Here is a 51,920-nt window from a genome sequence, read left to right on the forward strand (position 1 = left end):
TTCTTAATCTTTTCATATTTTGTGAATGACAAAGATGGATGATTAAAAAAACCTAAAGATGATTTTTTCTTTTTTTTAAACCATGAACTTAATTCTCAGCCATCATTAACATTTCCAGATACAAAGAACAGAAAAAAAGGTTGTATAATAAATAATTTCTGATACAGTTTTTTGAAAGAAATGCACATATTAAGTTTACCAAGGTAGAAACAAATTTGCCATTTATATCCCCTTCTACACTTTTCCCTTCTGTACATTTTTAAAAGTTCTTTTTTGATACTTTTTTTTCCTGTTACGTGCATTGATTTTATATAGAAAGCTGTACCCATTATACATATCTTAATGTAATTAACACCATGTACATGGTAAATTATTTTATATTGATTCCTGGCATAATCCTGGTCCATTCCTCAACTGTTTTTCCTGATTTACTGCCATGAAACCAAAAGGAACAACCCTATTTAATGAATAGGAAAATGTTGAGTCTTAGAAACATTAAAGTCTATTACTTCTAAGTTTGGGTTTTTTTAAAAAACTACTATAGTAATAGTTAATACTACGGGCCTAGAAACTCAAAAGTGGAAGTTAATAGCACCAGCTTGTTTCTAGAGAACAACAAAGATGTTTAAACATTTTCATTTTAGAGTATTGGATTTTAAGGAATGATGGTATACCAAACATGCTATGATCATTTGGGAGATGATTATTAGATGTTAAATCTTACTTATATTAAAACAAATTATGTTTATTGGTTAGTGTTTCAGAATTATCTTCTGTATTTATCTACATAGGCCAGTAAGACTTATTCTTCTGCCATTGATAAGAGGGGGGGAAAAAACTGAAAGAAAGTGCTCTATCCATTGTGACTAGCCAAAATACAGAGAAAGAGAAACTAATGCCATTCTATGGAGCCTATAAACAGCAGATTGACTGTTTAAATACTCTAGGGAATAATTGGTTTTAAAGGTTAGAGAACAACGTATAGCACTATACATAACTGCTGATCTCAGCACAGAGAGTACCCAAAGAATAACCCACTTCAGCTTCATTTTTCCTTAAAAAAAAAAAAAGCTCATTATATGAGCTTATTTCCCCATGTCATGATCTGTTTCATCTAACCATATTTTCAAAGCTAAAAGTGCTCTGCTAGTTTGATACGCAGAGTATATTTTTAAATTCTACACTATACTTAATTTGGTGAAACAGACAGGGCAAAGTTAATTCAAGTCAAACTCAGTCAGCCCTACTTAGGAAGGTATTTTAGGAATTATCCAAAATTATCTCCCACTTTAAAATATTAGTACAGGAGCAGACTCCATCTTCTCTGAGATTGTATTATTTTAAAGAACTCTTTTCTCCCACCCACACGTCCCAATCTTCCAAATTCGGGTTAAATAATCTCCAGACTGAATGACAAATTAAGAAAAAGCAGTGTGCTCCTTTTCTAACTCAAAGACTAAAGGAAATGGATTCTCATCCTTTTTCTTGGCTTTTTTAAAGAAAAAAAAATTTCTTTAGATGAAATTCTCAAGCCAATTTGAAATTTTAGGAAGTTTCTTTTATACTCAATTTTTGTTGTTCAGTTATTTTGATTCATGTCAGATTCTTCATCCTATTTAGGGTTTTCTTGGCAAAGATACTGGGGTGGTTTCCCATTTCCTTCTCCAGCTCATTTTACAGATGAGGAAACTGAGGCAAAGTTACATGACTTGCCCAGGGTCACACAGCTAGTGTCTAAGATAAAAGATTAAAAATTGTAAAATTAACATGAGCAGGTTTAAAAAGCATTATTCCTTCTGAAGCTCTTCATAGCAACTTTTCTGAACATCTTCAACAGTTTTTACATTTAAACGTTAAAATTCCAGGATCCCCGATGGAAATTCTTCTTAATCCTTGAACTCTTCTATACATTGCCGTATACTCTGCTCTACTTGAAACAACCAACAACAGTAGTGGAGGAGAAAACAGCCCACTTAACTTCACTAGTTCCTAGTAAAGAGGCATAAAAAACAGGGATGAAATGAAAAGCAATAGCATGGCGGAGTTAAGATCTGGGCTAGTTTTTTTTTTTCTTCCTGCTAAAAATTCTCACGATTAACATACTGTCTGTCCACAAAATAGCCAGCTCTCTGAGAACTAAATGAGTTGGTTTACTTGTCTGTACATTTGTCTCTGGAGAGGAGAATGAGTGAGCAGCTTTAGCAGCTGAGAAGTCTTTTGTTTTCCAGTATTTCTCAAATCTGTATATATACCCCACACCTACAAGATCAAAGGCTATTTTAAATGAAAAAAACTTTTGAAAAAAGTATTAGCAACTGGTTACTTACTGATCTTTGTAAAGTATTAATAACTTGGTGCTCACTATGTCATTTGTCAACAAATACTGTATTAAACAATCAGTTAATTTTGATGTTAAATATTCACACAAAATATTTTAAAACATCCGTAAAGAATTGAGGAGAGAAGGGGAGACAACAAAGAATGATCATCTTTTTCCTACTTCCCCATCCCAAAACAAATACTCCTTTCTTATAAGTTCAGGTTCAGCCTTTCAGTGGCTGGAGCCTGCTCTAGTTCTGGTGCATACAGATTGTACTCTTAAGATTTTTCTTCCAGATTTTAATGTAATTCGGTTCTTCCTCTTTTGTTGTGTCAGTTGTTTTATTAACTTCTAAGGAGCAACTCTTGCCCTGCAGAGTTTCTTCAGCTCTAGTGCTTCAGTCTCTTTTTAAAAAGTTGACAATATAACCTTATATGCCTGCCTGGCTTTCATTGTAAGCTCTTCCATTTTGTGAAATTAATCCCACATAGCATCATAGCTGAAACTTCCCACCACACTGACAGTACTGTTTTGTTCACACTCCACCCCAGAGCCTTTTGGTTAAGAACAAACACAAACAGGGCATTCCGTTCACAGGCATAATGGATAATGGTATGCAATGTCTCATCTTGTTGTTATGGTTGCTGTTAATTCAGTTGTATCACTTTTTGTGACCCCGTATACCATAGCACATTAGGTTCTTCTGTCTACTATCTCCCAATGTCTGTCCATGCTCTTATTTTTTAATTCTGTCCACGAGGTTTTTCGTGATAAAGGTGCTGGAGTGGTTTGCCATTTCCTTCTTCAATGGACCACCTTTTATTAGAATTCTCCACTATGATCTTGGGTAACCTTTATTAACATTTTTTAAAAAATATCTTCTCACTACCCACCAAATTGCTTGCCTGATAGAGGCCCTGCCTCATAACAAATTGGTATAGTCAAGATCAACACTTTGGCCAAATCTAGTTAAAGGTGATTGTTTTAAAAGGAGAAGTGGGAAAGGTTAGGCATTTCCTAGAGAGTTAATTAGGGAGAGATCACTACTATTCAAATTCATGTTTCCTCACTAAAAAGGCCTAATAATTTGTCTGATATTAATAAAATAACAATAGCTAACATCGATATAGTACTTTCTGTGTGCCAGAGGGGGCAGCTAGATGTCGCAGTGGATAGAGCACTAGGCTTGGGATCAGGAAGACTCATCTTCATGAGTTCGAATCCAGTCTCAGATGCTTACTAGTTGTGTGACCCTGAGCAAGTCACTTCACCCTATTTGCTTCTGTTTCCCCATCTGTAAAATGAGCTAGAGAAGGAAATAGCAAACCACCCTAGTATCTTTACCAAGAAAACCCTAAATGGGGTCACAAAAGTCAGACACAAAAATGATTGAACAAAAACGTGCCAGGCAAAGTGCTTTACAATTATCATCTCATTTGATCTTCACAACAACCCTGGGAGGTAGGTATTATTATTATCCCCATTTTACAGTTGGGGAAACTGAGGCACACAGAGGTTAAATGACTTGCCAAGGGTCACACAGCTAGGAAGTATCTGAGGTTGGATTTGAACTCAGGTCTTCCTGACTCCAAGCTTAGTGCTCTATCCACTGCCACCTGATGGATGACCCAGTCACCAGGGAATGATTGTACCCTCTATGAGCAAGGCTCAATTCCAAAACATTGGAAGGATTTCAGAGTAGAAAGAAGACATAGGTCCTTGCCCTCTGGTTCATACTCTAAACATGCTAGATATTTTCAGGCATAACAAGATAAGTCATTTCAACAACAGAGCAGCAGGAAATTGCCTGCCTTTACCCTAGAAACATCTCTACTAAATCCACCCCCAATGGGGGTCAGTCATTTCCCAAGCCATTTGCTGTGATGCAGAAAAGAACACCATGGCCCTGGCTGAGTTGGGAACCAGCTGTGTAAATAATCTGATGGTATTAAATTCTAAACTGATATGGCACAGTTTTATATTCATCTCTACATGTCACAAAAATAATAACAAATAATCCTAGAGAGAAAAATTATCACCAAATGAGTTTTTGTAAGCACACTTGAGAGTATAGGGTATATATGGTATGACAAGTTGGACTTTGTAAAGCATAAAATCAGTATGCTAATCTAATCTCTTGGGGCAAGCTAACAGACTTTGATGATTAAAGAGGAAATGATTGTCACCAGTCCTGACTTTAGCTAAGCTTTTATTGTTGTCCAATGTAATATAATAAACAGCAAACTGGGAAAATAAGATATGGAAACCATAGGTGGGTATGTAGCTTGTATGGGATATCATATCCGAACAGTGATTACAAATGGATTATCAGCCTAGGAAAAGAAAATAAGGTGTTTCAGAGGTCTCCTTTTTAAGGACTTTATCTCTGCCCTTATAGGAGAAGAATATACTTGTTGTCTTGAGTTGAGGAGCGTCCCTGAACTTTAGAAGACAGGTGAGAACAGAATTCTAAAGATTTTCGTAGAGCTTTGTCCAAAACAATGTAATAGAGTACTGTATCTAGCATAGTGAAGAGATGAGACACTGAGATGATTAAAGGACTAAAAAGCAAAACTTGGAGAAAAAGCTAAAGGACAAGGGTGGAGGATGGATAAGGCAAAGAGACTTAGGTCTACCTTAGAATTTAGGAAAGCAGATTTCTGTTCTTTTTACAGTTATCAAGCATTTCTCTCTCTCTCTCTCTCTCTCTCTCTCTCTCTCTCTCTCTCTCTCTCTCTCTCTCTCTCTCTCTCTCTCTCTCTCTCTCTCTCTTTCCCCCCCCACCTCCTGCCTTGAATTTTAAAAAAAAATTAAAACAGCCCTGTAACAAATAAGCATAGTCAAAACTAATTTCCATATTGGCCACATCCAAAAATGTGATTCAGCATATTGTCCACCATCTATGAAGGATGTTCAGGAAATAGGTAGCATTCCTTCTCATTTGGCTTCTGGAATCATGATTGGTCACTGCATTGGTAAGAGTTCTTAAAAGTCTTTCTAACTTGTTATGTCTTTACAGTACTGATAGTATAATATAAATTGTTCTTCTGGTTCACTTCACATTACCTTGGTCCATATATGTCTTCCCAGGTTTCTTTGAAACAGTCTCTTTATTTTTTATGGCACAATAATATTCCATTACATAGGTATGTTTTGATTTGTTCAGCCATTACCCAATTGATGGATACCTCCATAGTTTCCAGTTCTTTGCCACCATGAACATACACACACACACACACACACACACAGAGCTGGTAAAAATATTTGTTTATACATAGGATTTTTCCTTTTTTATTTCCTTGAGGTATGGGCCTAATAGTGGTATTCCTGGGTCAAAGGGCATGCATAGTTTAGTAACTTTGGGAATAATTCCAAATTGCTGGGGAAAACAGATTTTAAAGGATAGGAAGGAACCCATGGCCTAAAACATCACAGAAGTCAACAGGGAACAGATGGGAAGCTCTCTGAAATGAAATTCTTAAGACAAAGGAAGACAATTCTGATAAGGCAGAAGAGGGAGGCTTGTTTAAACATGTGGACATAGAGCAAACTCATCCCCAGACTTGGGTTTTTAAAAGACAAGTGTGAAGGATGAATATATATAAATATATATAATTGTATAATATATATGAATATATAATATAATTATGAATATATATAAAAAACATGATACTCTCCTTCATAGTGTCAGCTATGCTCAGAATATTAGCCCAAGGCTGTCAAGGAATGTTGAGTAAAACAAAAGAGGGTATTTGTAGCCATATTGAGGGTAAGGGAACCAAAGAAGGGATACAACTGCTTCTTGAGATGAATAAGATGACATTAATGGACAGGGGAGAGAAAACAGCTACTTAAATTTTATTTTGCATCTCTTTTCTGTGACAGGAGAAAAAAAGCAAAATTACTCATAAAGAGTTTAAATCCAAGAAAAGTAAAGAGAGCACCTGGCTGCTCTTGATATGTTTGATAAGGCCCAGGCAAACTATTGCATCCTGAAATAAATGACTCATGTAATACTGAACCAAAAAGTTGTGGAGAATGAAAAAGGTATCGGAGGACTGGAAAAGGGCATCCTGGTTTTTAGCAAAAGGAAGAAAGTAGAGTCTTCAAACTATAGGGCAATTGAAATTAACTCTGGCCAGATTTTAAGACAGACAAGAGAGAGAAAGAGAGAGTACTTATTAAGTGCTTACTTTGTGCAGAGCACTTTGTTAGCAATATAAAAACAGTTAAGCAAGATATGGTTCTTCCCTAGCTTCAAGAAGCTTATGTCCTAATGGAGGAAGAGAATATATAAAGGGAAAGTTGGGGACTGGGAGCAGAGAGGAAGGTTTCAGTAGCAATCTTACTAGGCCAATGTAATAGGCAGAGAGGAGTCCAAAGAAGGTCCAAGATAAGTGCAATAAATCATGGCTGAGCTCCATCCCAAGATGGTGGTTCCAAGGAAAGAGTTACTCACTCATCAGAAGAGGAAATCTTCAGGGTGACGGTTTCGCCAAGGTGGTAAAGAGGCTGGTAATGAACCAGAAGAGGAAGCAAAGAGCCAGTGTGACTTCATCCAGAACAGGTCATATCAGTTACCTTTTTTGGAAGTTGGATTGGGAAATTATGTTAAATTGAGGAATACTCTATACATTTTACCTAGATTTCAGGAAAACATTTGATAAAAGTTCCTAATGTTCCCCACATGTGTAAGATGAAGATATAGAAGTTAGACAGTCGTACAGTTAGATGTCAGAAGGGATTGAATCAATCAATCAACATTAAGCACCTACTATGTGTCAGGCACTGTGCTAAGTGCAAGGGATACAAAAAAGTGGCAAATGGCAGTCTCTGCCCTCAACGAGTTGACGTGGAAATGCAAACAAAAGCAAATATGAAAACAAATGTATACAAAGCAAGCTTTATGCAGGATAAATAGTAAATAACAGAGGGAATGCACTAGACTTAAATGGGGTTTGGGAAGGCTTCTTGTAGGAGGTAGCATCTTAATTGGAACTTAAAAGAAGCCAGGGAGATCAGTAGGCAAAGGTGAGGGGGACAGCCAGAAAAAATGTCTGGAACAGAGAGGTAGAGTGTCTTGTTCATGGAACAGCCAGGAGGGCTGTGTCACTGGATTGAAGAGTATGTATTAGGGCAATAAAGTGTAAAGACTGGAAAGGTAGGAGGGAGCTAGGTTATGAAGGGCTTTGCATGCCAAACAGCATTTTGTATTTGATCAAGGAGGCAATAAGGAGCCACTGGAGTTTACTGAGTAGGGGAGTGGCATGATGGGACCTGGGTTTTAGGAAAATCACATTAGTGGCTGAATGGAGGATGAATTGGAGTGGGGAAAGACTTGAGGCGGGCAGACACATCAGCAGGCTATTCCAGTAGTCCAGGCATGAGCTGATGAGAACTTGCACCAGGATGGTAGCAGTGTAAGAGGAAAGAAAGGAGTATTTGAGAGGTGTCGCAAAGGTGAAAATCGACAGGCCTTGACCACAGATTGGATATGGAAGATGAGAAATGGTGAGGAATTCAAGATGACTCCTATGTTGAGGGAGTGGGAGGATTGTTTGCCTTCTACAATAGCAGGAAAGGTAGAAAGGGCAGGAGTTGAGGGGAAAGATGATGAATTCTATTTTGGATATATTAAGTTTAAGATGTCTGTCTGTTCAAGATGCAGTTCGAGATACCTGAAAGGCAATTGGAAAATGACTGAATAAGTTATGGTATATGATTGTGATGGAATACTCATGTGCTATAAGAAATGATAAGCAGGGTGATCTCAGAGAAATCTGAAAGACTTATATGAACTGATACAAAGTGAAGTGAGCAGAACCAGGAGAGCATTGTACAGAGTAACAGCAGTATGGTACAATGATCAATTGTGAAGGACTTATGATGAAAAATACGATATTCCTCCAGAGAAAGAACTGATAGAGCCTAAATGCAAATCGAAGCATTTTAAAAATTTTTTAAATTTTTCTTGTTTTTTTTTTAATCTACATTTTTGTTCACAACATGACTAATATGGAAATATGTTTTGCATGACTACACATGTATAACCTATATCAAATTGCTTTTTTTTTCTCAGTGAGGGGAGAGGGAAAGAGGGTTTGGAACTCAAAATATTTTTTAAAAATGTAAAAATTTGTTTTCACATGTAATTAGGAAAAAATAAAATATTAAAAGGCATTCGAAGATGTAAGATTGAAAGTCAGCAGAGAGATTGGGGGAGGACAGGTAGATTTGAGAATCATCAGCACAGAGATGGTAGTTAAATCCATGAGAGCTGATGAGATCACCAAGTGAAATAGTATAGAGGGAGAAGAGAAGAGGGCCCAGGACAGCACCCTGAGGGACCCCTACAGTTACAGGGTGTGATCTGGAGGAGGATCCAACAAGAGACAGAAAAGGAAAACCAGGAGCGAGTGATATCCCAAAGGTGATCGCATCCAAAGAGTAGCCATTAGTAGGTTGGTGTCAAATATTAATTTTTTTTGAAAGGCTGGTATCAGTGTAGAAAGAGGTCTCTAGTAGAGTGCCGCAGGGATCTGTGCTTGGCCCTGTGTCATTTAACACATTTATCAATCACATGGATAAAGACATCATGTTTATCAACTTTTCAGAAGTCACAAAGCCAGGTCAGCATTCTTTTCCCTCTCCTACATCCTCTTTCATATCAAGTGGACTAATTGCCTTGTGAGATCTCTTCCAATTAAGAGATTCTAAAAGTAAATGCAACATATATATACAAAGTAAATGCAAAGTAATTTCTGGGCAGGATGAAAGTTTGGGATTTTTTTTGAGTCTTATCATTGAAAGTATATATAGCCAGGTGTAAGAGGTGGCTAGATAGCTCAGTGGAGAGAACACTGGGCCTGGAGTCAGGAAGACCTGAGTTCAAATCCAGCCTCAGACACTTACCAGCTGTATGACCCTGCGCAAATCATTTAACCTTTATTTGCCTTAATCCATCAGAGAAGGAAGTGGCAAACCACTCTAATATCTTTGCCAAGAAAACTTTGTAATGGGGTCAGGAAGAGTCAGAACAACAAGAACAGGTGTAGCATCCTATACCTGGAGTCCCTACTACTGGGAGGATGAGGATAATGGATGCTTGAACTCAAGAGTTCTGAGCTGTAATAGAGCTAAAGCCAATCCAGGGTCTGCACTAATTCTAGCACTGACTCAGTGCTAGCTAGTGCCAGTATGATAAACTCCCAGAAACATGAAGCCATCAGGCTGCCTAAGAGGGGCAAACCAGACCGAGTCAGGTCATAGTTTTTGTGCTGAGCAATAATGGAGTCAGTCCTATGAGTAGTACTTCCAATCTGAGCAAGATAGAGAGAGTCAACTAAAAAAAAAGTATGTGTGCTGATGAAATCATGGAAAGAGAATGGATAGAGAGAAAGGAGCTTAAGAAAGATGCTTGGGGGACACTTAGAGACAAGGCCAGACAGAAGAAGGAATATGAACCATCACAAGTGACTAGAAGGAGCAATAAGAAAGGGAGGTGAGCCAAGAGAACAGTGTTCCAAAGCAAAGGAAGAGACCATATCCAGGAGAGGGAGGGCAGGCAGACAGTTTTGAATGTGCAGAAAGTTCATGGAGGATAAGAAACGGAAAAAAGCCAATGGATTTTAGAATTAAGATGTCATTGGTTCCCTTTAAATAAAAAATACACAGGATGGTGAGAGAAGCCAGTCTGTACCACTGAAGACTGTAATTACATGCATGAAATCATGTATCCATCAAATCAGTCCATAATAAGAGTTCATATTTCTGCAGTGATCTAAGATTCACAAAATATCAATAGAGAAATAATGGCTTGGAAGCCAAATTGAAAAGCTTTGAAAAGCAGATGGTTGGTGAAGAGGTGGAGAAAGTTAAAGTAGACTACCTTTCTGGGTAGTATGGTTGTACTTCCTTTCACAAAGGGGATGGGTCCCCCCAAAAGATATTCCAGATTTAAGGCACTCTCTGATTCAGAATCCACTAAAAATTGAAGCTCTCAAGCCTCCACCAACGTGTTTGCTTTTTGTTAGCTGGTGAAAAGATGCATTAACTCTCTCTCTCTCTCTCTCTCTCTCTCTCTCTCTCTCTCTCTCTCTCTCTCTCTCTGTATGTATGTATATATAATATATATAGACATATAGACATACATATAGCATTTCATCAAGTAACATATAAAATAATGTGCATTCTGATCAGTCTGATCACTGTCTGTGACTTATCTAAACTTTGTATCTCAAGGTCTAACGCAGTGGTCTATGCATTAAATTTTTGTTGAATTTTAAAATTTCCATTTTGATGATAATATTGTTTATTGAGGATCATGGAGTTAAATATTTCAAGTTTTTAAGATGCTTTTTTCTAGCTAGCATATCACACCTTGAATGTCCTGTACTCTCCCAAACCATTGTACTCTAAAGCTTTCACCCTCATGCCCTTTGACATTTACCAAACTCCTGCCATGATAAGCTCCTTCAGGCATATACTCACCAGCATCTGCCAGGGTATCCAGCAATCTTGCTCATATTCTTGAATATTTGTAAAGCAGATCAGATCCTACTTTGACCTTCAATGTGTCACTGGAAAATTATCTTTGTTGGCCAAAGCCTTAGCCTTAGAAGTCAACCCTCTCCTGAATCTAAAGAAACTAGATTTCACTTTCAGAGCAATGCATGAATGAACAATGCAAGGACCCCCTAACTTTTCCTTAGGAAAATGATATCCCTGTTTCATGAAATACCTGGAATTTTGTTTACCATACCAGATGGCCTAGGACTCAAAAAAAAGTTCCAGAGGCAAGAGTTGCAAATTCTTCTGATTACAATTTCCCATGGGCAAAGGCTTTAACTTCAAAAAATGTCATTTTAAGTGCCCCCACTGAGCAGAGGAATGTGCAGATTATTAAGAGGAATCACAAGAACCTTCATATCAAATTGTGGAAAACCCATATGGGACATATCCTCCATCAAGGCAGATCTCATCCTATAGTCCAAATTTAGAGTTTCCTGAAGACCAGAAAAATTGTGACTTGCTTATCACATGGGGTGGGAAATATGCATTAAATTAAATTAAAGGTTGGTTGTTGTCTTTCGCTTTTCTTGAAGAGGACCAAAATGACATCACTATGCTAGATTCAAGTTATGGTGTATCTGACTGTGGCTGATCAGACCAGTATGAGGTTGGAATGCTCTACCACAGGTCAGGCACAAATAGTGCCGGTGAACATTTGGGGTGGATTCTCTAAATTTCTTTTGAGCTCCTTCAATTCTGTTTTACTCATAGAGCACAGCACCTTCTCTGATGTGGGCACGCCATGCTGGTCAGTCCTGTGCCAGTGTCTCTCATGTCACACAATCAATTCCAAAGTTCTTAAGAGAGACCTTTAGAGTGTCCTTGTATCGCTTCTTCTGACCACCATGTGAATGTTTGCCCTGTGTGAGTTCTCCATAAAATAGTCTTTTTGGCAAGCATACATTTTGCATTCAAACAACATGGCCAGCCCGTCAGAGTTTTGCTCTCAAAAGTAAAGTTTGAATGCTTGGCAGTTTAGTTTGAGAAAGGACCTCAGTCTCTGGTACCTTATCCTGCCAGGTGATCTTCAAAATCTTCTTAAGACAATTTAGTTTCCTGGCATGGCACTGGTATACCATCCAGGTTTCACAGGCGTATGACAATGAGGTCAGCACAGTGCCTCTGTAGACCTTGAGTTTGGTAGTCATTTCTGATACCACTTCTCTTCCATACTTTCCTTCAGAGCCTCCCAAACAGTGAGCTAGCTCTGGCAATGCTTGGGGCAACCTCATTATCAATGTGTACATCCCTGGAAAGTATACTGCCAAGGTAAGTGAACTTATCTATAGCATTCAAACCTTCTCCATTTGCTGTAACCCAATGGTTCCACATATGGATGGTGTGGTGGTGGCTGATGGAGCACCTGTGTTTTCTTGGTGTTAATTGTTAGGCCAAAATTAGCACAAGCAGCAGACAATTGATCCCTACTTTGTTTCATCTCAGCTTCAGAGGGTCCATTGAGTGCACAGTCATCTGCAAACAAAAAGTCACATACCAACATTCCCTCCACTTTGATCTTGGCTTGTAGCCTTTTCAAGTTGAAGAATTTACCATAAGCGCAGTAGCTGACCTTGATGTCGTGTTTGCCATGCCTTGATGGTGTTTGCAGCCTGACCAAGTCCAGGAGAAATGCCAAGAGCAGAACAGAGGTTTGTATACAACATTTGTAGATCTGACCACGGCCTTTGATACTGTCAATGATGAGGGCTTATGAAAAATTATGTCAAAACTTGGTTGCCCAGAGAAGTTCATCAGCATTGGAAGTCAATTTCATGATGGCATGCTTGCCAGGTTCTGGACAATGGACAATGCTCCCATGCTTTTTAGCCTGATGTTTTCAGCCATGTTGTCAAGTGCCTTCAAATAAAACATAACTCTTATGCAAATACAGCTCACAGTCTAGGAGGAAAGGTAGAAATACTGCATGTGAGAAGCTCTTCGAAGTACTGTCATGGTGATAGTGATCTTCACCAACCTCATCATTCACTTTTGGATGGTCTCCAGGTTGTCAATGTCTAGCCTAAAACGTGAGGCCCTCGATTGAACCCAAGACTATGATAATGGTCTGATTAGAGCAGAGTAAAATTAGATTACCTCCTCCCTTATTTGTAGACAAAATGCTTCAATTAAAAAATATCGGATGCCATTCCATGCAACCCTAGCCAATACCTACCCCTTTACTGACATTGATTTCTCCCCAAAACTCAGCATTGATTGTCTCCTTACCCAATTAGGTTCAATTTTCCTCTTAGCCTTCCCACCTTACAAACTGAAAAGTAGAATATAAGCTCCTTGAGAATAGGGACTTTAAATAAATAGCTTTCCTGAAAGTATTTGTGATATTGTTCTTAAGTTTCATTTCTTCCCTCCCCCCACCTTGTTTTCATTGGCTGCCCCACCCCCCATACCTGTCTCTCCCTCTTCCTCTCTGCCTCCTAGCTTTCCTGACTTCAAGTCTCAGCTCAAATCCCGATTTCTGCAAGAATTTCTACAGTTCTCAATGCTAGCGCATTCCAGCTAATATTATCTACGATTTATCCTGTATATGTCTTGCTTGTGCATAGGGGTTTGCGTGTTGTCTCTCCCATTAGCTTGTGATCTCTTTCTTTGCTATGTCCCACCTGCGCACAGTGCCTGCCTTAGAGTAAGCCTTTAATAAATGCTTGTTGACTGAAGTTTCTTAAATACAGGGATAAGGTTTTTAAGCCACCCACTAGCATTTGGCTACCGAAAGGGGTGGCATGCTCTTACTGATGGTACTGAGTTTTCTTTGTTTGACGGTTCAGTTTTTGTTTTTATTTTGGTAACCCTCTAGAATTACCCCTTCTCTGGAAGAGGGACTGTGCTATGCCTTACGCTTGTATTTGGGCACACTGTGGTTGCTAAATTAATACGTCATTGTTTCACTTTGAGTGAGAACTGCCCAGAATGATCAGAAATCAATTGGCAGTAGTGGGGGTGGTAATCACATACATAAAATCATATAGTGGAGTAGGGTGAGGGGCAGATTCCCCCAAAATGACTGCTATGTATAAACAATAATTATACAACTCAACTGGGGTATGTGCTAACTATGGGAACACTGCAATGGGGTGGTAGCAAAGCGCTAGCTTTTCGAGTCAGAAGACATTCCAACTCTTAACGCCTCTTAGTTGAGTGCACAGCAACACATTTTACTTCTCTGAGCCTCAGTTTCCTCATCTGTAAAATATTGCGCTACCGATCCCACGAGGTTGTTGTGAGCAAAGTGCTTTGCCACTGTACATGTGAGTTACAGTATGAGTAAATGAGTGAGTTATATATTAGTGAAGTCCGTGAGCGGGTCCTTTCCTTCCGAGTTACTCAAGCGTCAGAAACCTACAAGGTCAAGCCTCTCTAAGACTCTAACCCCGTGAGTTCTGAAGGCAGGAGGGGACTCATCCATATTACTGAGCGGGGGTGGGAGGAAGGGAGAGTGAATGAACTGAAGGGATCCTGTAGGGCGTCGCTGTGCCCCCCAAATCACTGAGGGACACGACAGATCTCATGGGATTGCTCATATCCTGCGAACTCACAACCTCCACCCCATTCTGTCCCGACTCTCCCATTCAGAACAGCCCCTTCTCTCAGCTTCACCCCCCCACCTTGTTACTTAATGGTGCCGTCGGTGCCCCAACCTCCTAAATATGGCCTCTCCTGGGAGGCGAGGACGCCATCGCCGTCCGGGGGCCACATAGCCATTGGCCCGGAGAGCTCAGCGGCGTGTGGTGATTGGTCTAACTAGCGAGGAATGGGCGGAACCGGAAAAAGGTCCATGCCGACGAGCGGGCCCCGCCGCTGGGGGAGAGGCGGGATCCAGTGCTGAAGGTGCTTGGGCGGTGTGGAGATCCGGCATGTCGACTGAGCCGGGTGTCGGGCTGGCTCTGCGGGCGGTGAAGGAACGGGTGCAGCAGGCGGTGGCGCGGCGGCCCCGGGTGAAGGCAGGGCCGGGGGTCCTGGGGTTCGAGGGCCCTGCGGTTGGGGCGTCCTGGTGACGGGTTGAGCGGGGAGATGGATGCGGGGGTGGCAGGGCTGTGGGCTAAGGCCCAGGGTCTGTAAAATGTGGGAGTCTGTTCTCTAAGGACCCCCGTCCCAAGCCTTTGCCTCGTGATGTCTCCTGGTACTTGGAGGGGTGAGGGTACCCTCAGGAGGTAAGGACCCGCTGCTGCTGCTGCTGCTGCTACGGAGTCTAGCGGCCTGCAGGCTCCACATGAGATAATCATGTGATGTGACAGCCCCTCTATCCCCCAAAAAACCACCCCAGGACTCCCTGAGGGAAACTGGAGCTAGACCACTCGGCTTCGGACCTGGCTAGATTTGCTCCCTCCGTTGTGAGACCTTGAGCGAGTCATCTAACTTCTCTGGGCCTTAGTTTCCCACCCCGTAAAATGAGGAGGTTCCCTCAGATCTGTAACTAGGGGTGTGACAGTCCTTCCTCCGCCCTCCATCGTGATCAGACTGCACCTGGAGGGCTGTGGTCACTTCGGGAACCGAGATTTAGGAAGGACCTTGACAAGTTGTAGAGCTCCCAGAAGAGGGCAGCCACAATGTTGTCATTTTGAGTTTTGGTTTTTTTTTAATTTTAAGGCAGTTGGGGTTAAGTGACTTGCCCAGGGTCACACAGCTAGTAATTGTCAAGTATTTGGTCTGAGGTCGGATTTAAACTCAGGTCCTCCTGACTTCAGGGCTGGTGCTCTATCCACTGTGCTACCTAGCTGCCCCCTAAGTCATTTTGGAAAATCATGTTGGAAGACCAAGGGGTGGACATCTAGGATGGAGTCTTCTCTGGGGAGAGTCACCACAGCTGGTTTTAGGTGTTTACTGAGCCGGCTTAGTGCACAGAGCACTGGATCTGGAGTCAGGAAGACCTGAGTTCAAATCCAGCCTCAGATACTTACTAGCAGTGTGACCCTGGGCAAGTCACTTAATCGAGTTTGTCTCAGTTTCCTCTTCCATAAAATGAGCAGGAGAAGGAAGAAAACCCTAAACAGAGAGTCAGACACCACTGAAAAACAACTGAACAGCCACAACTTCAAGAATTGCTCTGGCTGTAGACTTTATTACCCTGCTGCCAATCTGGTCAGAACTTAGCCAGCCTGGTCTTCTGTGGGAGGTGGGGAAAGGTTTGCCCACAATCAAAGCCTTTGCATTTTATAAGATCTGGTAGACCTTGTACTCTGCTAGCATTGCCTTTGAGAAGCCAGAGCTACCGCCATACCTCACTGAGGCTTTGCAAGAATACTTCAGTGTCTGTCATACATGTGCATTAGGAAGTGCCAACAGAGTGCCATGTTAAGGTTCTTTTCTTTGCAGTTGGTTTTCCTCCTCTTGAAATGACCACAGATCAAAAGTTAACAGGCTCTTTGGTAGGAGCTGGTCATCTACAGTGAGATAGATAGGGAGTACTTTAAAGGTCCTCCCTCTATTGTATTGATAGGCTTAGAAAATGGAATTCTGGACTGGGAGTCAGGACACTGGAGTGCCAGGTCTGGCCCCTGACTGTGTAACCATTCACAAGTTACTTCCTTACTCTGGGCCTTTTTATCCCCTTCTGTGAAATGGAGGGGATAAGAGTGGGGGTGGACGGATGATCCTTAGCTCTAACATTCTGTCATACTAAATGATCCTCCATGTAGAAATCACACACCTCCTGAGTGAAATGTTTCCTGGCAGCAATTCCTAATGAGGAGAAGATGATGATGATAGCTAACATATAGCCCTTACTATGTTCCAGGTATTATGCTAAGTGCCCATTTGATCCTCACAACCTTGGGAAGTAGATGCTGTTATTATCCCCATTTTACAGATGAGGGAACTGAGGCAAACAGAAGTTACATGACTTGCCCAGGTTCATACAACTAGTGATACTGTTGCTAGATTTGAATCTGGTCTTCATTGCTCACCTAGAACATTCTGTTTACCCTCCCCAAGTCTAGTATCTACCACACCTATCTGTAGGAGTTTGTTTTGGGGATTAGGTAAATTGGAAAGAATGGGAGAGGCTAGTGGGGCAAATTTTGGGGCTAGGAGGAGTGGTGACAGTAAGGAGGGAGATATCTCTTCTGATTGCCTTACCTTTCCCAAAGCCTGTTTCTTCTCCCCTCAAGGAATATTAAAGTTTCCTCCTAGCTGAAAATTCTCAGATTCTTTGAAATACCTAAGGGTGAATGGGGTTATTTAGTGATAGCTATTCATAGCTACCCAGGTCTATGGATTTCATTATATGAAAGGAAATTCTACATTTTAAGTAGTGACTATGGAAATACGTTAGCCTGTAGGTTAAGCAGTGAGTCGGGACTCTTGAGTCCCATCCAGCACTTTTTCTAGCAGTTGATTCATGGAACAGCTATCTCACCTTTTCTTGGAACTTGGCTGTTGTGAAAGAGAAGGCTAAAGTAAGGTGTATGTATGTGTTGGGGTGGGGGAGAATGTTGTGAACCAGTGTTAATTGAGATAGGAGGGAGGCAGTTAATCCAAAGTGTAAGTAAAATCCTGTCTCTTCCATTAACTAACTCTGTATGACCATGAGCAAGTCACCTAATTCCTTGGGCCTCAGTTTCCTCTTCTCTAAAATGGAGGGATTGGACCAGTTGATCTCTAAGGTTCCTTCCACCTCTCAAATTTTAGGTTTGTCTTAGCTCCTTTTGTCATCATGATCATTAGGTAGAGCCCTCTGAAGAACCCATAGCCCTCTGAAGAAGCCATCAACTGGTGGGAATGGGATGTCTGAGGCACCAGACTTCTGTTCTTGTCTAGATCTCCTATGTCCATTCTCAACCACCTAAAACTGCGTATAATGAGGAAGAGAGCACTTCAAGAGAAATTAATGGATCTCACAAACTCAGCTGCCAAAAAGTTCAAGGTCTGGTCTGTGCCTGCTTCGTTATTGGTCCCCACAGTGATACTGGGCCATTGACTAGTGCTGGATACTTTGTATTAAGGAATCTACAAGGGACCAGTCAATGCATTACTTCATAAAAACAGATGGCTTTTCTTTTCCTAGTAAAAATGAGGCTGGCTTCTCATCACTGCTATAGCCTTTGGATTTCCAAAACTAGGCCTTTTCTTACCTCTTTTCTTTGAGGTAGAAACAGGTTGCAAATGGATATTAAATTTGTTTGTTTGTTTTTAATTTTGAAGAATATTGCCTTAGAATTAACTGTGGCCATGACTCCCCTCTAAGAAGTAGAACATATCTTTCTTGACTAAACTCAAAATTGTTCTCCTTCTAAGCAGTTCTGAGTCACAAATTCCAGATAATTCTCTTCCCTCCCTTTCTCCCTCTTCTGAAACTGAGGTACTCAGGCTTGGGGAACACAAAAGAACAGAAATTCAGTTCAGTGCAGCATGCCCCTCTTAACTCTGAGGCATCAGGGCCCAGTAAATAGGTTTCCTTCTGGTCAAAGGATTGCCACTTGACCATTTCTTCCTGCTTCTGCTGAGGAGGAAAAGTCTTTTGGGGCAGCAGATTAACTTGAAGTCTCATGTATTTAAAAGTAAAGAATACTACTCCCTATAGAACCAAGAGAGCTAAAACTAGGATTGTCAGGGCTCTTATTGCAATACTTTTCCATTAGATTTACTGGGATAATTTTTTCTGACCACCAGTTATTTCAAGGTGAATATCTCTACCTTTCACTCAAGTATGGCGCTTTTCCCTTGGCAGGATCTCCCAGCCATTCAGCCCCGGCTAGTAGCTGTGAGCAAAACCAAGCCTGCTGACATGGTAATTGAGGCATATGCTCATGGACAGAGAAGCTTTGGAGAGAACTATGTAAGTGGCCTTTCTGAGTTCCCAAAGTCTGCAGGGAAAGTATCTGACTGGATTTTAGAAGAGGCCCAATGGCTGGACTTCAGACTCATGCAATTTTCATTTTAATCTTCTTAGGTTCAGGAGCTGTTGGAAAAAGCGTCAAATATTAAAGTAAGTGGGGATTTATAGACTCTTTACATTCGTTCTAAGTCTTGGCCTTTCTCCCTGGGCTGTTTATGGTAGGGGAAGTAGAGGAGCTCAGAGACTGGTCCATTCTTGTTTGGCCCCCTGTTTTTTCCAGCTAAAGGAAAATCTCTTTCATATAAAATCCCTTCCACTTCTGCATCTGATGGTACAATGTAACTAGACCTTTGTTGGATTTTTCTACCTTGTGGGTCCCTAAAAATATTAGGTTGCAGTATCCTGCTGTGGTCTTTGGATCTGTTTGAAAAGTTAAAAACCCTGATAAACTTGGATGTAGAACCTTTCCCCTAGGGGTGAGGTGGAGATGGGGGCAGGAACCAGCCAGGTGAATAGACGAGGCAAGAGTCCTAAAACCATACTTGAACCTCTTTTCAGTCTACTGGGAAGCTAAGAAAGGATAGGAGTAGTGGTTTATTAAGCACACCTGGAACTTGTGTGTTTCAGGGGATGGAACCAGGTACGTGCAGAGATCCTCAGCCAGGAGGTGACTGCTAGCAGTGTGATGTGTGTCCATAAGATCAGAGGCAAACTTTCCCCCTTCCTCTCCCCTTTTCTTCAGATTCTATCTTCATGTCCTGAGATAAAATGGCATTTCATCGGCCACCTGCAGAAACACAATATCAACAAATTGATTGGTAAGGAAATAAACTAACAATTTTCCATGACAGGTAAGAGAAAAGGCTTCAAGTGAAAACTCACCTGATGTTGGTGGTGATAAATTTCTTTCAGGTAAGAAGTTCAAGTTCTTAATATTGTCAGGGTAAAGCATCATCGCATAAACAGAATATTTGATGCCTGTGGAACTAAATTTTAAAAATTTTAGTCCATATGCTTATTTATTTTTACCAGCTGCAGATTAATGATACATCACCTTCACAAGCGGGCCACTTCCTGCTTTTCCAGGCTCCTTATGCCTTACCTCCCTCTGTGATCCAGCCATATTGGCCTCCTTGCTGCTTCTCACATGGGACACCCCATCTACTGACTCTCCCCCAGGCCTGGAGTTCCCAGCCCCTCATTTCCCTTCCTCACCTCCCTGACTATGGAACTTCCTGCTTAACAACCTTCAGGAGCTCCCTATCCCCTCTAGAATAAAATACAAACTCTTGGCTCCGGCATTATTTCATGTTGCTTCCCTCCAGGCATACCACATTTTAGCCATCTGGAGGATTAGCTCTTCACCAAATGTGACACATCATCTTAACCCTCATCTGCCATCTGAATTGTGGTGCCCTCCTCTTATTTTTCAAGTATGCTTTGCCCAGACTTAATAGGCTACCTTACACGAATTTGTATACCTGTCATGTTTCTCTTAGTAGAATGTAAATATATTCCTTGAGAGTAAGGACTGTTTCATTTTTTATCATATGTCTCCAGTACCTAGCAGAATGCTTGGCCCATAATCAAGTACTTGATAGATCAGTTTGGGTACTCTCCATTGGCACAAATTCTAGGTCATCCAGTCCTTCTCTGCCTGTGCATGTCTTGTGCATGGGGAGTCTACTCAATACTCCAGCTTCCTCCTTCTCACTTTCTAGACATTTGCATGTCTGCCAGTGTAAACATGGGCTGTTCATTAGTCATTCCTCTCTCTTGACAACCTTTATGTCTGTACAGTTATTTGTTGGTTAGATGATGCCATTTTCAGTGATTTGGAATTATCCCTAAAAGGTTACCAAACTGTGCATACTCTTTGACCCATCAGTACCACTCTTAGGCCTGTTCCCCAAAGAAAGAGGAAAGAGGCCTATTTGTACAAAACTATTTTTAGCAGCCCTTTTTGTAGTAGCCAAAAGCTAGAAGCTAATGGAGGGCCCACCTATTGGGGAATAACAAAACAAGTCATGGTATGGTATATGAATGTATTGTAATATTATTGTGCCATAAGAAATGACCAAATGGACAGTTTCAGGAGAAACTATTAAATATAGAACCGAACTTTGTATCAGTTCAGCTTCAAATGCAGAATGAGATATATACTTTTGGACATGGCTAATGTGGTTCCTTTTTTTTTTTTTTTGGCTGAGTTATGCATGTTGATTTTAAGGGTTTTATTTTTTAAATTGTTTAATGAGGGGGAGAGTGGAGAATAGTTGGAAGAAGACATTATACATACTTGTAAAAAAATTAACTTAAATTTTTAAGATATTGCAGCCTACTCATTCCCATTATGTACCTCTCCATTTCCTATTGCAACTTCATTGTGGTATTCTAGACCTTCTAACCATGCAGCATTCTTATTTTAATGTCAAGGATGTTAATATTAAAAAGATCATGTAGGAAAAAACCAAGTAAATCAAGAATACCTGTTACCTTGATTATGAAATTCTGAGCAACCTTCAAAGGGAATCTAAAGTATGTGTATATGTTTCTTAATCACTATGGATGGCCTAGAATTGGATAGAAGAAAGAGAGTGAGCTAGATTCCTTTTGGGAAACTCTTGAGGACTTTTAATGACCCCAAGCTACTCCTTGAAGCAAAGACCTTGTGCATCAATAAATGATTGTTGAATTTAACTAAAGAGAGTTTTATACATTGATGGATGTTGGTGACATTAAGTATTTCCCTTATTGATTCTTGCTGTTGAAACAGTTCTAACATCCATTCTAGCTCATACCCAGTGATAATATCTTTTAGGTTTCCAGATGAGCAGCAAATAGAATGCTGGAAATGAAATCAGAAAGACTTGAGTTCAAATTCTGTCTCTAAGTACTTACAACCTATGTGAGCTAGATTGTGAGCTCCTTGAGGCAGGGACTGTCTGTTGCCTTTCTTTTTATCCTTTGTGCATGGCACAGTGCTTGGCACGTAGTAAGTGATTAATAAATGCTTATTGAATAACTGACTCTGGGCCAGTCACTTAATCGCTCTCAGTTTCCTTGTCTGTAAAATGAGTATAATAATACCAGTTACCCCACAGGATTGTTGTGAGGATCGAGATAGTATTTGTAAAATACTTTGCAAATTATCTAAATGCCAGTTGCTATTATTAACATTATTATGCTTTAGAACTCAATAAGGAAGGGCAAGCAGCCTGTAGGAATAGGTGGAGTAAGAAACCAAGTCTACTCCATTACTTCTTCCTCCTCGCAGCTGTCCCCAACCTCTACATGCTGGAAACCGTGGACTCTGTGAAATTGGCAGACAAAGTAAACAATTCCTGGCAGAAGAAAGGCTCTCCAGAGAGACTAAAAGTCATGGTGCAGATTAACACCAGTGGGGAAGAAAGTAAGTGACTCACAAATGGCTTTTACCTCCCCTGGGATAAGTGAGACTCACAGCCTATAAAATGAGAACCCTCAAACCACCTGCCTCACGGGTGGTAGTGAGAAAGGTGCTTTGTGAGTGAGTTGTGATGGCACACCAGCATCTTCTAGGAGAGCCAATGTGGCCGGGTCAGTCCCCGTCAAACTTTGTGAAAGCCGATGCTGACCCGAGTGCACAGTGATGCAGGTGGATTGGCTGCTCCCTGAGGGGGACTAGGGCTGAATTGGGCCTGTTGAGAATGCCTAACTAAGCACAGCCGAAAGTCTGGAAAGGGAATGGAAATTTCATCTTTAAATTTAAATTTCTAAATAGATCCTTATTTTCAGTACAGCTTTAATGTGTGTTTTATCGGCATGCTGGGGTGGAAGGTACGCATGATGATCATTATTTTACAAACCGCCTTTATAAGCAGCTCTTTGTTCACAGCCGACGTAAAGCCGGTGCTCATTCAGAGTTAGTTTCCTTAACTTAGGGCCAAGAGCACAGTTTGGATATTTTCTTCCCCACTTTATTCACATCCACAGACCACAATTCTGCTGCATCCTCCACACGGACAATTCAGTACTTAGCTGCAGATACAGTTTGTGGTCGTGCCATTTCTTAGGGATTGGCAGAAATTTGCTACTGTTCAGAGAACAAGTGAGTCCGGATACTCTATTCAGTAAGTGATGGAACCTGTGGATTATGGCCACTCAGCTCAGTAAATAAGGCTGCTTTGTAACCACAGAGCCAATGATAAATCATATAATCAGCCATTGTTAAGAATTCTTGTAATAGTCCTCCAGTAGGTTCAGTGATATGGTATCTTACCACATACATAGAAGCAAATTTATTATTATAAACACGCACACTTAATATTCATTCTATTAACTGGCTCTGTTACTTGCTGTCTGTATGACTTTGTCTTTCACTTCCTCTAGGCCCAAGTTTCCTCATGTGTAAAGTGAGGGGGTTAGCTTGGCTGATTGCTAAGGTCCCTGCCTGCTCTAAATCTATGATCCTATGAACTGTAATGTTAATAAAACCTTCAGAAACTCCACAGCACAGATATAGACAGATCTAACTCAGTAACTCTTCTTATGATATAGCATGATAGCTCCTACCAGTGTCCTCCAACAAAGCCTTCCTGGGAGTTCTTCAGTGTGACAGAGGAAGTAGCATACAGTCTGAGAGGGTAGCTCTATCTCGGACAATCTCTTGCCTGTAGGGCTTGAGTTTAAAGGCTGTGCTGGACATTCTTTGAGAATTCTTAAAGAGAAGAGCATTTTCCCCAAGAACCATCTGTTTTGATCCTGAGGGGAATGGGGGGGAGGGGAAGAGTTAGAAATGAAGCTGTCTCCTGCCACTTAAGACTTCATGGATGTGAATCTTTCTCCCCATGAAGGTAAACATGGGCTCCCACCTTCAGAGACAGTGGCCACGGTGGAACACATCAATGCCGAGTGTCCCAGCCTGGAGTTCATGGGTCTGATGACTATTGGGAGTTTTGGATATGACCTCAGTCAAGGGCCCAACCCAGACTTCCAGGTACAGTGGCAGGAAGGCACCAGCCCTGGCAGTAGTGTTGTGGGGGGTAGTACACTGGACCGTGAGCTCTAATGTGGACTCTGGTGCTCACCCATCAGTGTTCTTGAGGGGGGTGCTTCCTTTCTTTAAATCTTGCTTCCCTAATCTGCAGGGCAAAGGGATGGGAATAGATGATCTCTGGGATCCCTTCTGGCTCTGAAATTTACAGTGCTCTATGTAGTTTGTTATAGCGACAGACTTCAAAGACAGCTTAGATTTTAACCAAATCTGTGCCAAGTTAAAACTCCCTCTAAAGTCAAACCACGTGGCAGCCTCACCTAGGGCAAAGGGGAGGAGTAACTTTCCAAAGAAATATCCCATAGGCATTTCTTCATCCAGTTGGAATATATATTTTGAGAAGAATGAGCTCTTAGTTTCTATTCTGCTGAAAATTTTTGATGAAGTAAGCAGTGTCCCAGAAAACATTCCAGTGGAACCTCTGAGAACCGAGGTCCTCCTGAACCAAAGGGACTTAATAACCTCTGACAGAAGTCTGAATGCAGTTCCCTTCAGTTGGCCTCAGAGAAGACATCTTTCACCTGACCCTTCCCTCCTTTTCATTGTTCTACCAGGCTCTATTGTCCTTGCGGAAGGAGCTGTGTGAGAAGCTCAGCATCCCCATTGACCAGGTGGAACTGAGTATGGGCATGTCCATGGATTTCCAACACGCGGTAAGCTTCTGTGTGCTAGGCCTGTATCTGCCGCAGGCGAGTTGCCAAAGGGAACAAGACAGGCTTAGGTCACAGATGGAGTTCTCTAAGTGCCCTGGTTGTAACAGGATGGTACCATGTGACTGTTCTTTGCCTCCTTGTGTACGTGAGGTATACATTGAGAAGTGTACCCCAGGCATGACTTGTTATTCAGGATTCAGTGTCGACTCTCTCCATTTCTCTCCAGATCGAAGTGGGATCCACCAATGTCCGTATAGGAAGTACTATTTTTGGAGAACGAGATTACTCAAAGAAACCAGCTGTCGACAAGGACACAGCAGACATAAAGGCCACAGTGGAGATAGCCCAAGAACATTGAACCAAGAAAGGAACAAGCAGTAGGCCTCCACCTATGTGCAGAAAACTGATGTGGAAACCTTTAACTATGCACTGACCCAGATTTTCATTTTCATATCCCAGATTGTGGCACAACAGTACTTTTGTTAAAACCTGGGCCATAGAGCTGTGCTCGTTCTTATGTTGGCAGAAGTCATCTTTACTTGGCATCTTTGACACCGTAGGCCCATTTAGATCATTGACTTAGGATTGTCATGGAACTGGAGAATCCCATTTCAGTAGGAGAGGTACCAAATCAGAGTTAACCCTCGATCCTGTCCAGAAGTACGATCTAATCATGAATGCCTTTTGCAAGTTGAAATGTGTTCACCGAAGCCTGTACTTATTGCTGTCAAAGGTATTTTCAGTTGCTCTTCCCCTGTTCACTGGGCCTTCATCTACTTTTATAGAGATGAAGACCCTCCAGAGCAGCCACTGCATCTGCCCTGAGATAGGATCAGTCCCTCTTATCTTCTCTCCCCTTTCGTGATAATTCCCAAAGATGATGTTCAGTTTCTCTATGAAAGAGTAGCTGAAACAGGCAATGTCATGGCTCATATTGTGCTCCACACCCAGAAGGCTGCTGATGAATAATCACTCCGTGTGATTGGCCTTTGTTTTGGTCCTGGAAAGAGGATTTGTGATTAGCTGCATCTCACCTCCTGCCTTTCTAGGAAAGGGAATCCTTCCCCAGGCAGGTGGCAACAAGAATGTTTTGGTTTGTAGTCTGCTGCTTTGTTTCTGGTGGTGAGATTTAATAGTGAGTAATGCTGGTTTTCCAGAAACAGACAGCCCTTCAAATCTAGACCAGGTCGATAGCTTCAAACAGGACTGACTTTGAGGGCTCCTCCTTACAGAGCATTCCAGCAGCCAAGTTTATACCCACCCTACCATATTTTTAAGTAACAGTTTTGTAAATTTTCCTGTTTGCTAGCAAGGTAACAAGGCTTTCATGAGCATGAAAATGGCCAAAATGCACTATTGCGAATTCATGAAAAAAGATTTTAATGTGTGTGTTGGGAATTTTCTCTCTTAAATTAGCTTTTTCCTTAATTTATTCTATCCCCAGACTTAATTTTAAGGATTAACCTTAAGAATATTATGCGAATGTAATTTTTAAAAATTCTTGAGCTAATATGATTTCTGCGCTTTTAAAGCTACACAGTGTGATGGTTCATAGTCTATTAAATAAAAACACGAGTTTGAATTATGCCTTCTGTGCCAATTACAAAGCAATTAAAAGATTATTTTTTTTCATACTCTGGTGTAGTGAATGTGTGTATTAGATGCCTTGAAATGAGAGAGAGCAGCTTAGCTGGCTTCATTCCATTTTAGAAATGGGCTTCCTTTGAAATCAGTGCTGTAACCAAACTTCAGCAATGGATGAAAAAGGGATTATCAATCCAAAGAAAGAGAAAAAGCAGTTACTCAGAAATTATTGAGATGACTGATACAGCCTTCATTACATGCTGAAAACAGATGCCCTCCTGTACTCCCTGAAACATGCCTCTAGATGGCGACATTTCCTAATTCTACAAACTCCAGGGGTCTGATGAGCCCTGGAGGCTATAGGGAGGATTGATTCTGAGCAGGTCTTCTTGTCTTTGTCATGACGCCTTGGGAAAGGCAGTAGCAGTGTCCTTGGGACCCAGGAGCTCAGGTAAGCCAAAAGGAGGAAGCAGAATAGCTGTGAGAGACGCTGAAGGAAAGGGAACCATGGGCCTGGGAAGCTGGCAGGTCCTGCCCCTGAATATGAGCGCCCGGGTTTTGGTGAAAGAGGGCACCCTCCTATGGGGAGGGCAGCCAATTTGAAGACTGTAAGGATTGTCCTGCGGTCAGATCCTTTGTCTGCCCATCCCAGCCCTGTAGCTGACAGTGACAACCAAGCCCCTTGGACAAGAGTGGGGTTGGCCTCCCTGAAGTCAGGATCAAAAGGTCTGGCATATTCTCTGCTGTCCTTCTTTCTTCAGATAAACTTATGTGTCCCTCCTCTTTGAATTAAGCTAAATTTCTTTTAAACTCTGTATTTTTAGCCTACCTTGCCTCCCAAAATGTCTTTTTACCTCTTAACATTCAAGTGATTTCCTTCCAGAAAGGAAAACATAATAAACCTTATATTTATATCACTTTTACAGTTTTCAAAGCATTTTCACATGTGCCTTATTGGTCCAAATAAAGTCCTCTGATGCCTTATCATTATGGAAGTGACAGTAGGTTCTTGGCTATTCCAGTGAAACATGAGATCCAGTAGGTCCTCTGAAACTGGACAAGACTGGAAACATTGTCTGTTGTCCATGGACCAGCCTAGCTAAGTACAGGGAGGTGCATCATCAGAAGGCCGGTCATCAGGTGATAGAGTTGAGGGAAAGGTCACAGTATCATAAGATGTAGATCTCTTTGAAAGTTAAGAAAAAATAGGTATATGCTGAAAAATAACTATTAAGCTGCACTTGGGTTTTACACAAGTGAGATTTGGAAAAAGAGGGTGTTCTATATTCAGACGGTAGTTTGCATTTCATCCTCAGACACTTAACACCCTTGTCTTCTACTTGGAGAGATAGCTGTCCGGTCCCTCCTCCTCCCCCAGCCAATTCCTAATAGACATGCTTTTAATCCAGATCTGCAGGTTTTAACTTGAAATCTATACATCAAAATAAATTCAGCTTGCAATCTATGGTCATCTTCTGAAACTGACAAAGCAAGGCTTATAAAGCATTTTACAAAATATGTCATTTGATGCTCATGGCAGTGCTGTGTGGTAGGTAAAGTGTTATTATTCTCACTTAAAGAGGAGGTATCTGATGTTTAGGAGCCACTTGTCTAAGGTCACAGTTAATAAGTACTATAACTAGGAGTCAGACTCAGGTCATCTGACTCCAGTTCCCTCTAGGAATATTTCTTGGGTCCTAGGGCTAATTGTGTTAAATTGTGACTCTTCATGACCCCATTTGGGATTTTCCTGGCAAAGTGGAGCGGTTTGCCTTTTCCAGCTCATTTACAGATGAGGAAACTGAGGCAAACAAGGTTAAGTGACTTGCCCAGGGTCACCGGGCTAATAAATGTCTGGTGCTGGATTGGAACTCGGGTCTTCCCAACTCCAGGCCCAGCACTCTATCCACTGTGCCACCTAGCTGCCTTAGGGCTAAGGACAGAATTCTATCCCCCTTTTTCCCTTATAGGGGCTAGAGTGGCAGCTATTTCCCAAAGCTAGAGATACTTTGGGGGCCAGGGGTGAAATGGAATCAAAAACATCTGGAAAGCAAGTGAGTATCCAAGCTGTTCTACAGGAGCTAATGTGCCGTTCCTCGTGAAGCTTGGAAGGAAAAGATTCCCCCGACAGCGTCCCCTCCCCCCTCCGCTTAAACAAGGGCAGGATTTAATAAGTGGAGCAATAGGAAATGATTCTCTTTGGGAACTATGACTATCTTGACTGCTTATGGGTGTAAGCTGTGATATCAGCCTCCTGACTAAGTACAAAGAATTCTAAACAGTCCACCAGATTTTTATTGCTCCTCAAGAGGCCAGGGTTTTTTCTTTTTTTTTTTTCTTGATAGGGGGAGGGGGAGGGTTTTTCTACCCACTTGGCACCAGTGGTAGGTTGTGGGTCAGTTGTTTTTAGGGCACTAGGGCCCATAACTCATTTTTTCCTTCCCTATTACCATTACCAGGTCCCCAAGAATCTAAATTTTAGAACTATCTTTTTTGTAAGTAGGGAAAGGATAAACCAAATTGACTGAGAAGGGAGATTTGATAACTTCAAGAGGAATTGTGTTAGGGTGGAAAGTGAACTAGGGAGTCAGAAAGCAAGTGTTGGAGTCCTAACTCTGCTAGTCACAAGCTTCAGTTTCTGCTTTAAAAAAAAAATTGGAATAGATGACCTTAAGTCCCTTTTAACTGACATTCTGAGTGTCTATGGTTCTTTTTTTCTTCTTTTTTAAATCCTTTTTTTTTTTTGGAGACTATCTACCAATTTTGCCCATTCTAGGGAGCCACTCACAGGCTGTCCACTGCTGATCAGCACAAAAGCTTTGATCTGCTCTATTTCCAACCTAAGTTGATATCTATCCCCTCATTAGATGGCCTGGTCTCAGAAACCTGCCATTTTGGTGCCAGAGTTAGACCAGCTTTAATCCCACTAGAACCCAGAACTCTCAAACTCCAGTGATCAACCAGTCCTAGCATCCTCCCAGTAGCAAGGATTAGAGGCATACATCCTAGGCCCCACTTAGGTTTCTTTTCTTTTTTTTTTTTTATTCCATAAAGATTGAGGCTCTCAAACTTTGAGATCGGTAAGTATGCAAATCCAAGCAAGTTTCAGAGGACCTAGTTTGAGAGACAGTATGGTGTCTGTGGGTGCTGGGCTTGAAGTCAGGAAGACCCCCTTATCAGCTATGTGACCTGAGACAGTCACATGGTGACATCCCTGTACCTCAGTTTCTGCACTATAAAATGAGTGGATTGAATTTGATGATCCCTGAGGTCCCTTCTGAAAATCTCTGACACCCGATTGCAAATGTAAACAAGGTCTGCTTTGCTCTGTTCTTTTGTTATCAGGGTGAGCTCACTCAAGCTCCCTGCCACCAATATCACCCATCCTACAAGTCCTCAAGAGAGCCTTCAGCCCTCACCTTGAACTCTGAGACAAGGGCTGTGGGCCTCTCTGGCAAGCCTTCAGGTCTGTGCTTGACCCAGCTGCCAATCTCCAAAATAAAATCAATGTGTGACCTTATTCACCAGATGTCCTAAAGGAACAAGCACAGACCAGGGCCAACGTGGAAGCCAAGAAGGGAAGATGAGAAGTGAGGGAGGGGGGTGGGGAGGAAGAAAGAAAAACTTGGCTGGACATGAAAGGTGTCTTGTCTGTCTGTTCCCTATTAGGAGCAATTCTCTTGCAATCTGCAGCCTCGACATAATTCTCCCAACCAGAAACTCTCCAGAGAGATAATGTCAGAAGGAAAAACAAACGGAATCGCATCTTCTGAGGACAAAGTCACTTAAAAACCTATTTGGGGGGAAAGAGGGGAGATGTCAGCAAGCCAGGGAGGGAATATCCTTGACAGCGGGGCACATATGGGGAATCATTTACCCTAGGACGTGACAAAGAGAGGAGGGAGGAGGAAGGAGGAGGAGGAGGGGCTGACATGAGGGTAGGGGGTGCTGGGCCTGTTTACAACTGGTCCCATGAGACACCAGTTCAGGCGCCTCCTCTGCTGGTCTCTTGGTGAGCCCTAGTACTGCCCTATCTGAGACAGGGTCTCAGCACCGACTCTTTGGGGCCTGCTTGTTTATGGTCTCTTGCTCATGCTGAGGAATTCCAAGGGGCCTCTGTCTATCTCGAAGCTTTCCAGCTGTCTGTCCTCCAAGGGTGACTAGAAGCAGCCAGAACCAAGTAGTGATTTAGCATGACTGTCATCTTAGGGGAAATTCTCCCCTATATTTCTACCTCCCCATCCCCAATCACCATGAGCAGGGATGCTAGGTCTAGACTATAGCTGGCCTGAAACTTTTGGCCATAGTGGACAGAGGGCCAAGTCTACAAAGAGCCTTGGCCTGATAAACCCTTAATGCCTACTCTTGACCCTGCTTTGACCCAAGTCAGGTCTCAGCATATAGGGAAATGGGCCTCACCCACCCCATAAGTGAGGCCTGGGAAAGGTAAAGAGGTGGGGGGAAGGGGATAAAGGTAGAAGGGAAGGTGCTGGACTAACACGAGGGTTAGGAAAGAGAGTTGCTTAGGAATAATCTCTGTGCTTATATTTCTAGGGGAAAGCATCCCTTGCTTCAGAAGGAATTTTTTTTTTAAATGAAGTAGAAAGAAGAGAAAAACTAATCAGAAGAGAGAGCGAAGTGGGTTTTCCTGCCTTTGGGACTTGTTTATTACTTGGATATCTGATTTCAGCAGAGGAAGCTGTTACTAAAGCAAGATTTTTATTGGCTGCCAGCAAGAGGAATTCAGGGTTAGCTTTTGAATAAGCTGCCTCAGAACATGGAGCATGGAAGGGTATTCACTGCTTTGATGAGGCAGCTCAGCGTTGTGGCCCCCAAGGATTCCCTATTTTCATAGCATCAACTGAAATTCCCCTTGAAGGACTGAGGGGAAAAGGACAGGAGTGGGATGTGGCTGGCTGGTTGCCTGGGGAGGTGTTCCAATATGGGGAGCAAAATTACAAAGATCTGAGCTTGCCTCTAGGGGAGATGGGGGTGAGAAGCAGGGCCCCCATTGTGCCCGGCTCAACAAAGCTGGCAAGTGAGGGTTTGAAGGCAGGCAGGAGTGTTCTGGGAAGTGTAGCCTGAGGAGCTGGAAAGGCTAAAGTCAGGGGGCCTCAGCACTGATGGTTTCAATGTGTTGGGTAGAAAAAGCCAGAGATTTGCACGGAGGGAGCCCCTGCCAGCACTGGCCCCTGGGCTGTGGGCTGGGGAGGCATCTCCAGCTGCAGTGCAGACCAGGCTGAGACGCTGCCACGCCTGGACCTTGGTTTTTGGGAGTTCTTAGAGGGTCTCCTGGCAGAGAGGCCCCTTTTGGGATCTGGAACCCAGAACTAATATGCCTAGACTAGCAGGGCCTTTGAAAGAGAAAGCTTCCATGACTCCTGCTAATTCCTCAAAGGAGAACATCCCTGGTTTCAGGGAGGGAGAAAAGTGGGAATCAATCCCTCAACGAGCATGGGTTTAAGTACCTACTATATGTCAGGGTGTGTGGGGGGGTACAAAGACAAAAATAGAACAACCCCTTAAATTCTAAGAAAGAGGCCATTCATTCTGCAGGACCCTCACTCAAGGCCTCTTTCTTAACCCAATCTCACACTAGTATCCAATCCCACCAATTCCCCTATCTCCCTCTGCCTCTGACAGTCTCCATTTGGGTCTCTCACTCCCCATCACTTTCTTTCTCTCTTTTCTTCTCTTTACCTATGATGAAAGGTATGAATTTTATGGGTAAACTGGGTGCTGGTAGTGAACTATTCTGTTTTCTGAATGATAAAAAAAAAATTGGATTTGCAAGACTGATGATAAAGCATCTCTCTCTCCTCTCAACAGAGGAAAGACGGATGCCAGGTGTGGAACCAGGCACAAAAATTCTGTCTTCTCCAAGAAGCCTTTCCTGCTTCCCTCAATCCTAGTGTCTTCCCTCCAACATTATTTCTATTTTATTCTGTATATTTCTTATCTGTCCACAGTTGTTTGCGTGTTGTCACCCCATTGAGTGCAAGCTTCCTTCGAGCAAGGACTGTCTTTTACCTTTTTTTGTATCCCCAGCACTTAGAACTGTGTTTAGCATACAGTAGCTGCTAAATAAATGCTTGTTGACTTGACTTGACACATTGTTAGATACAGGTGGTGGTTAGGGAGAAGAGTTACTGGGAAGTAGCAGCAATCCAGAAAAGTATCGACAGATTTTTTTTTAAGATTGAATTTGGAGTTAGAGAAATTGGGTCCAAATCTTGATTCTACCTGTATGACTTTAGATAAGTGACTTTACCACTTTGGACCTCATTTCGTCATCTATAAAATGAGGTGGTTGGAATAAATAATCCCTAAGATCTCTTCCAACTTTAAATTTATGATCCAATTATTCTCCTCTCCTCTGCTTACTTTTGTCAATGTATCTGTGCCAGCAACATCAATTATCTTTTCAAATGTTATTTTTAAAAAAACAGGGTGGGAGAGGAGGTCTTAGTGTATTGCAATGTCAATATGAGTCAATGATATACTGGCATCGTGTGCCAGCAAAACATAAGCTCTTCTAAGTAATGAATTTTTCAACCACAGCAACTCTCAAAGACCATCTGATAAATTGGAGAAGAGTTGCAATCAATGTCCATGAAGCAAACACCAACCTGAATGAAAGCAGAGGTCTTTAAAATATTAATATAAATATCCTTTGCATATCATGAAGACATATGGTGTATTGTCACTGTGTTGGGTAGACATAGCCCTCCATGCCTAAAATTCACTTGCTCCTCAACTCACTTCCAGCATCTTTAACTTCTTTCAAGGCTCCATCCTACTTGATTCCCCTAATTGCTAGTACCCTCTCCCCTCGAATTACCTAATATTTACTTTGTGTAATTTGTATTTACTTATATATCTATATATTTTCTCCCTTCATAGAATGTAAGCTCCTTGAGGATAAGGGATGTTTCATTTTTGTCTTTATCTCCAGTGACTAGCACAGTTCCTGATGCATAATTGGTGCCTCATAAACCCTTGTTGAATGAATGAATGAAGAATAAGATTTGGCTATGAAAAAACTAATTGAATAAAATGTTACTAGTAAAAAACAAGCAATAAAAAAGCAATATTATAGGCTCTAATGCAGTAAAGCCAATAATAATAATAATAATAATGTTAATGGGCTGAATTCACCAATAAAAAGAAAGCTAATGGCAGGAAGGATTAGAAAACAAAAGCCAATAATTTGCTGCTTACAAGAAATATCTCACACACAGAGCAGGAGCTGTTAAACTTTTTTGGTCATGGATTCCTTTGGCAGTCTGATGAAACCTATGTATTCTTTCTCAGAATATTATTTTGTCCCACATTCATAATTGAAGGCAATTGTAAATTTCAGTTAGAGGTTAGTGAAAATAAAGACTTAATTTTTTCTCATCCAAGTTCATGAACTCCATCAACTCTATCCATGCATCCCAGATTAGCAACCCCTGACATAGACTAACTCTTACAGATCCAAAGTGAAAGGCTGAAATAAAAATCTATTGTATATAGCTGAATTCAAAAAATAGATGTTGAAATCATGATATTGCATAAGATAACAACAAACACAAATACTGTTAAGTGAGACACGTAGGAAAGCTTTATTATTATTAAGGCATCATATGCAATGAAAAACATTGTTATTAAATATACATGCAGCAAATGATACAGCAACCAAGTTCATAAAGGAAAAACTAACTGAAATGAAAAAAGACACTAATTTTAGATGACTAGCATTATTCTGAAAGGATTTGAAAAATCCAATAGAAAAATAAACAAGAAGGAAATTATAGATGAAAACTATTGAAAAGACTGAATTTGGTAGACCTTTGAGATCTTCTGAATGAGAGTGTTTGAGAATATACACATTGTCAGATTTCCATGAGCCCGCCATAAAAATGTGCAAATACACAAATAATTCATAAACAAATGGAGAAAGGCAAAGCTATACAAAGCCTTTGCAAGTTATTTCCTATTTATACCCTTTACAAGCCACAACATAAAAATTATATTTAGTAAATTAAAGTTTAAAGAAGATATAAAACTGAATAAAGATCAGTACAATAGTTTAAATAAGGAATGGCATGGTATGAATAACATAATTATGATAATGAGACTTATGCCTAAATACACAAATGGATCTGTAATCCCATCAATTCAGGCACTCCCTACAAAAATACATATCAATGTCTGCCCATCGGTGCATCACTCTTCCATATCTTCCCATCAATTAGTCACAAGGCATATATCCAATATTTACTAAAAAATCCATGGGTACCTTAATATATGTTGATTTAATTTAGAGGCTCTTATTGAGTTCTTCATTTAATTTTTCTTACTTCTTCACCTATTATGAAAAATGTTGATGCATAAGCTGCAATTATTTTCAAAGAGTTCTTCTTGAAAACTTTTATCTGAGTACTACAAACATAAGGTGACCAAATATACCATAAAATGATGTTTCCTGTTGCCTTTGGATACATAATAAAACAGACTCCTCCAATTCTTTTTTCTCCTCTTTAAGGAAAAACTGTCACCCTTTAATTACAACTTCCTAAATCTTCTGGTTTCATTTATAGGAATACTATCAAGATTAATAAGATTCAGTTCTTGCAGGGATATGTTCATTCATTGATCATTGGAAAAGGAGATAATCTTCAGAGAGTCAACAACTGAGTTAATGTTCACGTATAAGATATGTGTGTATGTGTTACCTAATATGTAGATGTGCCTTATGGGTGTCATTTTCAGATATAATCAAAAGTCTGGCACACCTTTGCAGAGGGTCACAACAGGGCCATCCTAGCACCACTAGCACCCCAGCAAAGGGAGGGCAAGCAATGTCCAGAACCACAGGAAGCTGGGGAATCTCTAGAATTAAATCTGTCTTCCAGCCCTCAAATATTCCTAGTCTAGGAGTACAATGTTTAGAGCATCAGAGGTAAAACCATTTCTTTGATTGCTCGTAAGTAGATATTAGCTTATATTTGCTAGATCATCCCCTTACCACCAAACACTAGTTACACAAAAGACCACCATGAATAGCAATAATGAGTAAACCCGTTTATCCAAACAAAACAGAAAACACAAATTGGAGAAGTTCTACAGATTAGAATATACTAAAGAAAACACAGAAGTAAATGAACTCTTTGAATGGGAGCAAGATAAGATCTCAGCTCAAACCAGGAGAAAGGGAATGATCTTACCCAAGGGAGGTCTATTCTTAGCAATCTCTAAAATTACAAGTTCTGAAAGGTACAGAGCATGATACAACCAGATCCCACACATCTATGGCTCCAAGGTCAGCCATTCAAAATTCTGTCTCTCTGTGTACTTCTCTCTGTCACGCCATTTGAGAATCCAGGATTGCTTCCATTCCAAAAAGAGACATTGAAGTAGCACTTCATTGGGGAATCACAAAACATATGAAAATTTATGAAATTTAGCTAAAGCATTCCCTAATGGACAATTATGTTCCCAAGCCCTCATATCAACAAAAGAGAAGATTGATAATTTGGTCGTTCAATTTAAAATATAGAAAAATAAACAAATTAGCCCTGAAACAAGCACAAAAGAGAAATTTTTGAAAATCAAATGAGCTAGATATAATTGAATTTTAAAATATTGCCTATATAAACAAAGAACTGGGTTTTTAATGTTAATTTACTTTATTAAAAGTGAACACAAAAATTAAGAAAAGAAAAAAATAAAAGGGGGGAGGATAATTAAAAGCAACAGAACTCCATGCTAGCAGAGTTGTAGAGACATCAATACACACCAATTGCTGGTGAAATTAAAAACTCGAAGAATCATTTTAGAGAGCAATCTCCAAGATAATATACAGTAAAAGTTATAAAAAGAATCTTGAGCTAATAATTCCATTGTTGGGAACACACCCATAAAGTGTCCAAACAACCACAACAACAATGATGATGAAACTATCTTCAAGAAGCCATTTGGTGTAAGGGAAAGAACGCTGAATTTAGAGTCAGAGATCATGGGTGACCTTGGGCAAGTCATGACCTCTCTGGGACCTCAGTTTTCATGTGGATAGTGAGGAGACTGGACACTTGGTGACCTCAAATGTCCCCTCTAACTCTAAATGGATGCTCAATGATTCTATGACCTGTTCAAAGATTTCCAGGGCAGCATGATATGTTATTGGGCAAGGGGAGTAGTGGGGGGGAGTGGAAGCAACCCCAACAAAAGGGGGATAAAAATAAACTATAGTACATTAATGTAATTGGAATACCATGATACTAATAAGACCAACAGATATGAGGAAAATTAAGATCACTATAAAGATTTTTAGGTAACAATGTAAAGTAAAGAGGAAAAGCAGAACCTGAAGACTGAAGGTCACACCATAATCACAGGAAAGGAAATGTGAGTAGAAATAAAAGGATAAATAAAGAAGGCTGATGGGGCCATAGAGTAACTGAAAAGTTGTTATACTTTGTGAATTGAAACTAATTAAGTATAAACAGTTATTAGGAAAGTGTAGTTCTTGTATTCATTTTCACTGACATTTATCTCTTTATTTATTTATTTACTTACTTGCTTCTTTGTTCATTTACTTATTTATTTATTTGTTCATTCATTCATTCATTTATTTACTTATTTATTTATTAGTGAGGCAATTGGGGTTAAGTGACTTGCCCAAGGTCACACAGCTAGTGTCAAATGTCTAAGGCCAGATTTGAACTCAGGTCCTCCTGACTCCCAGGCTGGGGCTCTATCCACTGTACCACCTAGCTGCCCCCACTGTTATTTTTAATAAAATACTTAAACAAAAATTTTTAAAGAGTTAAAAAACTTTAAAAGATAAAAGGGAAGTATTTACAACAAATGGGAGAAGAAATAAAATGATTAGAAACATACAAAATAATATGGCAACAAAACTGAAAACGTAAACTGAAAAATGAATATCTACAAAAACCTAAAAAAGCAGAATTAACCAAATAGGAAATAGATAACATAAATATTTTTGTCTCAGAATAAATGGAACAAGCCTTTAATAAACTTCTACAAAAATACCTCCAGAGCCAAATCCAGTGTTCTTCCCTCTTCATTATGCTACTTCCACATTATAGCAGTATATAAAAAATTATTATTTGTGTTAATTCCTTATAATGACAGCTGACATTTATGTAGCCCTTTAAGGCTTAAAAAGAGCCTTGTATACATTTTATCATTTAATTCTCAAATGTAAGGTACTTACTATAGGTATTATCCCCATTCTACTGATGAGGAAACTGAGGCTTAGATAAAACATGTAAGAAGGTATTAATGTGATGATGAAATGCCAAGACTATTATGTTACTGTTTGACAAATTGTGAAAAAGTTTCCTGATAAAATTAAAATGATAGTTAGACATCGTTTGAGCAGAGTGGTCACAACCTGTATGACCCTTAAAAGATAAACCTCCCAGCCCTAAGCAATATTTTAAAGCAGTTTGGGAATTCTAGACATTTGAAGCAGGAAGCAGCTTTATGAGGAATGGTCCCTGTGCCAGGATGTGCTAGTAAATGTGTAACAACTGATTTTTCTCCACACACACAAAAGAAATCGTACATATGACAAACTTTTTACTTTAATCTTCATTATTAAAATTTCCTCCATCACTTTCTTAAGTCTAGAAAATAAATAAAATAATAAATCACACCCTGATTTGTAGCATTTGCCAATTTCTGAGGTATAAACGCTCATGTTCAAAATTTAACAATAGTGGCTCTGTGCAATGCGCTGAGGATACACAACCACAATCATACTATGTGTACAGGATAATTAATGCCTCACAGCAATCAGATGTCCATTTGTTATTGTGTTTGTTAACCCTTTATCTCTTAGTGTTATAAACTTCACTTAAAACTGACTAAAGTCTCCTTCTTTTTAAAAAAAAATTTAACAATTGGCTCTTGAAAGTGTTTTGAATTTGCTCCAGCACATCCCTGCCCTGCACCTTCACCAGAGAGTAGCAGGGAAATAGGTGATTTTCTCTTCTTCCTCTGCCATTGGCCATGGTGTCAGAGGTATTCACCCAGTAGATGTAGCATCCAGCAAGGAAGAGTTTAAAGAATTGAGCACTTTGAGACAAGGAGCAGAGACAAACACAGACATAAAGAGTCAATACTCAAGGAAAGAAGAAATGTCAAGGAGCGAGACCTCTGGCGGAAGAGAAGAGAGCTAACTAGGATTCCAGTGAGCATTAGCTCTGGAAATCAAGTCAAGTCATGGAGAGAAGCAGACCCAGGGAGCCCAACTAAACAACTTGCCAGAAGAGATGATGAAATTGGGTTGGAGGGAGGAAAGGTAGAAATAGCATAAGGACACCCCAAGAAGCGAGAGAACATTGAGACCCTACTGTATCACAGCAGTAAGTTTCTTTGGCCATATGCATGCTTTACATATGTGCCTCACTTATTATTCTCTAAGTTTGTGCCTATTTTTCTGTAGGGTCCCTATGGGGGGAAAGCCATAAATACAGTAATAAGTGAAAAGCCATAAAAAACTTAAATTCTGTGAAAGGTGGCAGTGGACCTGGTGACCTGTTTACAATCATAACTTAGATGTTAAATTATATTTTAGACACTGAGTCAAAACTAAAGATACTATGACCTATGAAAGCCATAAATAAGACTATTGTGACCCATAAGTAACCAGTGCATGATCCATACACAAACTTATGTTTGGGCCTAACATTATCTTAATTCCTAAGCTCATTACTAAGCAGAAAATCAAAAATATCCACCAATCAGTAGTGATGCACTCTCTAGCTCCTCCTCCCTTTGTCCGTTTTCTATAATTACCACGGGGATTTTTTTGGGTTCTTTAAAGGGGATTCACCGATTGATTTGGCTGCTGCCCCAGACAGAGGATGTAATTAATATCTTGGCAGGGATCCATCATACTGCTCCAAGTGTAAGTAATCCCAAACTGATTAAACTACTACATATAATCAATCTGGAGCTCTTTGACTTCTTCTTTTGGTATTAAAAGAATACCTCATGATTATGGGAGAGATGCAGGATTCGCTACATGGGGGAATTCTCAACCTTACATTTCTCCACAGACAATACAAGTGTTTGTGAGAAAATATGCCTCATATTTATGGGAGGAGGATGTTTGCGGCTACTGTTCTTATGTCACCTTAATAAATACTTTTGCTTTGAGCTAATTGTGTCAGTCTACTGGCTGACTGTTAAATGTAAGCTCATTGGTAGGGACACTTGAGTTTTAGACATATGAACCCACAGGGTTCCTTTAAACCTGAGTCACCCCCTGGGACTTCCCTGTAGGCTACCCCACCAACTTGCAGTTGCAGGTTGGGTCTCCCTGGGTGATGACTGTGGTTTTTTCACTCTTAAAACAAGGCACAAGCCATACACAACATGCTTACCTTCAATAGTTAACCATGAGACACAATTAGTTCAAAGGAAAGGCATTTACCGAGTGGGTAAGAACAGTAGCTACAACCTCCCCACTTCACTCCACTCCGCCCCTGACCTGACACACAGTGTCTAATGTGAGAAGAGCAGGTACATATGGAGAGTATAATAGCGGAGAGAATGTATGTCTCGGGCGAGTCACTCCTTTGGCACTTGCCAGAGAGAAAAAGATGTCAGGGACAGCTGGTGGTGCTGTGGATAGAGCACCAGCCCTAAAGTCAAGAGGACCTGAGTTCAAATTCAGCCTCAGACCAAACACTTGACAACTTACTAGCTGTGTGACCTTAGGCAAGTCACTTAACCCCAATTGCCTTAAAAAAAAAAACAGAAAAGAGATGTCATTTCTCTTCTCACTGTGTCTTTATGTGGCTCCCCATGGGTGAAGATGAATCACTCAGTATAGTCTGGGAATAGATTACTCCGGCTATGAGCCACAGTGGATTTTCATACTGATTATAAGCTGTGAATACAGTGTCTGAAAGGGATAAAACTTTAACACCCCTGGACGGTCTCTGAGACCTACACCTTATATCCTAGAATTTTGTCTAGTGAGTTGAGGAGACTCAGATGAGTAGCTGCTCTGATCACCCCTCTCCCTCCCCTCACCTCCTCACCCCTACACTATTCTAGCTACACTTAGGTTGGCTTGAGTGCAGGGGAACAGCCACACTAATTCACTACTTGAGAGCTATGAATTAGTCTGATCGTTTTGGAAAACCAATTTGGAATTATGCAAGAAAAGTTACAACATTTTCATACACTCTGACACAGTGATCCTTCTACTGGACTTATAGCCCACAGAGATCATTAGAAATAAAAGACTTATCTGAATGAATATATTCAAAGCAGTACTATTTGTAATAACGAAAGGATGCAAACAAACCAATAATTGAAAAAGCTAAACAAATTGTTTTTTTTTAAGTAATGGAACAATTATTGAGGCATAAGAAAAAATTAATCTGAAGAATTCGAAGAAGTGTGAGAAAACTTGGATGAAATGATACAGAATTAACAAAACAGAATATAGGACTAAATGTATACGAATGATCATAGCTATTATTACAACCACAAAAATGCAAACAATTTTAATCAGAAATACTCAAATGAAAAATCCTTGGACAATATTTGTACTCAATTATAAAGCAGATCCCCATTCTTTCTTTTAACAAACAGAAAACTGCTAAGGTGTAAGTTTCCGTATGTTATTAGTCAAATTACTGTTTTATGCTATGTTACTTAAGTGTCTGAGTATACACACTGAGGAGAATTCCATTGTGAGTACACTAGGTTTTGTATGACATGTTAAACCACAAATTGTCAATTAAAAAAAAAAAGGAGAGAGACACACAAACTAACCAACATAACCCAGTAAACTGCGGAGGATGAGCGTAGGGGCCACTAAGTAATGAATTATTTTAATATGAGAAACCATCAAGCAAAGAAAACTTTTTAGATGACTCTCAGTCCTTCTGCCTTCACCGTGGTGGATGGCAGCAAAAAGATCAGGGGAGATGAAGAATAGCATCTCTTTTAGACCAGTTATAAATATTAATTTAACTGTTATTACTACAAATATGAGATCTTTCTCCAGTAACCAATGAACTGACATACTATTGGGAGACATGAACTGAACCGCATCAAAATTTCCATTCCCCTATAAATCAATCAAGAAAACAAAAGGAAATTCAAGTTATATTGAAGTCAACCCTGGGTTCTCCTGGGAGAAGCAAACAAAGGGGTGGGGAAGGGGAGGGTTGACTTCACTGTGTACCCAAAGGCAACAAGAAGTATCATTCCATGGAATGCTTGGTTAACTCATCTTGCAGCGCTCATGATGAACATAAGCAAATGACCACCATGAAGATAATTACTGCTGCTTTCCCAAAATCTATTTCAGAGGATGAAGGGATAGAAAAATCGTAAGAAGGATCTTGAGAAGGCTGTCCAAACCACACCAATATACATTTGGATATATGGCGATACCAGTGAATGAAAAGGTGAGTGTGAGAGAAGATAACAAAAAATATACTAGAAAATATGTCTCATATTTTAGAAAGAAATCAAAAGCAGCTCACGGACAACTCAGAAGCCTCGTGCTCTGAACTGAAACTATGGCAAGGTGAGTGGCTTTGCTCCAGGGAGGCAAAATGTAGAGGGCGTTAACAATACTTATACTCCTTCAGTAGTTACAAATAGTTGAGCTTAATACCTTGTTTACAAAAATAATTAGTTAAAATAGGTAATTACTAAATGGCATATTCCTTATACTACCAGGGGCTAGATGCTAAGCGAACTCACCTCATGGCCTGGCCCTGTCCTGTTCTTGCACTGGTGGCAAGCTGCTCAGAAGCAGTCTTGTGGGTGTTCCAGGGTTACTGTCTCCATGCCCCTAAAGGGGTAATGTCCCAAGGTGTCTCTCTCCTTGGAGTCTCATGTATGAGTTCCAGTTGTTTTGAGTGTGGCTTTTGGGTTGGTGGCCCCGGAAGCGTTTTAGGATGTTTGCCCTGAGCTTTAGATTAGCTAATTAGGAAGATGATTTGCTTATGGATCAGGAGTACTTTCTCAGGAGAGTTGAAAGATTCTGGGTATGGTGAGCACTGAACAAAATCACCAAAAAAATGAAATTGGGTATATCTTAACAACCTGGAAATGACTGGTTACAGATGTATGTCATACCAGAATCAGCTTCTGTGTGCAGTCAGAATATCGACTGATTAAAAGTAAAAACCAACATCAACTTAGAAGAAAGGATAAAGATGAGAAATAAGCTGTTCAACTGTGCTTTCCATGTTGAAAAATACAAAATGAAAAACGCCCAAATATTAGTCTTTGTAACTATCACTTTCTATAAAAGCTTAAATGATTTAAAACATCCATCACAATGAAAAGGCCAAAAGAGTGCAGGAACAGGCTTAGCCAGAAAACATTTGTCCTTATGAAACAGACAGACATTTTAGCTAAAGAGACTAGAAACTTAAAATAGGTAAAGGGACTTGTCCAAAGTCACACAGGTAATAAATAATAGAACCAGAATTTGAGCCTGGGTGCCCCGCGGCCAAAACTGATGAATTTTTCATGTCAGCTAAGCCCATTCAATTCAACAGGTAATCTATTATATACCTTAGTGCTGTGGGTGATGACAAAGAAGTGAGACACAGCATCTCTGCCCTAACGGAGATTAGAAACTTGCTGGGAAAACAAAACTAAGACATATGAAAAACTAATAAAGGGCATAAAGGTCTGGGGAGATCGAATCTAGGCTCTGCTGCTATGAGGAGCTGAGAAAATCTCTCTTCCATTATGATAAGTCACTAGGGCATTGGTCTAGAGCGTAGGTTCCCAAAGTGGGTAATACCATGCCCCTGGGAGATGCTGGAACCATCCAGGGGTATGTAGTAGCCTCAGGTGCAATTGGGGGTATTGAATACAAATAAGGGGGTGGTGGAAGCAGAAGAGAAGAAAATTTTGAAAAACAGTTTGTACATATTTCATCTGTTGTGTAACAGAGTTAGTTGAAGTGATTGCATTATTTTCCAAATAAATACACAAAATGCAAATTATAACCTATCAGTGGTCAAGTCCATTGACAGGTCTTAACAAGCAAGTGTTGGCAGGCGAGTGTGCTGCACATTTTTGGGAAGTCCAGCATGCATCAGCAGGAATATGTGAGTGTAATGACTTGTTTACAATACAATACTATATGGTTACATGATGCAATATTGCATCATCAAAATTTTGCAGGAAAAATTTTACAATAAATTATTACATTTACGATGCATCATTTGAAAAATTATATTTTTTAAATGATGCAAATTTAAAAAAACATTAAAGCATTAAAGAAAGCAGATTTCCAGGTGGTTGCTGAGTAATTATTTTTTTTAAAGGGGGAAGTAGGCCAAATAAGTCTGGGAACCTCTGGTCTCTATGTCCCATCATTTTACTCCTTCCAATTCTAGAATTCTAGGTCCTGCCTTGCCAACCTTGTCTCTCTGATGACTTCCCAACATGAACTGTCCATCCCCTGATCTTAGGGTCTCTGTAGAATGCCTTGTGCATCTATTTAGCCCATTACTGATTATTGGCTCTGCCTCCAAGGCCTATTCCCTTCGTTTCTTACCTCTCCAAACTCTATCTTTCCTTCAAGCTCCAGCTCAAACCATACCATCTTCATGTAGTCTTCCATGACTCTTCCAGCCTGAAGTGCTTTCTCTGTCCTTTGAAGTTCAATTGTATTTACTTGCTTTATCCAACATTGTCTTGCATTATTAGTTAACTTTCTCTGGGTGTATGTATGCGTTTATGTGACTAAATCAGGGTTTCCTAACTTTTTTTGATGGGGGGAGTACATGTACCCCTTTGGCAGCCTGGTAAACTCTTCTTAGAACAGACTTTGAGCTTATTGAGAGCAGACACTTTTTTGCTTTTCTCTGCTCCCCTGGTGCTTAGCAAAGTGGTATTCGTAGTCGGCACTTAATAAATGCTTCTTTACTGACTTTGTTTCCCCAGCACTTAGCACAGTGATATGCCAACAAGAGAGGAACTGGGCATCTCTATCATGTCTCTATCCACAGCATGATACAGTAGAGACTTCAGACAATTTCCCCTTTGCATGAGATCTGGAACGCTCTCTCTTGGTTGAGATGAGTTACCTTGCTCCCAGCAGGAGAGCTCCTTCACTCTGTATTGTCTGCTATATATTCTCCTATGTGTACTTTCTCTAATTTTTGTTTTTCTATAGACTTGGATAAATGAGTTTCTATATGTGTGTGTCCAGTGTAGAACTGGTATTTGGTGGAAAGGGGGTAAAGCCTTAGATATAAAGCTTTCCTTGTTAAAAAAAAAAAAGATAGAGAGATCAGGAGTTTAACTTCAACTGAAAAATTATGTACCCTAGGTTAATAATATTTAAAGGAGTAGATAGATATAATTCTAGCCTTGTACCCCATCGTTCTGAGGAGAGTAAGGGACGAGAATCTGGTCCCAACTTCCTGCTTCTCCTCCTGCCAGGAATCAGTCTTCCTTGGAAAAGAGTAAGGGTAGGAGATGCTAGAGATGTCTATTCTTGCCTCCCTATAAGGCACACAGAGAGGCACCCACACTACACACGTAAGTAAATCTGCATATGTGTGTACACATATACGTGTGTGTGCATGTGTATTCTGTGCAAAGTCATGGGGAGAGTTGGAAGAGTAGCAGTTGAGAGGATCAAGAAAAATCAGAGGAAATGCTTGAGCTGAGCTTTGGAGGAAGCTCAGGATTTAAAGAGGCTGAGGTGAAGGAGGCATAGAGGAAAGCCTATGCAGAGGCATGCAGATGGGAGATGAAACCTTGTACATACACGACAGTCAGCTGGTGAGTCACCACACATCTATGAAACCTGTACTATGTGTTGGGCACGGCAGATACAAAGAAAGGCAAAATTTGTCTGGAACTGTTAGTACATAATGGAAAAAAAAATGTGTAATAAGCCTGGAAGATAGGCTGGAGGGAGACCTTGCAGGGCTTTAAATACAAAAGAGAGGAATCTGTATTTTACCCTCAGACACAAACGGGATGACTGAGTCAGAGCTATGTTTTAGGGTTGAATCAGATGGCCTCTGAGGTCTCTTTCAACCCAGACACTGTGATTCTGGGAGGAATACACAACATTGAAATCAGATCTACAAAACCAACAAACAATAAACGTTTATTCTCAGAGAGGGAAAGATGTTAGTGCTTATCAGTTACTAACACTTTAGTATGAATTTATGATTTGCTTTTCAACCCTTCAGAAAGCTGAAAGTGGATATGCCCACACATGTATGGACATCCTATGTCCATGGAGAGCAAAGCCCAGGACAATAGTTGGGCCTGGAGAAAGCTGTTGAATGAATGCATGAAGTTAAAGAGTGGGGGCATAGGCAGCTAGGTGGTGCAGTGGATAGAGCTTAGGAGGATCTGAGTTCAAATGCGGCCTCAGACACTTGACACTAGCTGTGTGACCCTGTGCAAGTCACTTAACCCCAATTGCCAAGCCAAAAAGTAAAAAAAAAAAAAGAATGAGGCATAAAGAAAGAGGCTTGGAAGGTACAACCTAATGCTGACTTTTGCTTAGGGCCCACCCTTCTCATGAGTCAGGAAGGTCTCTTCCACTGACTTCTATTTCCCCTTTTATCATCATTCTGACCTCTCTGGGCTAGGAATCCATCCTTTAGAGGGCTGTCCTGGCTGGTAGCAACAGGTCACTTTGGGTTATAGTAGTTCACCTTTGGGACAGATCAGGCTTGCTACTAGAATTGATGGGGGGGGGGAGATAATAATAATAAAATAATAATAGTGTTCATATAGCATTTTAAGTTTTGTAAAGTGCTTTACAAATTTGATTCTTACAATAACCCTGGGATGTAGATACCATTATTATACTCATTTTGCAGTTGAGGAAACTGAGGCAGAAGTTGTGACTTGTCCAAGGTCCTACATTGCAGCAATCAACCATTTCAATTGATTTTACAGGGAGAGATGAACAAATACTATTCTTCTTCATAAATGAATGTAAGTGCAATGGGGCCTCTGAAATAGGTGAGTGGTGGATGGGATGACCCCAAACCTATGGACTCAGATAAAGTGGAGTTTCTAGCTAAGAAGGAGCTGGTCACCATCATCCCCAGTTTCAGCCTAGACAATATCTACCTCATCAGAGGGGAGCTGGGACCTTTTCAGCCTGGTTTATCTGTGGAAGTGCCCCTTTGGCAAGCAACTAACCTAAAACAGAGACAGAAGCACTGAGTGATACCTCCCAAATGTTGAAAAATTGGAGGAGATATGGCAAAAGGAGGAAGCATTACCCCTGATGCCCAGCTTTCACTGCATGGAACGCCTCAGATAACCTGAGACATATGAGATCCAGACCCTGATTAAGGATACATAGTGCACTCTAATAGCTAAACTATCGACAATTTCGTCAGATAGCAGGAAGTGCCGGACAAGCTGGGTAACCTAACTGTGATAGAAATCCACACCACGAGGGCATTCCCTACACAACTTCAAAATTATATGTGTCACCACTACACAAACCTCTATCCCCTCAAGAGGCCTCAACCTCATGATTTTTAGAGGAAAATGAGACCCCTTTTTGCAAGGGTAAGTGTATACCCCAAAAAGACACCCTTTTGCAAGGGTAAGTATACACCCCAAAAAGACACCCTTTTTTCAAGGGTGAGTGGGAAGAAGGAGGGTTGGTACTTTGCCAACTTTTTAGGAATGAACTTTTCCTACTTCCATAGTTCTCAGAACATAAAAAGTAAGCAGTGGTGTCCTTTTCCATATAATAAAAGGAGCAACAGGTTTGAGATTGATATTAATCACCAAACCTCCATCAACTTCAGAGGATGTTGTTTTGCCACATGTCTAACTCAAGCAGACTCTCTTGCAAAACGAATTATTCTATGTGGCAGACTTCTCTGATCTCCTGAACAGAACTTATCATGCTGAGAAGAATGTCGTTGTAGCAGTTAAAAGCTATTTGTTATTTTGGATTTATCCCTTACCAGCGGAATGTTGCTTTCCTCTTGAATGTATGAGCTTTCCTAAGATACCAATAACATGGTAATAAAGGTATGATTTAGAATTTTTTAGAAAAGTGTAATGGAGCCTCTCTCACCACCATCACCATCACAGAGCACGTGTAGCTATTCTTTGCCTGCTTCTGAGGAACATTGTGGAAGCTCAGGGTGAAGGGGGAGAAGCTAGCGTCCAGTCATTATCACTGGGAGTCTCCTGATTTGTTGACAAACTGGAAGAGTTAACGACTATGGGTTCCACACCTGGTAAAATAAGAAAATGTTTCTACTTCTCTTAGATGCAGCCCTCCAGGTGACAAGATGTGATCTCAGCAAGGGATAGAAGACAGCCTTACTCTACCTCCAACATAGTAGTAACAGGTGTTGCTGCTCATGGAGCAGGGTCTCAGCTAGGCAGGCTTGTACCCCTGGGCTCCTGGCTCATTTTGCCTCTCTTGTGTGTTTCCTTCCATTAGCATTGGCCTTGTGAACACTGAATGGTCTGGAGAAAGCGTATCATTGGCATCCTCCATCGGCAAAATGGTTACAGTGGCGTCCTCCAGAGCATCAGTGGCTGACTCCTATGAGAAGTGACAGCATCAAATACTTTTATCATTGCCAGAAAAGAGGCCAGTGCAAAGAAAATTGGTCAAAGAGATGAAATGTGAAATGGCTATTTAGTGGAATTGCTAAACTATGTTAGATCTTGATGAGGCTTATATATGTATAGCTTTCCAGCAGACTGCAAGAGGAGTTACAAGTGTAGGGAAGTGACAGTTCACTTCTCTGGGGCATAGGTCTCCTCAGAGTTCTAAGAGAAACAATTAGTCTAAATTCTGAGATAGCAGTTGCTTGTTTTGAATTTTATAAGCCATAGAAAACTGGAGCAAATGGAGAATACAGTAAGCTTCAGTGCTATGAATATGAGATGAAGAATTGGAAAACATTTAGGTTAATTATTAGGGAAATAAAGATACCAAAACTATTCAATGATTATGGGACAAGTATAATTTACTTGATCACAGAGGGTGAGAATCTGGTTGCTAGCAAAAAAATAAGAGAGAGGGCTGGAATAGGAAAGGACAGATTTCATAACCACATCAGCTAAGTTTGAAGCTAGTAGTTATGGATACTACATTACAATTGAGGAATAAGTGCAGGTGAGCAGAGGAATAGCTTGGGAACAGAAAATCAGAGAAGTTATCTAGTGGGCAAGACATCATGCCTAGTGAGATTTTAGTCAAGCACATCATGGATCGATTCAGCTTAGTAGTAGCAGCATCTCTTCAACAAAGGAGCTAGGTTCATTGAGGAACTTTTATCAACGGTTCCTGATACAGAAAGAGAACACAGAAGTTCACAAACCCAGAGTTGCAAGCTATTGCGGGCATATGGGTTTTCCTCACTTGTGTGTTTCAATGCCAGGTGTCTGTGTGTGCCCATTTTTTTCTACAAATACCAAGGACATTGATGGGAGAGTATGACCCAGGTTTATAAGCGCATTCTAATATATTTTGTATTCCTGCATTTGCTAGTATACAAGTACCCATAACATCATTCTTAATTCTATTTCCTTGCCTTACTGATAAGTAAAATGGTTGTGTTTGAATTTTAAATGTGTCATCATTTTAAACTGGCTGGTTTTGTATAAAGTACATTGGTGGGAACTCCAGAAGTAAAGTAGGGAGTAGGAAGGATGCCTTCCCCCATAATAGCACTACTCCTAGGACCTGAGTTTAAATGTAACTATGTGGTTCTGGTGCTTCTTTGAGAACTTTGATCTTCCAGTGTGAGAGTAGATTAGAGTAAGCAAGCCTGCCCAGAGTATGAGTAGGTGTCTTTACACCCTGTGTAAGATGTATGAGGTAGTACAGTGTGAGTGGTTTCTCCTTCCATGCAGTAGTAAGTAGGTTGCTAAATTCTGTTCTAATACTGAGTAGTAAATAAGTATTTATTATGTGTTAGACACTATGCTAAGCACAATCTAATTAGAACCTCAGTCTTACAATCTAATGAGGACCTCAGGTCTTTCCTCTGATACATCCTCTACATAGCTACCAATGGGATTTTTTTAAAGCCAAGATCCAATGATGTCATTTCCCTCCTGTTGGACAGCACAGTGGATAGAGTACTAGGCCCGGAGTCAAGAAGAGCTCAGGTCAAAGCCCTTCTCAGATATTTACTAGCTGTGTGACCCTGGGCAAATGACTTAACCTCTGTCTGCCTCAGTTTCTTCAACTGTAAATGAAGGTAACAATACCACCTAGCCCCCAGGGTGGTTGTGAGGATCAAATCAGATAATGTTTGTAAAGCACTTAGCACAGTGCCTAGAACATAGTAGATACTTAACAAACTTGTTTGCTTCCTTCCTATTCAACAAATTCCAGTGATTCCCTATTGACTCTAAGATCAAATATGATTTCATCTTTATATTGTCTTTTTTAAAATTTTCTAATTTTATAAATCTTATAATGCATATAACCATTAGTACAGTAGTACATATATAATTTATAAATAAATATATGTACATTTATAGTGGGTGTATGCTCAGGTTTTTGTTTGTTTTTTAACTGATGGTGTACATGATCAGAAAAGGCCTGGAAACTATTGCTTTAAAGGCAGTGAGGTGGTGCAGTGGATAGAGCACCAGCCCTGGAATCAGGAGGACCTGAGTTCAAATCTGGCCTCACACATATAACACTCACTAGTTGTGCGACTCTGGCAAGACACTTAACCCCAATTGCCTCACCAAAAAAACAAACAAAAAGCTATTGCTTTAAAATAAACACATTCTTGTATCAACTGAATCTTTATAAATTGGATCATATTTTTAATTTGTTACACTGGTAAGCTAGATGTTCGAAGGAAACTGCTATTAATTCCGTTAATAAATTAAATAATCACACCCCTCTCTCTACCAACCACTTGTCCTCTATTTTGATCACTGGACATTAGAGGTCAGCTGGTTCAACCTTCTGGTCTTACAGAGCAAGAAAATGAGACCCAAATAATTACTTGAGGTTACACAGATAGTAAATAAGCATGGGGGCGGGGATAGAGACACATACATACCCTTCGATCCAGGGGCACTGACCTCCTGGCTGTTTACAAGAACAAGACCCTCCATCTCTCAGCTCCGGAGAGTTGCCTTCCATACCTGGAATGCTCTCTTTTTTCTACTCTGCCTACTGCCTTCCCTGGCTTCCTTTTAAGTCCCAACTAAAATTCCACCTTCTACAGGTAGCCTTCCCCAATCCCTCTTAATTCCAGTGCCTCGTCTCTGTTAATATTTCCTTGTTATTCTGTATATGGCTTGCTTTGTATATATTTGTTTTCATATTATCTCTCCCATTAGATTGTAAGCTCCTTGAGGGCAGGAGCTGTCTTTTGCCCCTTTTTGTACCCCCAGTGTTTAATACAATGCCTGGCACACAGTAGACACTTAGTGTTTACTGAATGAATGAACTCAGGTGTTCTGACTCTAAACCCAACGTTCTTTCTATTGTGCCATATTTTTTTTGGTAGGTTTGGCTTTTTAAAAACAGATGTCCTGGGGCAGCTAGGTGGCACAGTGGATAGAAAATGGGTTCTGGAGTCAGGAGGACCTGAGTTCAAATGCTACCTCAGACACATAACACTTACTAGCAGTATGAACTCGGGGTAAATCACTTAACCCCAATTGCCTAAAACAATAACAGCAGAAACCAACACAGATTTCCTTAAAATGAGACATATTCTGGCATGAAAGCAAAAAGTCCAGATCTGGGACCTCAGTGGAATGATTTCAGATGTAGGGCCCCCTTGGCCTAAAACATACCTACCAGCTTACAGCTGACACTTGCTATTACTTTAACAAAGGCAAAGCCCTTCAATAGTCAATTAGAGACATGGTTTAAAGGATTCTAGTCTTGGGGAGGTGAGTGGGGACTCAACAGTAACTTAGGATTCCATTGCTTTAAGGGTTAGAAAGTAATTTGTCACAACTCTGTGAGGCAGGGAACGCTCACCCATTTTACAGATGGGGAAATTGAGGGCTCAGAGAGATGAAGTGATTTAGCCAATGTCAAAAAACTAACTTGTAGTGAACTGGATTTCAAATCCAGAACCACCTCCCTCCCACACCTCAGCAAATCCTCTTTCTACTACTCCCTAGTGATCAAACACTCAATCAGAAGCACTTACTGTATATGCCAGGCACTGTGCTAAGGAATAAACATACGAAGACAAAAGTGAAGCAGTCCCTGCCCTCAAGGAACTTACATTCTCATGGGAGTGAGAACATGAACACTTATAAGTATATGAAAAGATGATAGCTCCTTTCCGAAGAGCAAGTTTAGATACAGAAGGCCGGAAGGGATGGCTGACAGAATGAGGCAGCAGGGAGAAGACTGAGAGCATTAGGGATGCACAACCTTCCCCTATTTCACAATTTTGCCTAGAGCTTGTCTTTTTTTAAATCCTAGGGGTATGTTAACCAACCCACTTCCCCTTTCAGCAAGTCGGGGTTTCCCAACCCCTTTGGTAAACTGGGATCATTCATGCCAGCTGGCCTCTCAGGAATAGAGCAAAAGCAAACAGGAGAAAGAAACCAGACCAGAGAAAGATTATCTCCATTTGGAGACAATCTGTAACAGCACTAGTCTATGCATTAAGATTTATGAATTCCAACAACCCTAGAAAGCACTTAGTGTAGGAATTATCACCTCTATTTTATAGGTGAGGATACTAACTCTTCAGGCCATCTAGGAGGCACAGAATATCGAGCATCTGGCCTGGAGTCAGGAAGACTCATCTTCCTGAGTTCAAAACCAGCTTCAAGACATTTACTAGCCATGTGAACTTGAGAAAGTCACTTCACCCTGTTTGCCTCAGTTTCTTCATCTGTAAAATGAGCTGGAGAAGGAAATACCAAACCACGCCAGTATCTTTGCCACGAAAACCCCGAATGGGGTCAGAAAGAGGCTGCCATGGC

The 51,920-nt window shown here is 40.7% G+C and overlaps 1 protein-coding gene across 3 annotated transcripts; it reads left to right on the plus strand.

Moving 5' to 3' along the window:
- Positions 1-14,654: 14,654 nt before the first annotated feature.
- PLPBP (pyridoxal phosphate binding protein) lies at positions 14,655-26,005 on the plus strand. Of its 3 annotated transcripts, none has more exons than XM_020985280.2 (8): positions 14,655-14,737; positions 18,576-18,683; positions 18,798-18,833; positions 19,426-19,501; positions 21,961-22,095; positions 23,519-23,661; positions 24,273-24,371; positions 24,598-26,005. In XM_020985280.2, exons 2-8 carry the CDS (start codon positions 18,633-18,635, stop codon positions 24,727-24,729), a joined length of 672 nt encoding a protein of 223 aa, XP_020840939.1. In that variant the 5' UTR covers positions 14,655-14,737; positions 18,576-18,632; the 3' UTR covers positions 24,730-26,005. The 3 variants fall into 3 exon arrangements, with proteins under 3 accessions (XP_020840939.1, XP_020840941.1, XP_020840942.1); XM_020985282.2 differs by having other exon boundaries at positions 14,683-14,850; XM_020985283.2 differs by having other exon boundaries at positions 14,683-14,844.
- Positions 26,006-51,920: the final 25,915 nt, after the last annotated feature.

Source organism: Phascolarctos cinereus, unplaced genomic scaffold (genome assembly GCF_003287225.1).
Source record: "Phascolarctos cinereus isolate Bilbo 61053 unplaced genomic scaffold, phaCin_HiC Scaffold_2;HRSCAF=192, whole genome shotgun sequence".
Taxonomy (NCBI): Eukaryota; Metazoa; Chordata; class Mammalia; order Diprotodontia; family Phascolarctidae; genus Phascolarctos; species Phascolarctos cinereus.

What these genes read in the sequence shown, in the direction of transcription:
- PLPBP (XM_020985282.2), top strand. Translation starts at nt 14,764, where the DNA reads ATGTCGACTGAGCCGGGTGTCGGGCTGGCTCTGCGGGCGGTGAAGGAA. An exon ending in TAACACCAGTGGGGAAGAAA is followed by an intron (nt 22,096 to 23,518) that starts GTAAGTGACTCA and finishes CTCCCCATGAAG; the next exon opens with GTAAACATGGGCTCCCACCT. An exon ending in CCATGGATTTCCAACACGCG is followed by an intron (nt 24,372 to 24,597) that starts GTAAGCTTCTGT and finishes ATTTCTCTCCAG; the next exon opens with ATCGAAGTGGGATCCACCAA.